General features: G+C 47.3%; 4 protein-coding genes across 7 annotated transcripts; 1 reads left to right on the top strand and 3 right to left on the bottom strand.

The window, feature by feature from the left end:
• The first annotated feature begins 1,772 nt into the window (after window positions 1-1,772).
• Window positions 1,773-19,698, top strand: TRIM54 (tripartite motif containing 54). Of its 2 annotated transcripts, XM_080684473.1 has the most exons (9): window positions 1,773-2,335; window positions 14,666-14,838; window positions 15,361-15,532; window positions 17,048-17,143; window positions 17,831-18,064; window positions 18,324-18,346; window positions 18,450-18,574; window positions 18,701-18,784; window positions 19,168-19,698. In XM_080684473.1, exons 1-9 carry the CDS (start codon window positions 2,168-2,170, stop codon window positions 19,176-19,178), a joined length of 1,086 nt encoding a protein of 361 aa, XP_080540599.1. In that variant the 5' UTR covers window positions 1,773-2,167; the 3' UTR covers window positions 19,179-19,698. The 2 variants fall into 2 exon arrangements, with proteins under 2 accessions (XP_080540599.1, XP_080540600.1); XM_080684474.1 differs by lacking the exon at window positions 17,048-17,143 and having other exon boundaries at window positions 1,826-2,335; window positions 19,168-19,694.
• Window positions 19,659-32,527, bottom strand: MPV17 (mitochondrial inner membrane protein MPV17). 2 transcript variants are annotated; one of them, XM_080684475.1, is made up of 8 exons: window positions 32,444-32,527; window positions 31,880-31,954; window positions 24,695-24,810; window positions 24,407-24,499; window positions 24,222-24,317; window positions 23,951-23,983; window positions 23,583-23,635; window positions 19,659-22,330 (listed from the first exon to the last, which is right to left on the bottom strand). In XM_080684475.1, the coding sequence occupies exons 2-8, from the start codon at window positions 31,947-31,949 to the stop codon at window positions 22,261-22,263; spliced, it is 531 nt and encodes a 176-aa protein (XP_080540601.1). In that variant the 5' UTR covers window positions 31,950-31,954; window positions 32,444-32,527; the 3' UTR covers window positions 19,659-22,260. The 2 variants fall into 2 exon arrangements, with proteins under 2 accessions (XP_080540601.1, XP_080540602.1); XM_080684476.1 differs by having other exon boundaries at window positions 21,355-22,330; window positions 32,378-32,451.
• Window positions 19,816-20,199, bottom strand: UCN (urocortin; the record flags this gene model as incomplete). Its single annotated transcript, XM_080684478.1, has 1 exon — window positions 19,816-20,199. One exon carries the CDS (start codon window positions 20,197-20,199, stop codon window positions 19,816-19,818), a length of 384 nt encoding a protein of 127 aa, XP_080540604.1.
• Window positions 32,528-36,150: 3,623 nt separating the features above from the next.
• Window positions 36,151-55,681, bottom strand: GTF3C2 (general transcription factor IIIC subunit 2). Of its 2 annotated transcripts, XM_080686557.1 has the most exons (19): window positions 55,630-55,681; window positions 48,643-48,913; window positions 48,159-48,480; window positions 47,030-47,315; window positions 44,906-45,000; window positions 44,074-44,151; window positions 43,825-43,923; window positions 42,541-42,768; window positions 42,239-42,350; window positions 41,916-42,024; window positions 40,826-40,851; window positions 40,506-40,635; window positions 38,585-38,729; window positions 38,318-38,479; window positions 38,031-38,118; window positions 37,674-37,802; window positions 37,248-37,400; window positions 36,994-37,101; window positions 36,151-36,713 (listed from the first exon to the last, which is right to left on the bottom strand). In XM_080686557.1, the coding sequence occupies exons 2-19, from the start codon at window positions 48,887-48,889 to the stop codon at window positions 36,495-36,497; spliced, it is 2,736 nt and encodes a 911-aa protein (XP_080542683.1). In that variant the 5' UTR covers window positions 48,890-48,913; window positions 55,630-55,681; the 3' UTR covers window positions 36,151-36,494. The 2 variants fall into 2 exon arrangements, with proteins under 2 accessions (XP_080542683.1, XP_080542684.1); XM_080686558.1 differs by lacking the exon at window positions 36,994-37,101.
• Between the last annotated feature and the right edge of the window lie 249 nt (window positions 55,682-55,930).

The following is a 55,930-nucleotide window of genomic DNA, read 5'->3' as shown; positions in this document are numbered from 1 at the left end:
GCAGGTGGTTTTCAAACCAGAGGCATGAAACCCATGATAGGGAAATGACTGTACGTTTACAGACCCTTTTCCCACCCGGGCCTCTTCACACAACCTGTTTGGTATCCTCTCCCCACCATTGATTTCCCGTCCACCAGGGTCAGAGTTTTGTGATTCCTCATACTTGTCTCTCCTGACTGGGAGAAGGGCTGAAGAATGTCAGAAAATAAAAGAGCTTTTGTCCAATTCCAGTGCATATGTGGAGCCCCAAAAAGACCACCTGTGCCTAGGGCAGAGAAAAAGGCCCGTGAGGACCGGTGCTCACGGCTGAGAGCAGTCGCCTTGGATAGGGGACGCCCAGGACTCTGTGGAGCTGGGGCCGAGGCCTCCCAGAGCCATGTGCTTATGACTTAGTCAGTGCTCTAAAGTTTCCCTGGAGGCCGATTCCCCTGGTGCTCAAAATAGGTCCCTGGCACCCGGGGCCTTTCTGCCCAGCTCAGCTTCTCTCAGTTTCCCAACAAATCTAAAGTCCTTGGAGTGGCTCCAGTGATGTGTTCATGGATCAGAATGCCATACTTTCTCGGGGGCAAGCTCATGAGGTCGTTCTAGCCCTGGCATCACTGCCAGCTCTAGCCTCCAGAGCTTCTTTTTCTAGGGCGATGTAAGAAAGTTCTGGGCAAGAACAAAAGTGGACCAGCCCTGGCCGACTTGCTCAGTGGTTAGAGCATCGGCCCATGGTCTGAAGCAGTGGTTCTCAACCTTTCTAATGCCGCGACCCTTGAATACAGTTCCTCATGTTGTGGTGACCCCCAACCATAAAATTATTTTCATTGCTACTTCATAACTGTAATTTTGCTACTGTTATGAATCATAATGTAAATATCTGTGTTTTCCGATGGTCTTAGGCGACCCTGCTAGCGGTTCGCGACCCACAGGTTGAGAACCGCTGCTGTAGAACCTAAGACCATCAGAAAACACAGATATTTACATTACGATTCATTAATAGTAGCAAAATTACAGTTATGACGTAGCAACGAAAATAATTTTATGGTTGGGGGTCACCACAACATGAGGAACTGTATTAAAGGGTCACGGCATTAGAAAGGTTGAGAACCACTGGTCTGAAGGATCCTGGGTTCGATTCCGGTCAGGCACATGTACCTCAGTTGCAGGCTCGATCCCAGGCCCCGGTCAGGGCATGTGCGGGAGGCAACCAATCAATGGGTCTCTCTCACATCAATGTTTCTCTCTCTGTGTCCCTCTCCTTCCCTTCCACTCTCTCTAAAAATCACTGGGGGGGGGGGGGGGCGGATATCCTTGGGCAAAGATTAAAAAACAACTACAAAGTGGCCCAGAAGTGTTGGCCCAGAGCCTCTCCAGTCTCAGGGGCTGCTGTTCTGAACCGTGGGGTTCAGAGGAAGCAGGCCAGGGTCGCTGGCTAAGCCTTGGAGGCAGACATTCTCACTGACTGTCAGTAGGTCTACCAAGATCTGCCTCCCTCCCTGAGCCATGCGTGGTCCCACTGCAGCAGGCCCACTTAGACTGTGTGGTGCCCGACACTGCCCTGGAAGCAGGGCCCACGCCAGAGCGGGGCTCAGGGGCTCCCAGGAGCTTTTGAGTGAGAGCAAGTGCGCGCTCAGTACCTTTGCCGGCCCACCTTTCACCATAAGCGGCGAAGCTCACTCCTGCTCTGGCCCAAGAGTCACCCATTCCTGAGTGAGTCAGGGTCACTCATTCGGTGACAGCTGTGGCTCGCCTTACAGGAGCTAAATTGGGAATTGGAATGTCACACAGAGGCCCCTTGTTCCCCACCCCCACCTTAAAGTTAATCTGCTCTCTGGGGAGTGAGGGACAAACAGTGCCGCCTGTAGAGTGAACAAGAGTCGTTTGGGGAACAAAAGGAGAAATTTCCAGGGACAATTAGGCAGGGAGCGAGGGCTAGAGAAAGCTGCCTGTGCGTGGCTGCCGGACAGAGCAAAGAGGAGAGACAAGTGTCTGAAAACAGCTAAGGACGCGGCAAACTGTTAGAGGAAGGGACAGAGAGAGCAGAGAGAGCAGAGCTAGTTCTAGAGTGAGAGTCAAAAGGGAGCAGAAGAATCCACAGACTAAGTGAACGAGGAAGGGTGCAGAGGCAGCGAGGAGAGGCCAGGTCCGGGCCAAGGCCGAGGTCGGCACCATCACTGAGGGGATGAACTTCGCAGTGGGTTTCAAGCCGCTGCTAGGGGATGCACACAGCATGGACAACCTGGAGAAGCAGCTCATCTGCCCCATCTGCCTGGAGATGTTCTCCAAACCGGTGGTGATCCTGCCCTGCCAGCACAACCTGTGCCGAAAGTGTGCCAATGACGTCTTCCAGGTGGGCCCGGGCAGGGGCGGGGCCAGGTGAAGCAGTTCAGACTGTGGGAGACTTCTCATCAGAGCTAAGCACCGCCCCCCCCAGCTTCACCCCTGCAGGTGATGGGGAGAGTGCTCTATGGGACGGGTGGTGGCTGTCCTGGCTGAAGGGCCGAAGAAGAGCCGGGGTTCTAGGAGATCCCAGAGTAAGCATGAGTCAGCAGCTGCTCCGCAGGCTTCGAGGTCAGCCTGTGCTGAGACAGCAGCTGGGACGGTGGTATCTACAGGGGACAGAAGACCTCGTAGGGAGTAGGAGGGAGCTGGTCCTGCCCCAGGCTGCGTAAGAGTCTGTACTGGACTCTGCATTCCAGCTTGGAGTTTCAGGTTTAAGAACATTATGGACAACCTGGAGAAAAGGGCACTGAGATCATGAAATAGTACAAGGTCCTGATGACAGGGGAACTACCGCAAGGCTCAGCGCATCCGTGTTTGGGAGGCAGAATTAGACAGTGGGCAGGGGACCGGGGATTCTCCCCGCTTGAAAGAGCCAGGCCCGTGCCCCACTCCTGACTAGTCATCAAGGGGCCTGCCGGTTACAAAGGACTGAGGTGCCTTCGAGAGACGGCAGAGAACAAATTTTACTTCCCAGAAACGCAACCAGTTTGGGTTTACATGTGGTCACGGGGCAAAGCAGACCTAATCAAATCTGCAGATATCATTTTAGCTACCAGTTTCAAAAAGAAGAGCAGCATATACCAGAATGGTTTATAAATGGGCTTTCTTTCTTGCCCTGTCACTGGTATAGGTTCGGTAATCTACAAAATGGGGCAAAGTTCAGAAAGAGTGAGGGGGAAGACACACACACACACACACACACACACACACACACACACCCCTCTTGCTAATGAAGTGAAAACTCTGAATGGACCAGAGCTGGCCTGCTTAGTATTCATGGCAGTGATAAGGGGCCTCATGAACACACATTCTTCATCGGTATCAGAAATTATGAGGAAGTGTGTTGAACAGTGATTTTGAACTTAACCAAGAAAATGCTTCCCTTTTAAGCTCTTTGGGGAAGCATGTTTGGAGGGGAAATAACGGGGTCCCTAAACCAGGCCGTCCTCAGCTGGGGCCTGGGACCCACCCTTTGTCGGTTGTCTGCCATCTTCACTGATGCCCAGCCCCATAGCCTTTCCTGTCATCTTCCCATCGAGCCCCATGTCCATCTCCCAGTCCGCTATGAGTCTATTTGGCTCCGGAGGATCTCAGAGCCAGTAATTTTCCCTCTCGGGGGGCCTAGACTGACCGTTAGGCCTCCCTACCCCGGGCGCCAAGTCACGTACGAGAGGCTCTGCCTTGTCCATCTAGGTCTTTGCCTTGGTCTGAGGACGTCTCTGAACATCTTTCAGACTGAGATGCCTAGGACGGAATGCCCAAAAGATTTTGCCTTCCCTTCTCATGAATTTAGAAGGAAACATCCTTTCATGAGAGCCTGAAATATGGGAAAGCAAACGGGAGTTTGGAGAGTGAAGCTAATGTTGTCTGTAAAAAGTGGTTCGAATATTAAAGCGATACATGTAGTATCCTCGGGCAGGGGGACGCAGGCACAGGAGGCCAGGAGATGTTGGTGTGACCTCCCTGTTCAAGACAGTCCTCTGCGTCCAGGCATACCTGCTTTGATTCCTTGAAGCTCTGGAGTACTGGCCTGGGCCCCGAGAGACCTGGAGATGCTTTGGGCCCAACCCGGCGCAGGGTACTTGCAGGACAATGCGGTGCTTAGGGCTTGGGGGTGGTTCTGTGGATCTTTTCAAGTGCAGAGCCCCCTGGGCCTCCAAGCAGAGGAGATTGGACAGCTTGTTTCTCGCTGCTTTATTTGGGCCGGCCTGGTGGGTGGCTGACCCAGTTCTTTGGCTGCACTTATGTATGTTCTTCTCAGTAGATCTCCCTCTGAAAGATGAGCATATTTAGTTTCTTCACACATTGCCTCCACATTTTGACAACTCTAGGCATAATCAGATTGTCTGTTTTCTAAGTATAGGGACAAGAATAGGACTTTTGATTTCTCTATCTTCAAGCCACTTAGGAAAAATACCCTTAGAACATTGCCTAGAAAGTTAATAGAACTTATAAAAGTGATACCAGTATATTATATTATACACACACACACACACACACACACACACACACTCACACATTTTTTAAACAGTATGGGAATTTACATCATGAAAAGTGAGTCTCCACCTCAGTGCTCAGTTCCCTACTCCAGATGGAGGTAGCCATTACCAGCGTTCTTGATGGTCTTCCAGAAAATTTCCATGGATAGGCACAGCGTGTGTGTGTGAATCTATATATATAAAAGCCTAATATGCTAAGTGTCCCCTGAGCAGTCGATCAATCAGTCGTTATGATGTGCACTGATCACCGGGGGGGCAGATGTTCCGACCGGTAGGTTAGCTTGCTGCTGGGATCTGGCTGATTGGGACTGGGTGAGGCAGGGCCAGACACACCCTGGAGCCCTCCCACGGTCCCTCCCTGGCCACCAGCTCCAATCGGCCCCAATCGGGACTGGGTGAGATGACCCTGATCGGCACCAATCACCGGCTAGGCGGAGGGACCCCACCTGTGCACAGATTTTGTGCACTGGGCCTCTAGTACACATATATTTAAACTAGACTCATTGTCCTACACCTGCCTTTGTTCACTTACTCTTTCTTGGCAGTTATTCCATATCCACACATTCAGAGATTCATGTTTTCTTCCCCCCACCCCTTTTCAAATGGCTGTATGATGCTCCATTGTTATGACTGGACCACAGTCTACAAGGTGTCCCCCAAAAATGTATATTCAGCCCTAGCAGGTTTGGCTCAGCGGATAGAGCATCAGCCTGCGGACTGAAGAGTCCAGGGTTTGATTCTGGTCAGGGGCACATGCCTGAGTTGCGAGCTCAATCCCCAGTAGGGGGCATGCAGGAGTTAGCCAATAAATGATTCCCTCTCATCATTGATGTTTCTATCTCTCCCTCTCCCTTTCTCTCTGAAATCAATAAAAAATATATATATAAAATGTATATTCACTTAACAGCTGATAGTTCAATTGATGCTTCTAATGAAAGAAGCATCAGATTTAACTCATTGAAACTAATAATTATTCAAAGTGTATATACATTTTTGGGGACATCCTGTAGTTAATTAGTCTTCTAAAACATTTAGATGGTGTTCAGTGTTTTGCTGTTCTAAAAACTGCTGTGATGGACAACAAACAAGAATTTTAGAGAATTATCATTTTATAACAGCAGGTAAAACTAAAGCCAGGAAAAATATTTGAAAAGTTAAAAGGTTTAATTGAAAATGTGCGATAGTATTGAGGGTTTGGGAGGGAATCATCCATAATCCTACCTCCCCAACACAATTATTTTTATGTTTCTCTATTACTTTCAAGCCCTTGACCCATATTTTTACATAGTTTCATCATGGTTTAACTAGTTTTCATTAGAGCTGTAATCTCTCTCTCTCTCTCTCTCTCTCTCTCTCTCTCTCTCTCTCTCAATTTAAACATCGCCCCCTTTAATTTGTCCCTCCCTCTCTCCCCACCCTGCTCCCACTCAGCTACCAAGCACTTTGACTAGAAGAAAGCTGTTGGTGTGGGAGTTTGACACAAACATCTTCCCATGTGTTTCTGTATTTGTAAACTCCATTCGCTCCTGAACTACTTTAAAGCAAGCCTTCCGTTTATTTTTATTCTTGCCCTCCTCTTCGCTGTGGGCACTTGTGTATGAGCTGCAACCTGTTGTAACTGAACCACCAGAAGGCCTTGTGAGAAGATGGTTCAGGAACAGCTTTTTCTGGAGGATGTCCATCTAGGGAGAGATTTACCGCGATGGGAATATCAAGACAGGAGCCTCCTTCTCTCATACAGGGCGGTCAGGGAAAGAGATGACCTCTGTGTTTGTCACTCCTCCCCGAATTCCAGTTCTTTATGGGTTAATTGTTAAGACCTGTTGTTATCAGGCACAGGCCTGCAGTGAAACCCTACACAGCCAGCCTCCTCGACCACTTCCACCTGCTACTGAGGGCACCAGCCCAGCCCTGGGCCCCTCTCCTTTGTGAGAAATGGATTTGTTGAAATTTTGTGAGTTGCACTGACCTTGAAGCAGGGTAAAAGATCTTACTGATTTTAGGGAAGAAACTTGATTTAGGGAAACAAAAACCTAGACTGGAACGTAGCACTCCTGGGATCTCCTCAAACCAATTTCTTCCTTAACTTGCCATGTGAGGTAAATCAGGCCATTTCACCCCTTCAAGCCTCTTTTCACACACACGAAGGAGATTAAAAGGATGATTTAAACCGATCTTTAACATCCTTGTAATTCTAACAATCTGATTTTATAAGTTCAAGAATTTTTATGGATTTCGTTTTTAAGGCCTTTCCATTCCATTGCTAGTGTCTTACCTTGAGTCCCTCTTCTGCTTACCCATCTTCCGTTCAGCCAGCTTCCCTTCGCAGAACCCTTGTGCTGGGCTCTTTGCTAGATTCCGTCAGGCAGCGTTAGCCCTCCACTCTGAATCACTCTCCCACCCACAACTTAGCGTTTGTCAACACCTGGGTTCTTCTAAGGCCGTTCGACTTGTCTCCAAATGCCTGGTTTCTTCCGTGTACTCCAAGGCGGGCTCAGAGGACCACCCCACCTTGTGTGGTGGGCCAGTATCCCAAATCAGCATCACGCTGGGTAGCTAGGGAAGAAGGAAAACATTCTGACATAAGTATAGACTTGCTAGAGTAACTGCATTCACAAAGCATCTTTGACGGAACATTTCTATTTGATGCCATGAAATGTTGCCGAGGAAATAGAAGGCACCATAGAGTCTAAGAGAGTGACAACTCATGGCATGTATGCTACATAGGAGCCTTGAACATAGCCTAGAATTACATTCCACTTATTTTTTTTACTCCATGTTATCCTTCACAGTGAAGAAGGAACAGTTATTTCAGGCCCTGTGGTTCTGTGTGGTCATATATTGTTAAGGTCCAGAGCAGTGCTTTATAATCACGTGCGTGATTCTATCTGAGTTAGGTAGAATGGGTGTTATTGCCATTTTATGGGGAGAACACAGGAAATAGGTTACAGTCACACAAACAAAGGAACGGAGTAGGGACATAAATCTAGGTGTTCTGTTTCCTGGGGTGATGGAATTTCCTTTATACATCACCCCATTGGCACATGAAATTTTCCTGTGGTGCTGGCTCTCTTGTTTACACTATCTTACAATGTACGATAAAAGGAAAGAACAAAGACATTTATGTGTACAACAGAACCCATCAATTATTTCTTAATCTTGAAACAGAAAGATAAACAGAAGCAAAAAGTAGGATTTTGCTAACTGGATATTAGCTGACAGCTCTTTAGCCCAACGTGAGACAACCAGCTATGGAAATGTATTCAGGAGGTTGCCATGTAAACCTCACGGTATAAAATTCCTATTTGTGATGAGGCCATCCAGGGACTTACTTTCAGAGCAGGAAGTAATAATCTCTTTTAGTGCCAGGACTCCTTGGTCAGTTTGTGAAGACTAGGGACCCTTTTTTTGTTGTTGTTTTGTTTTTAGTTAGGGACCCTTTTCAAAGACAAGGTGTGTGTGGTTTTGAAAAAATAACAGTGTCTTTTAACTGCATAAAATATAATACATATGATTATAAAGAAAACCAATTGTTAGAACTCAGCATGCAATCTCACACATTCTCAGTGGGGGCGATGTTGCTCCAAGTACATCTGTGGTATTAAATGGTGTTTTTTTTTTATTGTGATCTTATTTTTTAATTTTATTTATTTATTTTTGCTTTCATATAAGACCCCTCCCCCCAGCTTTAGCAAGGTACAAATGGACAAAAAGTATATCTATTTAAGGTGTACCCTGAGATAATTTGATATATGTATACATTGTGAAATGATTACCACAATCAAGCTGGTTAACCTACCTGTCACCTCACATAGGTACCGTGTGTGTGTGTGTGTGTGTGTGTGTGTGTGTGTGTGTTCTCAGCAAATGCCAAGTATACAATATAGTATTATTAACTGTAGTCACCATGCTGTACATCAGATCTCCAGAATGTATTCACCTTATAACTGAAATGATTACCTTTTGACCAATATCTTCCCGTTTCTCCACCCTCACCTCCTGGCAACTACCTTTCTACTCTTTGCTTCTATAAATCTTTGAGTTTTTCAGATTTGTGGTATTAAAATGTAAAGGGGAGGAGTTAGTGACTGATGGGAAAATTGTATACAAAGGCTCCTGGAAGGAACAGTAATGAAAAAAAAAAAAAAAAAAAAGCTTGAAAAACACTGGAATAAATACCAAAATAACTAGAACATGTTTTATAGGGGAATACATGTGCTTTCCGATTAACACATTAAATAATGAGATCGAGCAGTGGGCCTCATAACTACTTAGTTTAGAAGTAGTGATGAGCGTAAACTATTTTTGGAGACTTGATCAGCACCTGTAATGTGATATGACAATACCTATGATTTCTGTCGCTAAAATGCTACTACAACTGCTGTGGTTTGTGGCCTGCCTTCACAATTGAGGAAAGTGCCCAGGTTCTGCCAGAGGTTAGTGGGAACAGATGCAATTTTATGTTTCCATCTGATTCGCTGACCACTTGAATTCTCGCCATGGATCTTTTGGGGGCCGTTGTCCCAGGTTAAGTACCGAAGCATCCAGGCTTGGAATGCCAGAATTGTCTGTGACTCCCTCCTCTCCCCACAGCCCACCCCCATCCAAGGGATTGGCCTGCCCTCTGGTTCCGCGCCGGCATCCGCAGGCTTCCATGACTGCTGCCCCGTCTCAGGGCAGGCAGAGACTCACGTTGACTGCGCACTTGCTTCCCAGCTGAGCTGAGCTTGCTGTAGCCTCCCTCCCGTCCCTATTTGTAACTGACCTCCTAGGTCTCTCTGGTCTCCTGAAACTCTTTCCTAGCTACCTCTCCTGTTACCTGTCTCCCCCGTCTCCCAATGGTGTCTTCTTAGACACCCCCTCCCTGAACTAACAGTTCTTTACAAGTAGCGGTTTCTCTTGTTGGTTCTCATGGCACGTTAGCGCCCCCCTTTTCTCTCACGTCAGCTCTGATCATTGCATTTTAAAAAAGTAAAGTGGTGTTTTTTTCCAAACCGTGAAGTGCTTGTATGAAATTTGGAAATTATAAAGTTTTAAAAAAAAAAATTAAAGAAGGCCAGTGTGTTCAGTGGTTAGAGCATAGAATGCACACGGAAAGGTCTCCGGTTTGATTCCTGGTCCAGGGCATGTACCTGGGTTGGGGTTGTGGGTTCCCTCCCAGTCCCTTCTCCGCCCCCCCCCCCCCGCCCCCGGGGGACATGTGTAAGGCAACCAATCCATGTGTCTCTCTCACATCGATGTTTTTCTCTCTCTGTCTCTCCCCCTCCCTTCCACTCTCTCTAAAAATCCATGGAAAAATATCCTCAGGTGAGGATTAAAAAAATAAGAGAATATTCACATTGTTCACAAACATCACCACTATCCATCTCCAGAACTTTTTCACTTTCCCAAACAGAATCTCTGCTCCCATTCAACAGTAACTCTCCATTCCCTTCCCCCCAGCCCCTGGCAAGCACCATTCTGCTTTTTATCTTTATGCATTAGACTATCCCAGGTGCCTCATATAAGAGGGATCATATCATATTTGTCCTTTTATGTCAGACATTTCATTTAGCATATAATGTCTTCAAGGTCCATCTACATTGTGTCATGTAGCCCTGATGACCCTATCTCTGTTGTTTTAAACAATCTATGTAACTTGGTTCAGCACATAGATTCTAGCTCCTTCCGTGTCAAATATGCATTTTGTTTCTATGTTGCTAAGATATTTTACTCGATTTATTTCCTTAATTCTGCCAACTCACTGTTCTTCTCCAACTCCGATCACTTATATCTCTTCTTTAATCAAAGGGACTGTTTTCTTTATTTCCTTCAAAATGTTATATTGAAATTGTACTATTTCTTGGAGCAATTCCTCTTCCAAAATGTATTCTTCATCTGTCCTTTGCTTGTCATGCTTTTTTTCCCCCTATTCTTTTTGTACTATCTTGGCTTGCATCTCCTGTTAGATCCCTTCGGCTTATCACTCCTCTTGGAATAGGGGTAGTTTAACTGATGCTGCAAGTGAATTCTTTACTTAACCTTCCCTTTGCCTTGGCTTTCTCCCACGGTTCTCTGAACGGTAAACTGGCTAGCTGGGGGTTATCCCTGGGTTGCAGTCTCTGTTGAGACCTTCGGCTTCTCTGGTGAATAGAGGGGTATGAGTAGGATTAGTAGACAGTTGAGTGCCCCAATGTAGTTATGCTGCATCAGAACATTTTTCACACCAAACCTGATGAATTTTTCTCCCTGGGGGCATGCGTACATCCCTGGGAGGAGGTCTCCCTGAGATTTGAGCTATTGTCTCTCCTTTTCACCAACAAGCAGGTCATTCTGGTTGCAAGCTGGGCCCTTACCATGCTCCATAGCACAGAGGTTTTGATGTGATGGGTCATCATTTGTTTATCTCTGCTCAGATAACTTCAAGCTGCAGTTGGATTTTAGGCTGTTGTTCCTGTCATTGGTGAAAGGCTGGTGTTTGGCCTTTCATGACCTTCACTAAGATCTGTTTTACCTGAAACTCATAGAGACGAATGTTGGAACTGAAAGTGTGGTATATTGATTACCAGGATGGACTCTGGAGTCAGAGTGCCCTGAGTTCAAATATTGGCTCTGCCACCAATTAGCCAATAGCCATGTGCAATTTATTTAACTTGTCTGGGCTACAATTTCCTATCTTTGAAATGGGGCTGAGTGGAACCTACATCATGAGGTTGACATGAGGATTAAATGAGTTAATACAAATAGAAGGACTTAGAGCAAAGCCTGGCATAAAGTAAGTGTTCAATAGATGTTAGCCCCTATCATTATAATTCTTGTAGTCCAAGTTAGGGGGTACATGTTCATCTCCACCATCTGTACAAGGAAGTCTTGAGGGTTAAATTCAATAATGTCTGGAAAGCCCACAGCACAGTGCTTGATACTTAATAGACCCTCAAAACATGTGCTGAATGTTGAATAATGAGTACAGAGGAAGGGTACAGTGAGGGAGGGAAGTGGCAGAGAGAGGGTACCTATGAGTTTGCCTTTGCTCTGGGCCAAGGCTTTAGAATATGACTTTTTTTTTTTTTTTAGTAAATACTAAACATCTTTATAGGCTCCCCACCAGCTAATCAAAGTGTTGACATAAGAAACATTGAAATCTGTAGAGAATTTTTTATAAGCGTTTATTTGAGCCAAACTGATGACATATGCCAGGGAGCAAGATGTCAAATACTCCAGAAAATAACATTTTTGCAGCTTCATTTAAAATTAAGGAGGGAGCCCTAGCCGGTTTGGCTCAGTAAATAGAATGTCAGCCTGTGGGCTGGAGGGTCCTGGGTTCAATTCTGATCCAGAGCACATGCCCAGGTTGCGGGCTCGATCCCCAGTAGGGAGCATACAGGAGGCAGCCCATCAATGATTCTTTCTCATCATTGATGTTTCTATCTCTCTCTTCCTCTCTGAAATCAATAAAATGTATTTAAAAATAATAATAAAATTAAGGAGGGAACGTATGGAAGATTGGTGGTGGAAAAGGCAAGGTAGGGTTTGGATTACATGATAGTTAAGATTATGAGCCCTCTCTCTCTCTTTCTCGATTGCAACTTGAAAGGTATGTTAACCTAGATGCTCAAGAACAATGGACAGGGCTTGTTTAAGGCAAAGATAAGCCTTTTACTGTAAAAGTTATATGCCTGGGGCATGACTACCCCCCATGACCTACCCAGTTAGAAATTTATGATCAGGTCACCCTGTGAGGTTACTTGTCATAGAACCCCTTTTTTTCCATCCACAAAAGTGAAGTAAGATCCCTGCAGGAGCTTATAGGCTTAGAGTCCTCCTTACTCGCTTGGGTTCTAAATATTAAAAGCCCAGTGATTTTATACTTTAACCCACAACTAAACTAAACTAAACAATGTTCATATAATCTAGTCACTGAGAAAGACAAACGCAGCCTTGGATAATCTCAAACTAATTTGTTCCAACTTTATGATCATTAGCTTCTTAGAATGCTCAAGAAATCCCCCCCCCGCCAGCCGAAACCGGTTTGGCTCAGTGGATAGAGCATCAGCCTGAGGACTGAAGGGTCCTGGGTTCGATTCCGGTCAGGGGCATGTGCCTGGGTTGCGGGCACATCCCCAGTGGGAGGTGTGCAGGAGACAGCTGATCGATGTTTCTCTCTCATCGATGTTTCTGACTCTCTGTCCCTCTCCCTTCCTCTCTGTAAAATATCAATAAAAATATATTTAAAAAAAAAAAAAAAAGAAATCCGCCCCCCCCCCCAAATGTGATATTTGTAACATGCCAGTCACTCTCCCCAAGAGAGGCTGCCCACTTCGCCACAGGGCCACGTGTCCTGCCTGGCCTACATCTCTTGCTCCCAGAGGATCCACCCGGACTCTGGACTCGGGTGCCCCCTAGGTGTCACAGGCTGCTGCTGCACACACCGAAGGGACCTGAGGATTTGGAGAGTCTGACAGAACCCAACTGCGGGAAATGCACCAAGTCACAGGCGACCAGTCTCTCTATTACTCTCTAGGAGTGTGTGGTTTTCCAACCGATTAGGATTAGATTCTGCTGTAAGTGACAGAAAACCCAAAATAACAATAATTTCAAGAAGGTAAAGATTTGTTTTTTCTCTCAAGTGGAAGTATGGGTAGTGAATTCCTTACTTAACCTTCCATTTGCCTTGTCCTGGACTGCCTCATCAGAGACACTCCTTTTACCTTGGTGCCATTCTCAACCTGTGGCTACCTCGTGGCTCAAGACGCTGCTTCAACTTGAGCCATTCTATCTTCATGTCAATCAGCCGGAAGGAGGAAGGAGGAATAGGACATGCCTCTCCCATCAAAGACACAGTAACTCTTCACTTAACGTTGTGGATGGGTTCTGAAACTTTAAATGAAATGACAGGCACCGAAACCAATTTTATGACAGGCTTATTGACATGGACAAGAGTTAAGGCCCTGTGACATCTCATCAGTGCGCACACTCCCTAGAAATGGCACAAAACATTTCTATCTGCACCCCATTGGCCAGAACACAGTCTCTGGGCCACACCCAGCTGGAAGGGAGGCTTGGACACATGTTCTTTTTTTAGTTGATTTCAGAGAGGAAGGAAGAGGGAAAGATAAAAACATCAATGAAGAGAGAGAATCATTGATTGGCCGCCTGCTGCCTGTTCCCTATTGGGGATTGAGCCCACAACCCGGGCATGTGCCCTGACCAGGAATTGAACCGTGACCTCCTGGTTCATAGGTCGAAGTCACACCAGCTAGGAAGACACATGTTCTTTATTCCATGTGTCTTGCCAAAATCTCAGGGGCTCTATTATTTAAGAAGAGGTGAATCTCGAGGAACAACAAGCAGTCTCTGCCATTGTTTCATCTCTGCTGCTCTCTACAAATTGACTCTGTTCTTCTCTACAGACCATCCTTCTCTGTTCATAGTTTCTGAGCCCACACACTTTCTATTTCTACTTGCACAAGATTTTGGGTGGCCACAACATCAACTCTTAGCCCAACACCACAGTCTTTTCAGTTCCAAGGCCGCACGTGGTCTAGCCACCTCAGGTTCTGTGTCTCAATTCCAAGTACCTAGAGAGAAGGTTTGATATGTCTAGCTTGGGTCAGGCGATCACCTCCTCAATTCTGAGCCAATTGTCTGTGGCCTGGGGCATACTTGTCCAAATGTACATCGTAGAACAGTGTCAAGGGCAGCAAAAGAACCCAGAACTCCTGGCTCCCAGTCCCTGGAGTGATTTCCCAGAATTCCCCGGCACTTGTCTCTGCTTGAGCTCCTGCCCAGAGCTGCAGGGCATCTCCCCCAGAAGTGGCCCAGGAGAGCCCAGGCTGGAGGACATTGACAGCATCACTTAAAGTCCATTTCCTGCCTGAGCCTCCCTGCCAAGGTCAATGTCACCTCATGGCTCCAAGCTGGGGCCCTTAGGGGAGATCCCATTCTGACTAGGGCCTTGTCACTAGGCCTTGGCCGAAGCGAGGCTCTGGGTGCAGAGACACCTACGAGGTGGGCTGGGTAATAAAATAAAGGTGGGAAGCAAAATCGAAATGGCCACCCACCCTGAGCTGCTCTCAGAGGAGGGCCCAGCCATGGGAAAGAGCTGATGCCATCCTCTCCAACCCCCGCTACCTCCCCCCTGCTTCCCAGTTCCCTCAGGCCTCATGGTGCCTGTTCTCTCACACTCCCTGCCTCCACAGGCCTCGAACCCTCTGTGGCAATCCCGCGGCTCCACCACCGTGTCTTCGGGAGGCCGTTTCCGTTGCCCATCTTGCAGGCATGAGGTTGTCCTGGACCGACATGGTGTCTACGGCCTGCAGCGAAACCTGCTAGTGGAGAACATTATCGACATTTACAAGCAGGAGTCTTCCCGGTGAGCTGTCAGGGCCTCTTGTCCCTCCCTTAAGAGGGCAGGGCCTGGGGCACAGCCTGGGAACCCATCGGGGTTGAAGGGAGAGGCACCAATCCACCTGCCCCTTCAGTTTAGAGTTGAGAGGGGAGCAGAGAAGGAGGACTTGTCCCAGGTCACTCTGCTCGGGTGGTCTCTGATTCCTGGTCACTGCTTCGCCTTCACTCTCCAGCTGGGAAGGGCTGGCAGTCCACTAGCAAGGTCCTTGCCAACCCTCCATTACTTCCTGCCCTGTGGGACCTCTCTGTCTTCTGGAATGGAGACTCTTCTTGGATCTAAGCCTCCTCTACCCTTTAGCATCTTCTATTCCTCAAATGAAGAGCACTGTGGAAGTCACCTGCCCAGCCGCAGCACCAGCTGCAGGGGCAGAAAAGGTGGTGATGGTTGGTAGAGACTGAAGGAAAGGTGTTCATGGGGCCTCACACTCTCAGCCCCCTCCCCCGGCCTGGCCCCTGACCCTCCTGCCACCCTGCCCACTCCCCTCAGGCCACTGCACTCCAAGGCTGAGCAGCACCTCATGTGTGAGGAGCATGAAGAGGAGAAGATCAATATCTACTGCCTGAGCTGTGAGGTGCCCACCTGCTCTCTCTGCAAGGTCTTTGGTGCCCACAAGGACTGTGAGGTGGCCCCACTGCCCACCATTTACAAACGCCAGAAGGTATCAAGCAGCAGAGGGAGCAGGCATGCGGGGTGAGGGCATAATCAGGGTCTCTAACTTCAGCCTCTTACTCCAATTGGTTTTAAAGTCCCAGCTCTATGGACGACCTTGGGTGAGTCACTTGACCACTCAGGCACTCACTTTCCTCGCTTGTAAACGGGGATAAAAATGCCTACTTCTGAGAGTTATTTCTGGATAAAATAGGATAATGGCTGTAAGCAGATACTTCAGTATGGTGGACTAGATACTCCCAAGGCCCTCTCACCATCACACAACTAGATTCTACATAAAATGTAATTTAAAATTATATTGGTAGGCACATAGGAAGTAAAGGAAATCTCCAAGTGGGGGTGGCGGGGGGAGGAAGGTGGTGTGAATTAACAGAACTCTGAATGGTGAGCACAGAAAAGGCAGGATTTCCCAGAGGGCAAATGCTAGCAGTATTATTGAGCTAAAAGATGAGACCATGCCTCCAAACACCTAGAAGATGGGGACCTGCAATGAAGACCCCCAAAGAGCCCCAGGTTAAATTGGAATCCCAGGAATTGAAGTGGTCAGTTTCACCACCTGGCTTTGGCAAAAGCAAATACAAACTCTGTCTGGAGAAAAAAAGAACTCAGTTTAAGCCCTTGGGCTATTCTTAGATTAAGAACAATGACACATATGTAATACCTTAATCAATGAAGAAATTTAAAAAAAAGGACAACAATGATTAGCTCTCAATTGATACACAAAGAAATGTACTCCATTATTGACGTCAGCAGAAACAAATATTAATAGACTTATACATCCAAGAAATTCAGATATTGGAATTGTTAAAGAATAGAAAGGCACTGGGTATAAAATGCTCTAAAAAAGATGGGATTAAAAAGCAAGCAATACCAAAAAAACAAAAAACAAGCAATACTAGACTATCAAAAATGCAGATATCACAAAGACCCAAATAGAGCTTTTAGAAATAAAAATACAATTGTTGAAATAAAACATTCAAAGAATGAATTAAATGAGAGATTTCTCTGAAGACAGAATTCGTAAAAAGCAAGGGTGGCCTGTGGGGGGGGGGGGGAGCCTAGAATGCAACACTGGGAGATGAGCAGGTTGAGAGTAAGAAGGTCTAACACATGTCTAATCAGTCACACAGTGATAAAATAATGAGAATGGAGAAGAAGCAATGTTATCCTAACAGACAATTATGAAGAATTTTTCAGAATTGATGGAAGGCATGAATCTACAGATAAAGCATCTAGCCCAGTGCCTGGCATTTGATGGGTATTTGGTGAATGTCTCACTTGGTGGTAGAGGACTTCCTCTCTCAACCTTCCAGAGGCCATAGGGTGTGCTCCCACACTTCTTGGATGGTTCCACACCCTCTCGGTCTCTGGAATAGCTGCCCTGAAGATGACCTAATGGTGGGGCGAGGGGGCAGTTCTCTCCTAGGCAGCCCTGGCTACAGTGGGAGGGGCACAGTGCTAGACCAGGTCCTCCAGCCCTAAGTGCTGGCTGTGTGTGTGGCAGAGTGAGCTCAGTGATGGCATCGCGATGCTGGTGGCGGGCAATGACCGTGTGCAAGCCGTGATCACACAGATGGAGGAGGTGTGCCAAACCATTGAGGTAAGCCTGGGAGGGGAGGCAGTGGGACCTTCTGGGCTCCTAGAGGTGGGTCACAGTAATGGGATGAGCTTAGCCAGGCTGCTCCATTTGAATCTCAGCTCTGCCCCTCACTAGCTCTGTGACTTTGGTCCAGTTACTTAACTTCTCTGTGCTTTGGTTTTGTTTGTTTTTGCCTACATAAAATAGTAATAATGAGAATGTTACGGCGCCTACCTCGTTGGATCTTTATGAGAACTAAATGTGATAATTTCGTTCTAAATAAACAAGTGAAAACCAGAGACATAGACACCACCCATGAGACTAAAGTATTGTTATTTGCTGAGAGTAGATTTGAAAGTTCTCATTAAAAAAAAAGTGTAACTATGTATGATGACAGATATTAACTAGACATATCGTGGTGATCATTTCACCACATATACAAATATTAAATCATTACATTATACACCTGAAACTTATATGATACTGTATGTCAATTATACCTCAGAAAATATTGTGCTATTATTTCTGAAAAGATCCGGGCATCAGCAGCCCTTGGCTGGAGTTCCGGCTCTGCCACTAATTTGGAGTGTAACTGACAAGTCATTTTTCTTTTGGGGCCTCTGCGCTTTGCACTAAGTGGGGAGTGGGACAGTAGCCGGCGCTCTCCCCGCTATGAGAAGTCAGCAGATCACCACTCCCATCTTTCAGGACAACAGCCGGAGGCAGAAGCAGCTGCTGAACCAGAGGTTTGAGACCCTGTGCGCGGTGCTGGAGGAGCGCAAGGGCGAGCTGCTGCAGGCGCTGGCCCGCGAGCAGGAGCAGAAGCTGCAGCGTGTCCGGGGCCTCATCCGCCAGTATGGGGACCACCTGGAGGCCTCCTCCAAGCTCGTGGAGTCCGCCATCCAGTCCATGGAGGAGCCACAGATGGCGCTCTACCTGCAGGTGGGCCCCGGGGTGGCTGGCAGACTGCGCAGTGGCTAGAGCGGGGGTACAAGAAGACCTGGGTTCAAGGCCCATCTCTGGCGCCTATATGCCCCACGGCCTTGGGCAAGTCACCCCCTCTGAGTACGTTTTGTGCTTAAGAATTGGGATGTGTCTCTCCCCTGCCTACCGACCCTTCAGGACTGTGGTGGGCATTAGAAGTGGGCCATTGCCAGCGGTTGGCACAAGGCTTACTCTCGCCCTCCTTTCTTCCTTACAGCAGGCCAAGGAGCTGATCAATAAGTGAGTAGGCGGAGCCGGGAGGGAGAGGAGGGGGCTGTGGGGGCTTCGCTGCCACGGGAAGGGGGCGGGGAGGGTGCTGAGCGCTGCCGCGCCCCTGCTGCAGGGTCGGGGCGATGTCAAAGGTGGAGCTGGCGGGGCGGCCCGAGCCCGGCTATGAAAGCATGGAGCAGTTCACCGTGAACGTGGAGCACGTGGCCGAGATGCTGAGGACCATCGACTTCCAGCCGGGTGAGGGCGAGGGAGCCGGGGAGGGGCCGGGCCGCGGAGCGGTGTGTCCCGACCCTGCGGAGGGGGCGGCTGGGGCGGCTGGCAAAGCAGCAGGGACACCGCCTCACGGGTCTTCCTCCGGCCCAGGCGCTGCCGGGGAGGAAGAGGATGAGGAGCTGGCGTTGGATGGAGAAGAGGGCAGTGCAGGGCCCGAGGATGAGCGGCCGGAAGGTGAGAGTGGCCGCGGGGCACAGGGGGCCTGTCCCTTCCTCCGGCGATCGCCCTCCCCGCGGGGCCAGGATCCACTTTCAGCCTCCGCGCCTTCTCAGTGCCGCCCGACCCCCCGCAGGAGGGAGCGCCCCTAGCGCAGGGCCAAAGGACACCTTCCTTCCTTTGAAATTAAATTTAATTTCCATCACCATTTACCCCCCTGTGCCCTCTCCCCCGTCCTCCCGACACTTTCTTTTCCACCGACCATTCCTCCGCGCTTTGGGAGAGCAGGTGGGTGGGGAAGTGGCGGAGACACCCACGTGGCTGGGGGAAGGGGTGAGCCGGGTTCGGCGTCGCCTGTTCCTTGGAGGCCCCGCTCACCGCGCTTTCTTTCCCGGGGACAGGCCTGCACTGACCCTCCCCCTGTGGGGACCCCGCGCTCCGGGGGCTGGCGCCCGGGTTTGAGGATCTGCGCAGAGACCACGCGCGCCCGCCGCCGGGGAAGCTCAATAAAAGCTAACGCGTCCCGATCCGCAGCTCCTTTCACTGCTCACTCAGCCTTGGCTTCGGAGGCGACCGTCCCCATCCCTCCCTTCTCCGGATCAGGGACCAGCTGGGGCGGCGGGGGGTGGGGAGGCGAGTGCGGAAGTGAATGAACCCCTATTGGGCACCTCGCTGATTTGAGGCACGGATTCCCCAGCCCAGAGCCACGGGCAAAGAGTAGGGGCGGGGGGTGGAGTGGAGGGATCGGGACGAGCTCCTGGGGGACTTTTAGGGGCGATGGAGATCTGGATCGTTCTCCTGAGTGCTCCTCTGGCAGCACTGTTCCCTCACTTCACTGTGGGCTCCCACCCCGCTGTGGAAGGTTCCCCGCGCCCCACAACAGAGGCCAAAGGCTCTTCAGCACTTTTATTAAAAACTAGTAACGCAGAGAGTGTTCAGGCATCCCCGGCCGCTCCAGCCCGGCGGGACTGGGTCAATTCCGGTTGAGCAGGTGCCAGCCCGGGGGTGGGGGGTGGGGTCGAGGTTTTCGGGGCCCCAGGCCCCGCGGGTCACTTGCCCACCGAGTCGAATATGATGCGGTTCTGCTCTGCGCGCTCCCGCTGGCTCTGCGTCCGCGCCAGTTCCAGCAGGGTCCGCAGGAGGTGGAAGGTGAGGTCGATGGACAGTGGAGGGTCTTCCCGTCGCGGCCGCTCGCCTGAGGTCCCAGCTCCCCATCTGCCGGGCCCCACGCGGTGGGGGAAGCGCTCCGCCAACAGCAGGAGGAGCGCGCGGGCCCCGCCGCCCTGGGTCCGAGCTCCCGGGCTCCAGCGCAGACTCGGGTCCCGGACACTGGCCGCCGCCGCCTCCTCCGGGCTCCATTGGCTGCTCCCCGGGCGCAGCTGTGCCAGAAGCAGCAGCGCCGCCAGTAGCGCCTCCCGTCCGGCCAGCCTCATGGTGCCGCCGGCCCTGGACACACAGGAGCAGCGCAGGGTGAGCTGCACTTGGAGCAGTCGCAGGTGGCACCACTCCCCTTCCCGTTCACGTCCAACGTCCCCGCAGGTCCCCTTCGGCTGCTGCCCGGTGCCCACAACCTTCCCTGCAGCCCCAGCCGCTGCCCAGTCCTGTGCCACCCTTTCCTCTTCTCCCCCGCCCCCCTCCCTCTTAGCGGCCCCTGTAAATGAGCAGAGTGCCGAGTCCTGGTGCAGAGGGAGTCCGGCGGGCGCTCCTAGGGCCACTCACAGGTGCGGGAAGAGCGGCTGCACAGTGCAGGACGGAGCTCCGGTTGGTCCCTGGGGCGAGCTGAGGGCGCCTGGGGAAACACGGGGTCTGTCCCGGGACCGCCGCCAGCTTATATAGCTCTAGGGCAGCTCCAGCTGACGTCAGCGAGGAACACGCACTGATTGTAGAGCAATGACGGTCGCGGCTTCGAGTCCAGCGGGTCCCCCGAGGGGCAGGTCTCTGGGGCTTGCGCTGGAAGCGACAGCGGACTCCAGTGAGCAAGACGCTGGCTGGGCGGAAAGATTGCTCTGGGAGCCATGAGAGTCGTTCACCACTGAGAACAGTCTGCAGTGAGTAGGCCGGTCCCCAGACCAGACTAGACCTAATCGCCAGTCTTCTCTGGCACAAGAAAGGGTGGCTGTATCGCGGGGCTGTCCGTGGTGCTGACCCTGCCCTCTGTCCCCAGAGGGGTCAGCGGCATTGGGAGAATGCTGTGCTGCAGACCCAGTTTTGTAAACTGAGGCAACCAGGATAGCACAGCTGGCACTCAGCCATCACCATGTACCCACCCAAGAGGCAGCTGAGGCAGGCTGAGTTGGCCAGGATTCTTGATCTTACTCCAGCCCCAGGATCTAAATTCTAGGGCTGACTGGGCACCTTAAGAAAAGATTTTTGGCCTCAGAATACTTTCAGAGCATAAAAAGCTGATCCATCTCTTCTGATTTTGCCCCAGCATGGTAGTTTAGTCAAGGTAATTTTTCTCCTGGGAATCACAGCAGCACCATTACTGTCTTTGACTTCCTGGTTAAGATCCCTTGGTAGAAAGTAAGGAAACATGGTGTCTTAGTCCATTGGAGGTGCTGTAACAACAAACAAACAAAAACCTGGGTGGCTTATAAACGAGCATTTATTTCTCACAGTTCTGGAGACTGGGAAGTCCAAGATCATGGTGCCAATGAACTTGGTGTCTGCTGAGGACCTGCTTAATGGTTCACAGAAGGCACTTTCTTGCTGTGTCCTCACAGGCAGCTTTTATAAGGGTACTAATCCCATGAGGGCTCTGCCCTCATGACCTTATCACCTCCCAAAGGTCCCACCTCCTAATACCATCACCTTGGACGTTGGGTTTTCCACCATATGAATTTGGGGTTATACAAAAAATGCAATCTCTAGGACATGGGCTCAAGTTTCTGTTCTGCCACTAACTTGTGGTGTGGACAGGTCCTCACTTCTATGGACCTCATTGTCTTCATCTGTAAAGACTGGGCTTGGTGGTCTCTAGGCTTTTCTTTCAATCTCTAGAAATTCTGAATCCCTAGTATTTTTCTGTTGGGTCTTACTCATTGCCTCTGCAGGTTCCAGATTACATTTTTATAGAGGTACCCGATTCCATAATTATGGAAGTACCACATAAAGAGCTTGAGGGGATCCCCAAAGAACTGGAGCTACACTAGGGCTGGAAATGGTTGGATAAACAACTATATCAATGAAGAGTGGGGATAAATGGCATTTGCCAGGATATGGGCATAAACTAAAGTTGCCAAGATCATATGGCCCAACAAATATTTATGGACTGCCTATTATGTGGTGGGCATAAGACCACAATAAAGATTTTAGTAAATTCAAAAGGAGTCAGTTTACATTTTAGAGTGAAATAGGCCATTTCATGGTGCTGACCCTATCAAGTTCTGATCAGCAACCAAATCCCATGAAAACTGATTTCTATGTCAGGAGTGCCCACTTTGAAGAGGTCATCTGACCATTCCAGGGTCAAGCTGCATCACTGCAAGGCAAGCTTAGAGCCGATGTGCCTTCCAGGACAGGTAGGAGTTCCAGGTAACAGCAACACACTGGACAACAGCCAACCTAAGGAACAGGAATGGCATTGTGAAGAGGATGGATAAGGAGAAAGTAAAGGGGGAGAGAGAGGAGAGTGTGATGGAAGAGGGGGTGTTATCTCTGAGAACATCCATTTTCAGATCTCCTCCTCCAGCCCTCTATGGAGGGATGTGTGGCTGAGACCAGAAGACAACTAGCTCAGGTGCTGTCCCAGGGCTCTGTCTCCTGCACAAGAGCCTCAAAGTGTAACGCCCTCAGCAGCCATCTTGCCTTGAGTGGCTCTGTTGTTCATGCCCCTGGGCAGGCTCCTTCTAAACCACGTATCTATGCACCTGTACCAGCTGAGATCTCGTCTTCAAAATGTACTATCTGCCATTGAAAGTAGTGCCTTCTTCTCTTTATTTTACCTTGTTTTAGTTTCAAAGACTGTTGCAAGGACCCTCATGTTTAAATTTTGGTTCATAAGTCTATATTCCTTTTAGCTATGCTATTCATGCACATTTTGACCATGTCCTCTCTGAAAAGTTTTATATTTTTCCCTGTTCCCAAAGCCCCCTCATTTCCAATAATTTTAGCTAGTCATCTTGAATTTGACTTTTTTTTAAATTGTAGTTTCAGCAACTACCTTTATTATTAGGGTAAAATAATACTTTGCAGTGGGCTAACCTGACCTGTGGACTAACCTCACCTATATGGCTCTTTGGTCTACCTTTCCGTCTAATCTAGGCTGCAGCCCCTAGGTACTGTCCCTGCAGCAAGGGTGGAGAGCTCAGGTGGGATGAGCCAATGGCTGTGGAGCAGGACCCTCCCTGGGAAGATGAAAGAAGGTCAGTGGGCAGATACTCTGGGACAGGTTCTGAATAAAATGTTCAGGAATCTAGGAGCTCTGATCAGGGCAGAGTATTCTGGGGGGCAGCTAAAGTAGCTCAAGCCCCAGCCGGCTTGCCCCTATCGGCCCTTGGACTGAAGGGTCCAGGTTTGATTCTGGTCAAGGGCATGTAGCTTGGTTGCAGGCTCCATCCCCGGCCTCAGTCAGGGTGCATGTGGGACGCAACCAATCGATGTGTCTCTCTCACATCGATGTATCTCTATGTCTCTCCCCCTCCCTTCCACTCTCTCTAAGTACCAATGGAAAAAATATCCTCAGGTGAGGAATAAAAAAAAAATAAAAACAAATTAAAAAAAAATAAAGTAGCTCAAGGTTGAATGAAAATCTCTTTATCTACAACTATGCATAATATGGCTCTCCCTGGAAGGGTGGGGTAGGGAACTGGCATACCTGTAATAAAGGGGAACCAGGTAGAAGTTGGCTAGCTGCACAGCAGGCCAGAGCTACAAGAGAGAGAAGGTAAATGTTGGGGGGCTGCCTCCATTACCCCACCCCATCCAGAGTGAAATGGGCCATTTCATAGTGCTGACCCTATTAAGTTCTGACCAGCAATCAAACCCCATGAAAACTGGCCCATGTTAAGTTGTAAACACAAACAAGCTGAACAACTGGGTGATTGCTTCCGAGTGTACCGCCCACACTGGGAATGAGAGAGTAATCCCAACCGAGGGGTTTCTATGTCAGGAGCACCCCCAACCCCTGGGTACTTCTGGACTCAAGGAAGCAGGAGAACAGGCTGCGAAGGTGTCAGCTCTTACATAGTAGTTGGCGATGAGGGCATCAGGATAATCCTAAGGAGACAAAGAAGGAAGAAATTACTTGAAATCCATGCAGCTCCTGCCTCCCGGTCCTATCACACACAGACCTCTGTTCAAAGAACACATATCTGCACCACACCTCCCTCACCCCTCTCCTCCAGAGCTGGGACTCTACCTTCATATCCACCTGTCTCATCCCCATGAAGCTTGCCTCATTGCCCTGGCATGCCAGCTGGACAGCCAGACATCTCCCCACACCTGCCCAACTCACCCGCTGGAGTTTGGCCCAGTTTTCCTGGGCTGACAGTCCATTGAACGCCCCTATCAGCGAGAGGAAACTGCCTAGAAAACATGGGGCAAAGCACCCCTAGGGAAGAGAAATGAAAATGCTGTGAGCACCTAAACCCCTATCCCAATGCGGCTCACCCTTCTGAACCTCCCTTTCCTTCTGCTCACCTGATCCAACAACATCTTCTTTAGAGCATCCACCTTGGTGTTGCCAGGGATGAGCCGGTCCAAAACCTTGTACCAGCCTCCTATTACAGGGCCCTGAAAGTAAACCCCAGGGAGGGGCAGGGATGCAGTGAGGGAAGCAGTTGGCTTTTACATCACACAGCTCCTCCCCCAAGCATTAGAAACCAACCCCAGGACAAGCATACACTCAGGTTAGCGCAGATGTGTGAGGAGCCAAGGGAAACAGACCACTGTCCAATCCACCAGCAGCCCTGCTATGGGCGAACTTACCACAAAGCCACAGCCCAGAGAGGCCATGGTCAGGGTCCGGCTAATCTGGTGTTTCCGCATACCTCGCCTCTCCACCAGCTGCTGTGAGATAATGTCACCCAGGCCCATCAGGGACCCTGTGCAGGGTACACAGGTGTTGTCAGGACACCTCCCGGAGGGGCTGCCACTCCAAGGAGGTGGATAAGGCTGCTGACTGAATGAGGCTCTGGCACTCTGGGCCCAAGGGCTTCATTCTGGGACAAATGGCCAGTCCCTGGCTGCTGCTGCTGCTGCTGCCAAGTTCTCCTCTCCCAAGGATGGTGACACCTCCTGTGTGTACTGTTAGAAACGGTGATGAGCAGCCCTGAGCCGGTCAGGCCTGAGAACTCTGCACTGAGCAATCAAGTGAAGTCAGAGTCAGAAACTGAAGCTAGAGGAAGGAGAATCTAAGGCGCCAGGGGCTGAGAACCACAGACCGTCAGAATCAGAATCAGAAAGGCCTGCCACGTAACTTAGAGGTATGGGAGTAAAGGTCTGCAACCTCACATAACCAGTAAGTGGCAGAGCCAAGGCAAAGCCAGGTGGTTTGATTTACTAGACAGTATTCTTTCCAGGACACCACACTATGAGTAGATCATGTGTAGAATGGTAAGAAACCCTGGTTTTTTCCCCAAAGCCCAAGGCAAGACCCTGGTTAATGTCCTTCACCTTGGTCTTGGGGTCTCTAGATGTGGATAACAGCAAGAATAACTCTTTTTTAAAACGTGAGTGTTCAAATGGCCCTAGTTAGGAAGATGATTGGCTGAGGTGGTAAGAGTCCCCATAGGGAGGAGTCCCGGCCACCTCTTAGCACAATCAGGTAAACCCATTTCCCCATTCACAATCTCAGATTGAGCTGCAATAGGTATTATAGCCATTTCTCCCCGAAGCTTCTATACCTGCTTCCCCCTCCCCCACCCCGCTTCGCCTGCACGGATACCCAGCTCTAAGCAGCCTTTGTCAGATGCCCATACCAGGAACCAAGACTATTTACAGAGCCCCCCTTCAGCTACGGTGGCGTGATGGCTTCTAGCAAATACACTTATATATATAGGGCTGCTTGGGAGTGACCGTATGATCTCCAGCTCGCCTGTCCATCTCACGGAGTAATGAGTCCCCCCTCCAGCCCTGTAGCCACCACTGTCCTTGTGCCCTCAATTAGCACTGGGCAAACACATCCTTCAACCCTTTCCTTGGCTGCGAGCTGGCTCTGACGTCCGTGCTGGCTGCACACTCACTGCTCTTCCCCCGCACCCTCTGCACAGCCCTGCCCCTGAGCAGCCTCGTCAGAGGCCGCTGGGCAAGGCTGTGAGCTAGAGCTGGGACACCTGTAGGTGACCTAGGCTGCTGGTCTCAGCACACCCATTAAGACAGCCCTGCCTCTCCTCTCCCTGAAACTCCCATAGTGGGGGAGGTCCTCCCCAGAACGTGACTAGTCACCATCTGCCAATAATACCTATTGACAGGATCCTAGGCATCTTTGTTCTCTCATCCTCAGCCATATGTAACCGAGGCCCTGCAGGTGCTCAGAAAATAAAGGAGAAATGTCAAATGTACTGCCCCAAACAACAGGACTGCTCTGGGAAAGGGCATTTAAAGAACTCTAAGTCTGGCCCAAAGGACCATGTCAGGCTCAAGGTGTGAGGACCAGTGGAACTGAAGACTTGCTCCCCTCGTTAGCACGTAACTCCCTATGCCCCTCCCTGACAACTTGGGGTCACCAGCTGCACTCCCAGGCCGGGGAGGGAGCCATTGTGGCCATGCTTAAAGGGAAGAGTGAACCTGAGAAGTCCCAGGAGGATGGAACAGAGAGGCAGGCACTTGTTAAAAAGACTAACAGCTTGACATTCTACTTTAGCAAGGTGTTTAGAGTTTACAAAGGGCTCTCATACATTTTGTCCTCACAAAAGGTCTGGGAGGTAGGGGTCCCACATGCATTTGTCTTTGAGAGAAGAGAGACTTGATGAGAAGTGGATCTGGGGGCCTGGACCCAGAGCTTCTCTCAAGGAGGAACAGGGAATTCCCAGAGTAGGCTGAGACTTGGCCGTAGGGGCCAGAGGGCGCCAAGAGGCTCCTGTGGCTGCTACTCGCAGGGGTTTCCTGCCCTCTGCCAGAACCAGACCCCAGAGGCCTGCATCTTAAAGACACTTCTCTGTTTTTTACTCCCCAGAATGTGAGACCATCTCTGTTCCTTGTCACCTGTGGGGAGTGAAGCAGCAAAATTCCTGGGGAAGAAACCGTCACAGAGACAGCTGTGTGTTTCCACTCTTCATGCTTGCCAACTGTCAACAGCAAGCTCAAGGCAGAGCAGGAATGAAAACCAAAGTCCCAATTCTAGCCCCGTAGTCCTGCAGCCTTTGAGAAAGATAGATTCCCGGCCCCTAACCATGCACACCAAACCCCAGAGACACCGAGTGACAGGGCAGCAGCAGGAGAGGTGGTGTGTAGCTCAGGAGCCCCGCCAGTTCTGTCCATTTCAGACAGGACAGGACAGAGATTCCCTTCTGCCCACAAATCATCAGGCCCCTGAGCCTCAGCAACTCCAGGGTGGTCTATGGCTTCGGTCCCAGCACAGAGAAAGGCCTACATTTCTGGTCCAAGTGACCGGGCAAGAAAGGCTGACATTCAGATTCCGTATTCCATCTTCCCCAAGCCCAGTTCTGGGAGCCCTTTTAGGCATATTTGGTTGGTCTGGCCCTCTCCGTGCTCTGGCCCTCCTTTCTTTGGGCTTGTTCCCAGGGGATTGGGGCTGGAGGCCTGCAGAGACATACTTCCTGAGCCCTGATGGGGCAGGGTGAGGGGCTGCTGGCCAGTGATGCCTCAAAGCCAGGCTGGGCACAGAGCCCAGCAGGCAGACGTTGGCATTGGCGTGACGTCATACCCCTGGACAGGTGCCCGTTCTCATGCCGTCACTCGAGACCGGATTCAGCAGAGTGGGGGCGGGTTGGGGCGGGGGAGCCTGAGCACAGAGGTAATTGGGACCCCTCCTCTGTCCACTAGTGGAAAAGCCCCAACTTCTATCCCCTCTTCCTAGGTACAGGTGGGAGTAAGTTCTCTATTTTGTTCCTCTCCTGGCTTCTGGGCATGGAGTCTTAGGGGCAAGAAAAAAAGTGTTAATGGAAGAGAACAGGCTGGGGGGCAGAAAGTTGGCACGAAGCGTGTCCTTGCATACAGGAGGCCCGAGCTGTCAGGTAGAACTGCTGGTGTGGGGCCAGTGGTGCTGTTGACTCATTCCTCCCCAGAAGCCTCCAACCATTCAATAGCTGCCTGGCACAGGGGCTTGGTCTGGCAGAGCCCACAGGGAGCTGGAGCCCGGCAGAAAGGGGAGAGTGCATGCTCTGGGATTGGTCTGAATGTCTCCCCCATTCCTGACCTGGACCTATCTATCCTACAGCTAGAAAATGAGACCAGAGGGCTCTGTAGCGTATTGGGTGTCTAAGCCCAGACCGGCTGGGGCTACACTCAGCATCCTGAGTCCCCAGGAGTCTCAAGTGCAGGGCAGTGCATTGGCAAGCGCCATAGGTTCTAATGCCAGCTCTACCACTGATGAGGTGAGACCTCAGTGCGTGTCCCCCTCCTTGCCTCAGTTTCCTTTTCTATAATATCAGGGGCTGGACTGGATGAGCTCTTACATCCTGGTTTAATTCAGACTCCAGGGAAACCAGTGTCTGCAGAAGCTCAGCTGCTCCCACAGCAGGACCAGGTTGGCTAAGATGCATGGAGTTGGGCTTTGGGTCCTCTGAAGAAAGGATGGGAGAAGGCTGACTCAAATTCTGCAAAACACAGCAGACCTTTGCCCAGGCCGCCCTGTTCCTGACTCTGGCTTGGTCCAAACTGAATGTATCAGACACTTCTTTTGAACCATTTCAGATCTTCTGGATTCACTTATCTCTTACTCCAGCCACTACAGCAATTCAACCTGATAGATTCTTGCCTATGCCACATCGGGGGCTGCACTGTTGATGCTCTACTTGGGGATCATGCATGTGCAATTTGGTAGCACGTGGGCGTTAACATCCCACGTGGCGAACCTTTAACCAATGTGAGTTGGCAGCTAGTGGGTAAAGGTTTCTCCTTTTCTCCAGAAAAGACTACTCACCTGTTTAGTCCTAAGAGGCATTTCAAAGAGCTTCTCAGTCAGTTTTAAGGGACTGAGCAGCGAGGTGCCTTAAGCAGTGTCCAGTTTAACAATGTGTCCTTCCCCCATGGGCCCTTATAAAGTACTTGTACAGAAGCTTCAGGTTCTGCTTTTTGGAGAACGAAGGCTAAGATAGTGGTCCATGTTCAGATTTTTTTTTTAATTGATTGATTTTAGAGAGATGAAGGGAATGAGATGGAGAAGCATCAATTCATTGTTCCACTTATTTATGCATTCATTGGTTGCTTCTTGTATGTGCCCTGACCAGAGATTGAATCAACAACCTTGGCATATCAGGACAATGTTCTAACCAACTGAGTAACCCGGCCAAGGCTCATGTTCAGATTTCTGGCAAGTGGAACAAACCCAACCTAAATACCACTATAAAAACAACAGCTTGCCCGGCCGGTGTGGCTCAGTAGTTGAGCGTACACCTATGAACCAGGAGGTCACGGTTTGATTCCCCATCAGGGCACTTGCCTAGATTGTGGGCTCCATCACCAGTAGAGGGCATGCAGAAGGCAGCCGATTGATGATTCTCTCCCATTATTGATGTTTCTATCTCTTTCTCTCTCCCTCTCCCTTCCTCTCTGAAATGAAGAAAAATATGTATTTTTTAAAAAAGACTAGCAATGCCCTAGCCGGTTTGGCTCAGTGGATAGAGCGTCAGCCTGCGGACTGAAGGGTCCCGGGTTCAATTCCAGTCAAGGGCATGTATCTTGGTTGCGGGCACATCCCCAGTAGGGGGCGTGCAGGAGGCAGCTGATCGATGCTTCTCTCATTGATGTTTCCATCTCTCTATCCCTCTCCCTTCCTCTCTGTAAAAAATCAATAAAATATATTTTAAAAATAAATAAATAAATAAAAAAGACTAGCAAGTGCCTGGGTTGCCAACACTCATAGAACACTCCAGGCCAACCCCTCAAGCCTTGAAGTTTATTAACAGTTTTAAGTCTCTAAAGCCTCTTCACAGAGATAATCCCTACACTTACTCTGTGAAGTCATATAAGTAAACTCAAGTTCTAAATGAAGAAACTGAGGCTCAAAGAGGTTTACTGACTTGTTCATGCAGCTACTACTAACTGCTATGGCTCTAAGATTCAAATCACGGTCTTCTAACTCCAAGTCTGAAATCTCTACTGTTTTCTAACGTGATGAGCTACCCCATGGACCTTTAGGAACTACTGTGCTGGGATCTAGAGACAACTCGGTGAGCAATTTACACTGAGCAGCAGGAAGAGAAGTCTGAAAGGTTTGGAAAAGCCTGAGTAAAGTGCTACCCAGAGGTTGCTTCGGGGCTGAGCTGTTGGCACTGCCTCAGGAAGACTGTGGGTATGGAGCCACAGGGCTGTAGCACTGACAGACAAGCCCCCCAAGTCAGCTACATATCTGCTCTTGGGCCCCTTGGAGCTCCAACTCCTGCCCTAGTTAGCTGCAGGTGCCTTGAGTAGGGACTATCCTTCCCTCCTTATTCTTTTTTTTTTCTTTCTTTCTTTTTTCCCCTCCCTATTCTTAAGGGCCAAGAAGGGGAACCTTCCTTCCGGCAGTTAGGGGCCCTGAGGGAATGTGAGGCTGGGCAAAGGGCCCAGAGTGTCAGTTCCCATCACAGCCACACAGTCCAGCATGAGTCACCACACACGCAGCCAGGTGAGTCATACAGGCTGACGGACACTCTGAGGACAGGACATAGGGTGGTTGGGCACAGGGGGCTGGAAAGGGGCTGGAGGGCAAAAGAATCCACCTTTTGGACAGTCCCCCAATGAGGTTTCTAGTGCTGATGTGAAGCTATTCTAGTAACAGGACCACTGTTCCATCCTGGTTTTCAGTATATTTCCCCCTCCCCCTTTCAACAGTCTTCCTCTCAGAAGCCCATGGTCCTCATTAGAATCCTGTTCCCTTCCTCTAAACATAGGTAAAGCCCCATCTTAACCTGATCACTCTTTTTTTTTTTTTTTTTTTGGAGATATTTTATTGATTTTTTATAAAGAGGAAGGGAGAGGGATAGAGAGCTAGAAACATCGATGAGAGAGAAACATCAATCAGCTGTCTCCTGCATACCCCCCTACTGGGGATGTGCCCACAACCCAGGTAAATGCCCTTGACCGGAATCGAACCCAGGACCCTTCAGTCCGTAGGCCGATGCTCTATCCACTGAGCCAAACCGGTTAGGGCTTAACCTGATCACTCTTGTACTGCCCCAATAGTCACACTCCTTATGATTCTTCCCCCTATAATAACTTATCTCCGTGCCATCCCTTACATTAGCTAATATACAAAACGAAAATGATAACAATAACAAATGCAGGTAAGTCACTGGGTTACCTTTGTGAAGTTGCTACTTAATCACTGGATTTGGAGTAAAAATAAATCCTTGGTTAGTATATTGTTTGGGGAAAGCAAAAGAATGGTGTAAACAAAACTCAGGAAAGTGGTTATCTCTGGGGAATCTGAATTAGGGACAGGTGCACACGGGATCTCAAAGTTGGGTACTCATACAGGAGTGTTCCGTTTCGATACCACTGAAAGTGTACATACATGTCTTAATCATTCTTTTGTATGCTAAGATGTATTTCACAATAAAGAAAAATACTAAGAAAAACAAAGTGGGATAAGAATCCTGATCCCAACACTTATTACCTCTGTAACCTAATGGGGACTCAAGTAGTCCTAGCTCACAGAGCTTTGTGGGGACCCTATGAGACACTGTGTGAACGTGACTTGCACACTGTAAAATGTTAGGGGAACGTTTGTTACGATTAGTTTTCTAAGTTAAGGCCTCCTAGGCCAATGCCTTTAACATGAGGGATGAGTCCTCAGATCCTACTTTACAGCTAGACCAACTATGCACATTCCTTCCCTTAAGGTGACCCGCCCTCCAAAACAGACTGGAGACAGCTTGGGACGAGAAACAGCCAACTCTGCAAGGGCGCTGAATAGAAGGGGAAAAGTGAGGGGGGTGTAGTGGGGAAAGCGTCTGCCTTCCAAATTAGCCGACTCTGGTCCCACTCAGGTCCCAGAGGGGCACTCACCGGCTGTCAGGACCTGTACTTTCCACGGGTGAGCATTCAGGGCCCGCTGGTATGCCCGCCAGAGTGCCATGCTTCCTGTCAAGCCAAGAGGAGAGGGGTTCAGCCCCACTGCCCCGCCCCACAAGTAAAGAGACGCTGGGCTTTCCCTTGTGCCTATTCTTTCTCCCCCTCCCGCTTTCAATAGTCCATCCTCAAGGGCCTTAGGAGGGATGCCTCCTCGACAGCTTCAGGTCAGAGGGTCGCCTGGGGCCATCGGGTAAAACAGGATGGCTGTGGGTGACTATGAAATCCTGGTGGCAGCCTCCCGCCACCGTATCCCAGCCCGGGAGCAGGGCCAATTCAGGGCCTCCGCCCCACGAGGCACTGCTGGGGACAGGCTTGCTCCGGCTTTCCCCAGAGCCTGGTCGGTCCCCAGATTCAGTTGGAACCAGCCCGCATTCTTCCTGAGTCCAGCTCCACACGGGAACTAGGGCTGGTCCCTCCTGGGCCTGGAATTACCAGTCCGCCGTGGGCGTTCGTGGAGCGGAGGTTTGAGGCGCTGAGGGCGGACCCCGGACTACTCACCTGAGCTCGAGCTCAGCCCCTCCACGTGACCTGGGCGGGCGGCGGGACTTCCGCCGTGAGCCCCGCCCCCCCTTCCGCCTGGGTGGGAGGAGGCTTTCCCCGGCTGCCGGCGCAGGAAAGGGGGCGGGCTGATTCATCACTACTACTCGTGGAGAGCGGCTCAGCTCGGTCGGAACGACTGGTTTTCCAAGTTGACTAAGCCCTAAGCCGGTCTTGGTGTGGCCCCGCCTATCATACTTCCCACCTTGGTCCGGCCCAGGTCTCCTCCTAACCCTTCCCGCCCCCGCCGCTCCCGCGCCCCGGAACTGGCCAAGGTCCTGACTTCTGCCTCCGTCTCAGTTTGGAAACTATAAGCCAGTTAAGTGTGTGCGTGTGTTACTTGTCTCAAGGTTCTTCTTTAGCCGCAATTGTGAGTTCCTGAGTGGGTGGGATTGGGTCTGGTTCATAACTGTCTTCCTCATAGCAACTAGTTCAATGTTTTGTCCACAATAACCTTTAGAATGCTGCATAAAGATGACTCCTGCATTGGGATTAGAGCCTTACGAAGTTTAGGTACTGGTTTCTTTTTTTAAAAAATGTTTTTATTGATTTTTTTGAGAGTGAGAAACATCCATGAGAAACATCCATCAGCTGCCTCCTGCACGCCCCCTACTGGGATCGAGCAGGCAACCCAGTCATGTGCTCTGACAGGGAATCAACCGGCAACTTTTCAGTGCAGGGGAGGACGCCCAAACCATTGAGCAACACTGGCTGGGCTAGGTACTGGTTTCTTAACTAGTGGGCTGGGCAGCTTTGGTTATCACTAGACTTGAACTTAAAGGCTCCTTATCTGTGAAATAAGGGGGTTGGACTTTAACAAACTGGGCTCCAGTTTTACAGATTTATGTTTGTGAGGATGGGTATCACTACAGATTCTTTATCTCAACTTGTTAAAAATATATATACTTAGAGAAAGAGCCACTTTTAAACAAAAGGGCCCACAACTAAAAGTGTTGGGGATTCGGTAATTTCCTAATGGCCCTTTACTGCTCTAACATTCTAAAATTTTGTGAATATTGCCGAAACCGGTTTGGCTCAGTGGATAGAGCGTCAGCCTGCGGACTGAAAGGTCCCAGGTTTGATTCCGGTCAAGGGCACGTACCTTAGTTGCGGGCACATCCCCAGTAGGAGGTGTGCAGGAGGCAGCTCATGGATGTTTCTTTCTCATCGATGTTTCTAACTCTCTATCCCTCTCCCTTCCTCTCTGTAAAAAAATCAATAAAATATATTAAATAAATAAAATTTTGTGAATATAGTGCAACATCCTCCTTAGGGAGGTAGAAACTCCTACAAGATCCTTGACAATGGATTTGTTAGCCTTTGCTAACTCAGGAGGCAGCCATATCTGATTGTTTTTCAGGCTCTCTACCTGGCTAACTGCAGCCCCAATATACTCAATTCCTATATGATTAAGGCAGGGAGAATCCTGTCACAGATACTGGAGTAAGGAAGCAAGAGTTCAATGTCACAAACATTTAACTTTTTATAAGCAAAACACTGTAATAGAATGAATTTACACTAGTAAATAGACCAAATGTGGCAGGTTGGAAAATTGTATTCTGAAGTCAGACTGTCCAGGTTAAAATCCCAGTACCATCACTTAGTTCTATGACTTTATTCAGACTAGTTAACTGCTCAGAATCTTACCTTTATCAAGTAAAATGGAGTAATACCTGCATCATATGATTAACTGACATATGCAAAGTACCCAAAATAGACCAAGTGCTTAATAAACACTTGTGTATCCTCCTTCCTTTCTTCCCTCTTGGGAACACATGGAATAATTTTTACTGGCGAAATCTGGGAAGCCCTTAGTGAAGGTGGAATCTGAGCTGGGATCTTGATGAAGAGTGCTTAGGTGGAGAGGCTAGAAAAGGACACTCCCAGAGGAGAGACTAGTGTGAGAATAGCCACAAGAAGTGCAGAAACCTATGAATAATACAAAGTGGATATACTGGGAGGGAATGTTAGAAAGAGAGTGGCCTGGAGAGAAAGGGGTTTATGTTAGAGAAAGAGCAAGGGCTGAAAACATCTTCCTGATTTCCTTTTGGAGGTCAAGACTGGGGCCGACACTCAGCAGCAGGGTTGCCAGCACCCACCTATAGCCTCAACAGCATGGGTCCCCAGGTCCCATCCTTTCTACCACTGAAAGGGGAATTTCAATAATGCAGTGTCAAGGGACTACTGTGTAGGATGTGCGAATTTCTCTGCAATGGAAGGCAGTTCCTTATCAATCAGCTCAAAAAGAGAACTGGCACAACCTGAGCTGGATCACAACAGGATGGTGCAATACTTGGCTCTTTTGCACTGACGTGGGCTGTGGTTCCTCTGCTACTAATGGTCTGGGTTGCCTCCAGGTCTGTTTCCTCTTCTGTACAGGAAGGAAATTGAAGTACTTGATTCCTTTCTTAAAGGTTTTCTGACATATGATAAATTCCTTGCACTTAAGAGGCAGAAAGCTATTCCCAGATATCTGGCCAATCAGTCTAGAGTGCCAGAGGGCTTTGTTCCAGGTAGGCACTAAACTAATTTCTACTCCCTTCAAATAGCAGCTGGCTGTGTATTTTTCTCTAGAATAGTTGAAGTCATCTACTTACCCCAAAATTCCGATTGTACTCCTATACATTCCAAAACTATGATTTGCCTCTTTCTCATTGCTGGGGTATGTCCTAGCTTAGGAAGCAATATTGCAGTCATGAGTCTGCAGCACCCCACAAAAGGATTTTAACAAGATGAGCTATGACAATACAGCAGGTCCTCAAATAACATCATTTCATTATATGAGATACCAAATGAACTTAAATCTTGTTTATATCAACTTACCTATAATAAAATTGATTTCCTTATATGTTGTTTAAAGTCACAGAACCTTGCCCTGGTTGGATAGCTCAGTTGGTCAGAGCATTGTCCCAATACACCAAGGCTGCGGGTTTGATCTCCACCCAGGGTACAGAAAAGCAATCAATGAATGAATGAATGAATGAATGAATGAATGGAACAAAAAAAATCCATTCTTTCTCTCTCCCTATCTCTAAAAATCAAGACATTAAAAATTTTAAAAAATGTCCCACAAGCTATTGATAATAAGTGCAGACTTATTATACTTGGGTTCTAAAATCTATATATAGGGTTGAAATAAAGTAGCTAAACATATTTAATGTGACAGTATCATGAAGGATCAAAAATCATAACGTGTAAAAGAATGGTTAAGGTAACTGAAGATATTTAATCTAGAGAAGACTTGGGAAACACATGATAGCTATTTTAAACACTTAAAAGGGCAATCACAGATGAGAATTACTAGAATTCCTAATACCAATGGTAAAATCTAGAGGTATACTCTGACTGGATATAAAGATTTTTAAAACATGACCATCTAGGAGTGTTCAAGTAAGGTCAGATGACCAGTGATCAGGAATATTTCCTAAGCAGGAGCAAGTAAGATCTGAACCACTGTTCTATTGGTATGTTTGTGGTGTTCCTCAGTTAAAGAACTACTATAAGCAGCTTCAGTCCAACAACTTACTACTCCTGCCCCCATGGGCTTGCATGTTGGTTACTCTAAACAGGAAGCTGGGAAGGCAGTAATACTGGATCCTGGAATATAGTCAGACAGAAGCCTTCATGCAGATACTCTTTCCAGTTTTCCAAACACCCACTCACATGTGGTCTCAAAAACACCCAGTACCTTTACTTAGCTTTACCCACTTCACAATATGCTCAATATGAGCAATTTGACTCCCAAGCCTAGATAAGGCCTGAGTGTTTCTTGTGAGCCAGTTTAGGCTGAGGAGCCTTGAGAGTTTGTGGAGGGCAAGCCTCCCTGCCCACAGGGGGCCGTGATGACAGCTGAAGTCGATGGAAGGAGAGGTATCTAAGGAATCCTGGGAGGCAGGTCTAAAGGTCCAGGCCTGGCAGCATCACTGTCCAAGAAGGCCCCAGTTTCTATGGTCTATGCATGGGGCCATTTGTTCTTGGCAGACTTCATTCAAGGGTCTTGTGTGGACCATGACTAGGGACTGGGCAGAAGGCGATGGCTGGTTGAAGAGAAGCCAGGCCCTTTAGTAGAGGAGGACGATTGGAACACAGCATTGAAGTGGGCTCGGCTTTCAAGCTGCATACGGTGGCCCAATGGGGAGGTGAGTCCACGGACAAAATGGATCCGAACCAGCCCTGACTGCCCCCCAGATACGAGCCATCCATAGGAGTCCAGGTTTGGGCTGAAACGTACCTGTGAAGAGAATAGAAAACAAAGAGAGATGCTCATAGTTGGCGCTTTAGGGTGAGTCCCAGTCGTGAGAGCAAAAAACCTGGCCACAATCTGACAGGATAGGACCTGAGAGGGTGAGAAGACAATGAACAAAGTAAGTTCTTGAAGATGAGTTCTCCAGAGCTGTTTTCCCTCCTAAGCCCTCTTGGTTGCTTTTCATCTCCCATTTCATTGATCACAGGTCCAGAGTTGGGAGAAAATGAGAGCGAAGGGTGGAGAAGATAAGAGGCAAGGTTCTTACTTTATGAATAGCCTCCAGCTGCAGCCTGTCCAGACAGAGCTGAGCATGCCCCTCTCCCTCCTGCATACGCAGCACTGGTTCTCTACGGAGCAGATCATGGAAGGAACCCTGGGGAGGGGAAGTGTAATGAGAGACAATGAGCAGTTTCTTAGGTTTGCATCTTCGTGCTGGAACTCCTTAGGATTCCCTATTATATAAGGACTAAAGTTTTCTACTTTTCCTAGTGCCACACCCATTCTCCTAGGCCAATTTACCAAATCTGTGTCTTGAAAGAGCAAGTAGTGATGGTTGACGGTTTCAGCATAAGTTCGAGCCTTGGGTGGGTTGAGGGCTCCAGATGCAGCAGAAGAGTGGTCTTGACCTTCAGGACTATCCTGATACGGCATCAGATCTGCTTTATATATAGGCTAGAAAGGAGACCATAAGATTAGGTCTCATGAGACTGAAGACAAAATGAAAGTAAAAGAGAGAAAATTGATTTGGGGCAGGAGAGACTTAAAGATGGAGAAAGTAGTATGTTCCAACATATGTTCAGATGAACTAGGGTAGGCAATATTATGTGTAACAAGACTCCCGGGGCAACCTAGTACTAATTTGAACTAACCTGTAGTACTAATTTGGGAGGTCATGTGGATTAGGAACTAATAAATGGTGCTACCATTAAATATTCATATACGTACAAATCTTCGCTCTACAGGTCGCTTGACAGTTATTGGGTTCAGTGCCATATCAGGCAATATAGCTGCAATGAGTTCCCCGGATGTATCTCCTGCAGCTATTGTCCCAAGCCAGTCGGATCCTGAAAGACTCTAATAAGAAAAGACAGATTCATTCAGTTCTGTGAACTGGTAATAATTGCAGTCTCAGGGGGAAGAAACACACACACACAAATGAGTTTATCATAACCCATATCCCTGATGATACAGTTAACACACACCTATCTTCTTCTATAAAAAACTACTACCTCTTCCCAACCACCACTAGATGAGTAAATGAATCAATTTCCTGTGTAATGAAGATTTCGGAGAGGGGCTCACCCAGACAGTGCCTTTTCGAGGAGCAGTGAAGTAGGCCTTGAAACCAAGGTAACCAGCATCAATATAATGAATTCCACAGAGTCCATAACTATAAGGGAAAGAGAAAATGAAACCTTCCTTTTTCTAAGATTAGATTCATTTCTTCTCCCCATGTCCTTCCAGAAGTCAAACTACCTCACTGAAACCATCCTCAACCCTCCTCTCCCCACACAATAATCTGGAACACTCTGGCACCCCAACCCCTAGGGTCTGTCCCCTGAGCGTCTCCTATCTCCATCCGGCCATACGAGGCATAGCAGTTGTCCTGAGCCACAGTGACACCATTGTAGGGGAGCAGCCAGGCCAGCTCTGTACTCAAGAAGCGCTTGATAGAGTTAATTGGTTCATAAGGTCGTCGAAGGTCCCAGAATTTGATTTTCCGGTCGCTCCCTGCAGACACTATGAAATGACTGTGGAAAGATGAAAGATGAGGGAGAAGTTAAAATCTGAACGAGTCTGGAAGAGTCAGCTTAACCCAGCTTCACCTCCCACCTCCACAACTCCCCTATTCCAACCTGTTGGCTTTGCACCACTGAAGGGTACGCACAGCCTGGTCATGGGCTAGGAAGCCCTGGAAGGGGTAGAGCTTCAAAGAGCCATCAGAGAGCCGTATCCGCTGCAAGGGCGAGTTGGTGGGAAGGTTCCAGAAAACCACCATGCCTGAGGTAGGGACAGAACATGTAGGTATTAAGGCAGGTTCTCTCTTCCTTGCTCTAATTACTTTCTCTATCTTCTACCCTCAGATCTGATCCTCTAAGAAATGACATAGTGATAATGATCAGCTAGTCCATTCCCTCATATTTTAAAGACTCAACCTGTTATTTTTAGTTTCAATTCCAAGCAACAAAAAAGTATTATCTTAGTCTGGGACCTGTAGTTAAAAAGTTTGGTTGAATGCACTCAGTAGCCTTTACTTCCAACTAAATCTAAGTAAAGGGATTTTGAAAGAACATAAACTGTCTAAGAGAGGGCTGGCAACCTATAACCCATGGGCCAAGTATAGCCTGCCACCTAATTTGGTAAATAAAGTTTGACTGGAACACAGCCCACTCATTCATTTACCTAATGTCTATGGCTGCTCTCGCTTTACAATGGTGGAGCTGAATAGTTCCAACAATGGCCAAATAGCCCATATAGCATAAAATATTCACTATCAGGACCTTTACAGAAATATTTGTCAATTCTGCTCTAAGACAAAGAGAATAGGCAAGGAGCCAACAGCAACAAAATGTAGAGAACAAAAAACATATGGACAAACAAAAGCTAACTTGGCTGACCCAAAACAAGTTGACCCCAACCAGGCTGGCAGAGCAGGGGATAATAAAAAATGTAACTTTGATTAAAATAAAAGATGAACTGCCTTGGCCAATGTGGCTTAGTTGGTTGAGCATTGTCCTGTGCACTGAAAGGTTGCTGGTTCGATTCTCAGTTGGGGCACATGCCCGGGTTATGGGTTCATCCTGGTACAGGAAACAACCAATCGATGTTTCTCTCTCACATTGATGTTTCTCTCTGTCTCTCCCTCTCTCTTCCTCTCCAATATCATTAAAAACATATTTTTTTTAAAAGACAAACTAATGAACAATAGAATTTTAATAAATAAAAATTGGGAAAAATGTATGTAGCTAAAACCTCTTTTATACATAAACTCAGGAAATGTAACACCCATGAACCTTTCTTGAAGAAAATGTATTGACAGTGAATTACAGCTAAGCAACATTAATAATTCAGCAATGGAGGGAAAGACAGATGTGGTAGAGACTTGCAATCATTTCAATATAAAATTACGATTAAATAACTGGGAATTAAGGCAGCAAAGCAGCATCAAGTTTCATGTACCTTGACAATGTAAGAATATCAATAAAAGAAACACAATTAGAAGATGGTGGAAGAGATAAGGAGAAGAAATGTAAGAGTGTAATTTCCTTACCTCCCCAGCAGAAAGGCTACTGATAATGTCTAAAATAAACTTGTCATTTAAAAACGACAACCTAACACCACCCAATACTTAATGTTATTTATCATTTTTATTTTTCCTTTTTAATTTTAAAAGTATCTTTAAGGAACTAATGTCTCTGTGGTAAAGGAACATTTACTGGGAGTTTAGCTCATCTTTCAGCTTCACTTGTCTTTTCTACTATAAAATCAAAGTATAATTACATTTAACACCTTTTCATTTAAAATTGCTATAGTGTATGATCCCATTTCTTTTCATCTTTACATATGCACAGAGAACTACATGAAATTATGTTCGTCTACTCGATTACTTTTCTGAGTAGAAACATTCCAATAACTTTTTTCTTTCTTCTTTGTATTTTTTTTACATTGCCTGAATATTTATAACTATGTAATGCCCAACACTCAACCAAAAAGGAAACAACAACCCAAAGCAAGCTTAAAGAGCAATAGCTCCTTAGGTTCTGTTTTGTTTTTTACCATTATAGTATCCAGCAGCCAGGTGGTGGTGGGGCCGGGTGGGCATCCAGGCCAGGCTAAGGCACTGACCACACTCAGAGGGGTCTGATACTTGCACAGACCCCACCTGCAGGGTTGCCACACATTGAACCTGCAGGGACAGAAGAGATGGGACTAGGGTTAGGAATACCTATTGTTTGGAATGAAGATTCAAATTAGTGTTCAATCCAGCAGGAGAGGAAGATCTCTCAGAGTTAGAAAGTGACTCACTATGGAATCAGTAAGGGAGGCTCTAGATTAGAAGATGGAGCCTCGGGTAAGGCAGCAGGTTCCTCACTCACCTTATAGATGGCGGGTTTCATTGCATCTGTGAGGAAAAAAGAGAAGAACTGATACTCTGGATCCAGAAGACTGAGGTTCTAATAAGCCTTGCTCTTAAATCAGCACCCCACCCTTTCAATGATGTTCCCTTATCTTTCCACCATCAAATGTACGAGCCCACCTTTCTCTGCCCCATCTTCTTCTTTCCTCCTATTATACCTGATAGTATCCTTTCTATCAGAATGGCTAATCCCTCCACTCTGCTCTCTTCTCACCATTTCCCAAAGAACTTTGCTCTCTGGTTACCCATCCTATCACCTGCATTATTCACCTTCTCTCCCCCTCCTGGGTCATCCTCACATTCACACTATTGTCTCCTATCTAAACCAACCAAACAAAACTCTTATCTCCATCCACTACCCTGTTATGTGTTCCCCTTCACAGCCAAATTTTCTGAAAAAAATTGTCTATCCATTCTATCTTCACTTCTTCACCTCCCAATCACTCCTCAAGCCACTCCTCCACCTGCTCACCAAATATGGGCCTTCTCAGGGTTCAAACCGCGATGCCCTCTTCAACTCAGTACAGTTGAAAAACAATAAATTCAACCAATAGGAGCTGCCTTTCCCTGACCCTCCTCTTCTTGCTCATATTCAGCTCTATCTTCTCTCCCTCTGTTTACAACAGAGTGTGTTTCCATGTATGTGTGGTGGTGAGGACAGGATAGGCTGAGGACAAGATTAGGAGAACAAGAGTATGGCAGGGGAGAATGGCCCCATTTGTCAGCCTCAGCCTTTAGCAGTTCTTTACACAGCCAATTAACTGTGGCCGCAGAGGAAGAGGCCTGAGAGCAGGGAGAACAGGGAAGAGAGGGAGATAAAGGTAATGTGATAAAAAAGTGCAGTTATAAGTCTGCAAAAGAGTACTACTTGTGGGCTGCTGAAGAGAGAGGTCAAGTACAGAACGTGTGAAGTCAGAATGGAAGGTGTGGCTGTGCAAGGCTTTGTACTGTAGAGACTGGGCCTACAAGAATTTCAGGGGAGATGGACAGGCCCTACAAAGTTCTGGCCATGGCTACAGCAGCCTCATTCTCCTTGCTGGGCTACTCACCTGGGGGCTGCTGTGCCAGCAGGGCCTCAGGATGGGGCAGACTGAACAGCAGCACCTTCCCATCTGAGCAAGCAAGAGCCAAGAGACCCAGCCGAGGCAGGAGAGGAGCCTAGAGGGTGAGACCAGATCTGTGCTGAGGACTGCTGCCTTAGGAGCCTCTCAGAAAACTTCTGGGGTTCTAGTTTCTGAAAATATGATATGACGTTGCTAGAAAAAAATGCCATCCACCACTCTCCAAACTCTGTTCCTCCTACTCTGGGAACACCCAGAGCCTTGGTTCTGGCTCTGAGTCCAAGGGCCATCACATAATCAATGGGAGGTACCTTCCGAGGGGTGCCTGGAAGTTCCCATGCTCCACTGGGGCAGAACTTGAGGTCCCAAATGCAGCCGTGGTCACAAGCAATCCCATAGACAAAGTGAGCCCTGTTGCCAGGACTGAGGAGAGAAGCCATATGGGGAGAATGGGTAGGAAGAAGGGGGGCCTAGGGCTGCCAGAGCCTGTGTGCTCCCCTTATTTCAAACCAATCCAAGCCCTCCCCGACAACCCAAACCCGGATCCTGCCCAGCCCCATCCATCTCTCCTCCTCAGACACCCTCCCACAGCAGTGTCCCAGCCCCACCTCACCAGCTTTCTTGCTGCAAGGTCCCAAGGCCCCAGAGCTGGAGTAGCCCAGGACCCGAATGAAGTTGGCTCAGTGAATGTGTCTCATTCATGTCAGGGCTGGAGAAAAGGGCCACATACTGCGAAGCTGCTGCCCCCTCTGGCACTGGGCACCAGTCCAGAGCCCAGAGAGGTCCCCCTGTGAAGAAGGACACATCCCAGCGCTCTGGGTGTGCTGTGATCGAGCTAAATCTAGAGACAAGTCAAAGATAGAATGAAAAAAGGAGTTAATAAAAGGTAATGAAAAATTCATAGGTGAATGGATACAGAGTGATACATCCAGACAAAATGAAGTATTTGTCCAAACCCATAGAATGTACACACCAAGAGTGAACCCTAATGTAAACTATGGACTTTGAGTGATTATGCTATACCAATGTAGGTCACCAATTCTGGTGAGGAATGTTGATAGTGGGAGAGGTTATGCATGCGTGGGGGCAGGAGGTATATCAGAAATCTCTATCTCTTCCTCTCAATTTTCCTGTGAAGTTAAATAGCTCTAAAAATTTTAGTTAATAAAAAGGTAATGAGATGCCCTAACCGGTTTGGCTCAGTGGATAGAGCGTCAGCCTGCGGACTGAAAGGTCTCAGGTTCGATTCTGGTCAAGGGCATGTACCTTGGTTGCAGGCACATCCCCAGTGGGAGGTGTGCAGGAGGCAGCTGATCGATGTTTCTCTCTCATCGATATTTCTAACTCTCTATCCCTCTCTCTTCCTCTCTGTAAAATATCAATAAAATATATTTTAATAAATAAATAAATAAATAAATAAATAAATAAATAAAGGTAATGAGGACAGAATGGGAACTCCACCGGGAGTTAGAATGAACTGGCTTCAGCAAGGGCCAGAGTATCAAGGACAGTCTACAGGTGAGAACAGTCCTAGCTCTCGTTTGTGTCTTCCTCCTTTCCCTCGCAGTCGTTCTGTTCTAGTTCACCTTCAAAGACGTCAGGCTGTGCATCCTGGTTACTACAGTGTTCTCTCCAGGGCCCGTCTGTCAGGGACTACCTGAGTATAGATGAGCTTGTAAACAGGTTTGACCCTCAACCTCCATAGTGTCCTTCAGTCTGGCCAGCAGCAACGAGCACTGCAAACTAGAGGGGAATGACCAGATCTACTCAGGACTCCGACCCTTGGGATCAACTGGACCAGCATCAGGGGAAGAACAGGGCCCATCTGTCTTCCCTTCCAACATTTATTTTTCCTACTTCTGTCTCCTAGAATTAGAAAAAGAGATGTAATCTTCACCTGTTTATGCGGTAGAGTGTGCCATCTTCAGGAAGTCCTTCACGTTGCACAGAAAACAGTGGAGACTTCTCCTCCTGGGGCAGATAGGGAGCTGCCTCACTAGGGAAGGCAAAGGGAACAACAGCCTGAATCTGGAAGAGTTTCTCCTTTTCCAGGATTCCCATCATAAATCTAGAGTCCTCTGTCACCCTTCAGTCTCCAGTGATATCACCACCCCTCCAAGGATTCAAAGATGTCTCTTCAACTTACAGTTCAGATAACAAGTGCCACTTCCAGGCTAAAGGGATCCATTCTGCAAACTCCCAGTATGAATGCTTCTGTTCTCGGCTAGAGGGACAGAGAAGCATTAACGAAGGAAGAGATAAATTCTAAGCAGTTCTGCCCAAAAAAACTTTCTGTGATAATGGTCCTGGCCAGCGTGGCTCAGTGGTTGACTGTCAACCTATGAACCAGGAGGTCACAGTTCAATTCCTTGTCAGGGCACATGACCCCCAGTGTGGGGTGTACAAGAGGCAGCCAATCAATGAAACTCTCCCATCACTGATGTTTCTCTCTCTCCCCCTTCCTCTCTGAAATAAATAAAAAGATATTAAAAAAAAAAGTTACCAGTTCCATTCCTGCTCAGGGTACATGCCCCGGTTGCAGGTTTGATCCATGGTAGGGGGCGTGCAGGAGGCAGCCAATTGGTGTTTTGCTCTCATATCAGTTTTTTTTCTCTCTCTTCCTTTCTCTCTAAAAATTAAAAATAAAATTAAAATAATCAATTAAAAGAAAAGCTTTCTGTGATGATGTAAGTGACCTATTATCTGTCCAATACATGCGCTGCTAGCTGGGCACTTGAAATGGGGCTATTGCAAAGGAGAAACTGGACCTTTAATTTTAAATGGCTACTTGCAGCTACTGCCTACCCTGACAGCACAGCTCTACAGCTTTGGCCTTTGGAGCAGTGTCGTCTATTTATGAATGTCTTCAGTGTTCCACCCTGTGAGTGCCTGCCCTCTTTCTCACAGCCCCATTCTAGATCATTCTGTGCACTCCACCACCACCCTTTCATCCCCAGGCCCCATTCCCCAAGTCTCACAGGTCCTTGGTGAGATGGAGGCACTTCCAGACAGGAGCCATGATGTGATTGGATAAGCCATTGGGAGCCATGCCCCGGCAGTGCAGCTTCTGCTTCTGGGATCAAATGAAGAAAGTATCAAGGAGAATTTTATAGCCAGAGAAAGTTCCCAGGACACAGCTTTCTCAGCTTTTACTTTTCTTCACACAACTTCCCCTCTAACCTTTACAATATCAGAATCTCAAAAGATTTATGTTATAACCATTACAATGACTTCTCCACCTTCTGCTCCTACTCCTCCATCAAAACTGCAAAATCTGCCCGGCTGGTGTGGCTCAATGGTTGAGCGTCGACCTATGAACCAGGAGGTCACGGTTCGATTCCTGGTCAGCGCACATGCCTGGGTTGCAGGCTCCATCCCTAGTGTGGGGCGTGCAGTAAGTAGCTGATTGATGATTCTCATCATTGATGTTTCTATCTGTCTCTCCCTTTCTCTCTGAAATAAGTAAAAAAATATATATTTTTTAAAACTGCAAAATCTATTATATGTTTTTTGAACATTTTCCTTGATGTCTCCACACATTGGATTTAGGGGATTTCCATTTACTTCTTACAACTCTTGCCCTATGGAGTAGTCTTTCCTTATTCCTCCCATCTTTCTAATATTCCTTTGCTGGTTCTCCCTCCTCTGATAGATTTGGTCCATGATGGTATTTCCCAGAGACATCCTGACTTCTTTTCCAGCCTCCGTACATGCACTCCTGGTCATCACCCCATGTCCCAACATTATACCTGATTATAAAGTTTGACTACCATCATTACCCATTTATCAAGTTTACATTTTAGTAAACTCAAACTTCACTAGTTTTCAACTTTTCTACAAACTCTAGATCCATACAGTGTTGCCAAGCAATATTAGAGCTTGAGGCAAAAGGAAAATCAGTAATACAGTTCCTGTCTTTATTTAAAATTTGGTATTTTGGTCATTATAGATTTGTTAAATTAATTTTGATTTTTAAAAATGTATCAAAATATTTATCCTGATTTCTAAGGATTTGGTGCTCCCTTAAATGTTGCACTTAAGACAAGTAAGGCACTGGTCCCATATACAATTATGACTGGTGACCAGATGTCCCCAGGATGGTCCACGGTCTACAGGCACTTCCAACTCAGCATGTGAGAAAGTGAGCTCATCACCTGCCCATCTTTGCCTCTCCTGCGTACCCCACTCTTTCTATTTGGGATGATGAAAACATCTTGGAAATGGATAGTGTTAGTAGTTGCACAACATTGTGAATGCACTAAAAGCCAGTAAACTCTACATTTTTAAGTGGTAAGTTTTCAGTTATGTAGATTTTACCACCATTAAGCACACACCTTTAATGGCTCCTACTGTCACTCCTTTTATCTTCTCTAGTTTAATCCCCTTTACCCAAAGCCCTATGCTGTAACCATAGTCAATTTCTGGGAAAACCAATCTCTCTGGCACGCTTTCATTTACCTTTTAAGACCTAGCTGAACTAGCATTCCTTTGTGAATCCTAAGCAGTTGACTACCCATCCCCTATATGGCTAATGCATTTTGATCTCTCCTGGCCTAGCACTTACCACACTGAACTTTGTGAGGCAGGACACTGCCTTATTCACATTTGTGTTTCCTAGCTCACAGTACATGCTCAATATATGTTTTGTGTTTTTTTGTTAATCGTCACCGGAGAGGATTTTTTTCCCACTGATTTTTAGAGAGAGTGGGAGGGGAGAGACATAGAGAAACATCAATGTGACAGAGACACATCAATTGGTTGCCTCTCGCACATGCCCTAACCAGGTGGAGATCAAGCCTGCAACCGAGGTACATGCCCTAGACCAGAATTGAACCTGGGACCCTTCAGTCCGTGAGCCGACGCTCTAACCACCTAGCCAAACCAGCTAAAACAGATGCTCAAAAGATGAATGAATAATCTTGTTTACTTACACCCTTAGCTCCTGCAATCTCAACTATTTGAAGTTGTCTCTTTCTTCTTTTACCTCTTTTGGTCATCATAGTTACTAGGTCAAAGCCTTCCTTCTGGGTACCCTCTTGACCCCCTAATAATCCTATTAGTTCCTTCAATCACTTTCTTGCCCATTCAGTGGATCCTCTTACCCCTGAAGTGGATCCTCGTGGGGTGCTTCGGGGCACAGCAGGCTCAGGGTCAGATGAGCTCTCACTTGGGACCTCACTTTCTTCTCCATCTTCAGCCTCAACCTTGAGAACAAAGTCTTCATCTCGTGTGGTGTCATCCTCTTCTTCTCCACCTTGACAGACTGACTGTTGCCGGATCTTCTTTGGTTTGGTGGGGCTGCTCACCTTGGGGCTCTCAGGACAGGACACTGGAGCAGGCAGGGCTGTTGAGAGCTCTTCAGCCAGTTCCTGAAGATACAGAAGTGCCCTGTGGGGTAGGATACAGTCAGAGACATACTCACAAACACTTAACAAGAGCCCACTTTTTATTTATTTATTTTTTATTAAGAGCCCACTTTTCCAGACACTGGGTTGATTCTTATTGCACCAGATCCTCATAGTGACCCTGTGAAGCAGCTATTTATTTCCTCTTCCCCTCTAATAGATAAACATAAATCCAGGAAAGTTAAGTGACTTGGCCAAGATGATTCAGATAACATACGTGGGATCTAAACCAGGTCTTCTGACTTCAAGTCCCAAACACTTTTCACTCTACCACAGTCAAAAATCACTGATGGCGCCCTAGCTGGTTTGGCTCAGTGGATAGAGCATTGGCCTGCGGACTGAAGGGTCCTGGGTTCGATTCCAGTCAAGGGCCATGTGCCTTGGTTGCGGGCGCATCCCCGGTGGGAGGTGTGCAGGAGGCAGCTGATCGATGTTTCTCTCTCATCGATGTTTCTAACTTTCTATCCCTCTCCCTTCCTCTCTGTAAAAAAGCAATAAAATATATTTTTTTAAAAATCACTGATGGCAACAGAAAATAATAGAAAGGTGTGTATATACTGATATATATTTGAGTGGTAAAATTGTAATGAAGACCTGGGGGGAAATTGTGAAAAATGGATAGGATATAAAGTACAGAAAGAAAATCCTAGACAGACAAAGTTAACAACAGATTAAAGTTGCTGTGGTAAAAGCCAGAAGATTGCTCAAGTCCCCAGAACCCGACACCATGCCCGCTTACCTCATCAGTCTTTTCATCTCTCCAACATCTGACCCACCCTGATTCCTTTACCCCAGCCCCCTCACCAAGATGTGCCCCAATCCTTACACTTGGGCAGCCCTTCGGCGGGGTCGTTGCCCAGGTGGAGTCTCAAAGTCCTCAGGGGGCCTCTTTGGAGCTGGAGACTCTGGCTGATCTAGGCCTTTTGACAACTTCAGCAGTAGCAGCTCTGCCTTGGTCTTTCGACCTCGTTTCTTAGGCATGGGGGTGGACAGAGGGTTGGATTGATCTAAGTGAGCAGGAGCCAGAGGGGCTGATGGAGGATTAGGTTGTTGGGACTTTTTGGGGCCTTTCCGTGTCCTACCACCTCTCTTCCGGCCAGGCTTTGAGGCCCTAGGCTTTGAGACCTTTGACATCTCTGAAGAAAGATCTGTAGAAAAGAATACGTGTCTATGAGATGGGACCAGAGCTCAAACCTTTTTAGAACAGACTACAACATACACAGGTTTGTTAAACCTGTGAACTCAACCTGTTCTCTTTCATCTTAAACTAAGCACAGGGAGAGACAAAGATGAAAAGACAAGGTACATACCTTGCTGTTCCAGTCTGGATAGGCTTTCCTGTTCTGGAAGGAGCTTCTTTTCATCAAGAGAACCCTCAAATCCAGATAAAGAGGTAGGCAAAGACATCTCTATGGAAGCCTCTGTACTGGCTGTTCCTGAGGTGGTCCTGACATCAAGCTGATTTAGCACCTCTTGTCCAGGAGAGTCTACTACAGTCACATTCCCCACGGGGCCGGCCTCCCCCAGGGCGACATAGCCGACCCCGCAGGTATCCATCAGCACCCCCTAAAATGGTTGCCCCTGCACACAGACATACAAATGAAAAGGTAAAAGCTATTTGTACTGACTCCGATTTTTCTATTTTTCTCCCCTCACTGCCCCTCCCGCAACCAGAAACCTAAGCTCCCTGATCATATATTCATTCAATAATAATTACTAAACATCTTCTATGTCAGGTATTATGACAATAAGCAAGACAGACAAGGTCCCTGCCCTCATGGAACTTAAATGCTAGTGAAGCTGATAACAACAAACAAATAATAATACAGCTACCATTTTTTTTAAAACACTTGCTATGTGCAAGCACTGTAGTAAGTGCTTTATTTACATTATGTAATTTAAAGCTCATAACATTTCTTGTAATGATACTGCAGTGAATGCCTAGAGATAAAAGCCATCTTTACAAGTATTAGTCAAGGAACCGATTTATTTAAAAATAAGTAAAACAGCCCTAACTGGTTTGGCTCAGTGGATAGAGCGTCGGCCTCTGGACTGAAGGGTCCCAGGTTCGATTCCGGTCAAGGGCATGTACCTTGGTTGCGGGCACATCCCCAGTAGGGGGTGTGCAGGAAGCAGGTGATCGATGCTCCTAACTCTCTACCCTTCTCCCTTCCTCTCTGTAAAAAATTAATAAAATATATTTTTAAAAAAATAAAAATAAGTAAAACAGTTCTCTAGTGCCCTGTCATCAGTCTTTTACCTGGGTTGGGAGGCGGTAGGCTTTGAGACAATTAAGGAACATCCTACTACATTAAGAGACTTTTCCCTGCCCTGGTCAGTAGCTCAGTTGGTTAGAGTGTCATCCCGATATAACAAGTTTGCGGGTTTGGGTTCATTACCCGCCGGTCAGGACACATACAAGAACCAACCAATTAATGCATAAATAAGTGGAACAACACATCAATGTCTCTCTCAAATCAACATATTAAAATTTTTAAGAAAAAAAGAGAGGCTTTCCCCACATTGAAGAATGGATTTTAAAACGGTCATGAATCTTCATTTTCTTCAAACCCAGGAAATCAGGTGTACAACCATGGACCGAAGTCAACAGGAGAGAAACAAAACATTGATACCAACCAAAACCCTGAGCAACAAAGAACTCTGCCAGGGCACAGTTTTCAGCCAGAAAAACCTGCTTGTCTGGGTCAAAGGGGAAGAAATAGTTCAAATCTGAGGAGGGAATTCCCCATAGGTCTGTATGTGTCTTCAGGATAAAGAAACGATCAGCCTCTGCCCTGACTGGTTTGGCTCAGTGGATAGAGCGTCGGCCTTCGGACTGGGGGGTCCCAGGTTCGATTCTGGTCAAGGGCATGTACCTTGGTTGCAGGCACATCCCCAGTAGGAGGTGTGCAGGAGGCAGCTGATAGATGTTTCTCTCTCATCCATGTTTCTAACTCTCTATCCTTTCCCTTCCTCTCTGCAAAAAAATCAATAAAATATATTTTAAAAAAAGAAAAAAGAAATGATCAGCCTCGGTAGAAAAGTTTGCTGATGAAAACACCATAAGAGATATCATACAAATTAAAAGTTCACAACAGCCTAAGTGGATTATAAACAATAACAGCCAACTCTCTTAACTCAGGTGTTAAGGACACACTATAACATCATGTGCTAAAGATAGAATATAACAATGCCAAAGTAAATGGAGGCCAGTGAGACTCTACCTGCATTGTTCTCTGGTAAATAGCAAGCCCTGACAGAACTACTCCATTCAAAGTTAGTAATAGCCTGGCTGGTGTGGCTCAGTGGTTGAGCATTCACCTGTAGGTCATGGTTTGATTCCCGGTCAGGGCACATGCCCAGGTTGTAGGCTCAATCCCCAGTGGGGGGCATGCAGGAGGCAGCCGATCAATGATTCTCTCCCATCACTGATATTTCTATCTCTCTCTCCTTCTCGCCTCCTCTCTGAAAAATCAATAAAAATACACTTTTAAAAAAAGAAAGAAAAAGAAGCCCCTGCCACAGCTAAGGCTCCATAAACAAGTTGCCTCTACAATCAGAATGTGACCAAGTAAATGGGGAAGACACTTCTCTGGCTCCCAAATCCAGAACCACTCCACTGCCACAATCTGCACCAGCAAAATGCACACATGCTGGCCTGCCTCTCCCCTCTCTAATCTCAGGTCCAAATTTGAGTTCCTTAAGAGCACATTTGATCGGCAAGACCTAAATCACATTCAGAATCTTGGATGGTAAATTTCCAGGAAATGAAATCTCTAGCTTTCCAGCTCTCAAGTGGAGGTTGCTCATTTTCTCACATCCCACTTACCCCAGGTTAGAAAGTGGGATGGATCAGTGTCTTCTCAGTTCCTCTCCAATGCCACTGCTTGACAAGCAGTCCTTCCCCTCTTGCAAAAATCTTGTTCCTTTGAAGCTTGTAACATTCAGCTAAAGCCCTGCTAATTGTTCAGCTGTTACACCTTGGAACCTGTCATCACATAACACCTTTTAACCTCCAAAATCACTAAGACATTCACTATCTGATCACAACCTCCCATCATTACAGCTCGACTGCTCAACTCCTATCACTGTATCTATTCTTCAATCATATCTAGCCACTCATTGATCTCTCCAATTTCTCCCTATGGCAGCAGCCACATATAATCTAGCTTAGATTTCTTTAGTCAGACTCTATTGACATTATGAACTTCCTTTCTGTCTGCCTTTTGTTTCACAGGTCTGGCAAAATTCCAGCCTTAGATGAACCAATCATCCACCTTCTTCATTGTGTGCATCTAAGCTACTTAATCACACTTCCTCTCTTAGTCACTCAACATCCTCTCTCTTCCAATGTCTGATCCCCTGGTTCTCAGCAGATAACTTTGCTTCTGGTTTTGGAAACAAAACTTAAAGCCATTAGATGGGAAATACTTGGATTTCTTGCAAAGTAGCCTAATCCTCCGTGCATCTAGACTCCTCCCTCATCCACTTTCTAAGGCCTCACCTTCCATAGCGTTCAAGCCCCATTTTCTGCCCTCTTAAGGAAACTAGTCATTTATTCTTTTCCTCTCTATGGGCATCTTCCAAAAAGCACTGATCTCTTTTTGTGTGTGAGTTTTTTTGTTTTTTGGTTAATCCTCACCTGAGGATATTTTTTTTTCCATTGATTTTTTAGAGAGAGTAGAAGGGGCAGAGGAAGGGATAACGGGGGCAGAGGAAGAAAGAGAAAAACATCAATGTGAGAGAGACACACTAATTGGTTGCCTCCCCTACATGCCCGGACTGGTGCCAGGGATCAAACCTGGAACCCAGGAATCAAACCCAAGACCCTTCGGTGAGCAGGCCAATGCTCTAACTACTGGGCAACACCAGCCAGAGCCAAAGAGCACGTTTAAATGTTTACAATTCGCATCTTAACACACTCACACAATTATCCTTCAACCCATATTCCTCCTCCAACTAATATGTTCCTCCTCCATCTCACAAACTTTTAAAAGAGTTGTCTGCCCTTACATTTTAATTATCCTGCTTCCTCCTAACTAGGATATTGCTCCCACCTCATCCCTGAAGCTAAAAGTCCTCAGTAACTGCTGCCAATTAATTCAATTGACACTTCTGTCTTATTTAACTTGACCTCTCAGCAGCACTGAAGACTTACCATTACTTTCTTGAAACATTGTCTTTTCTTGAGAAGAAATTCAAGTGCAGTAACCTTCCAAATGTTCCTCAATCTTTTACAATTGTCTCACTCACACCTATTTGGCAGCTTTTTTGCACACTAACCTCTTTTGTGTTTCCAAAGCATTCAACTTAGTTTGCATCCTTTTCTTTTTTACCATTGTTTTTGTAAAACTTTTAGTTGATACAGAATACTTATAAGTATATGTAGAATACAAAGGATAACAATACAATACCTGAGTATTTGCCATTTTTCAACTTAGTTTAAATAAAGATAATTCTTTCATAGTCAAATTTCTTTAATATTTAAATATATAACACAATAATTTTATATACTAAAAGGCCTATACACAAATTGACCGAATGCAAAATGATGGGTATCTATGACACACTGACTACCAGGGGGCAGACGCTCAACGCAGGAGCTGCCCCCGGGGGGTCAGTGCACTCCCACAGGGGGAGCGCCGCTCAGCCAGAAGTTGGGCTCACTAAGCAGTGTTAAGGATGTCCGACTGCTGGCTTAGGCCCGCTCCCTGCAAGGAGTGGGCCTAAGCCGTCAGTCAGACATCCCCCAAGGGCTGCCGAACTGCGAGAGGGTGCAGGCCGGGCTGAGGGACCCTCCCCTCCAGTGCTCGAATTTCGTGCACCAGGCCTCTAGTATAAATATAATGACACATCAACTAACATAAACAGGTTGGGAACCCATACAATGACTCTTGACAAGCATTCGACTCAACTAGTGGAGGTAGAGCTATCAGGCCTATTGAGAAAAGCCTATGTGGCTCCCAACATTCAGTGTGCCATGGGCATCAATCTGTATGCTTTACAAAGGAAATGGAAAATGTCAGTTAACACAGGAAAGTTAAATGGAGATCAGCCAAGAGAACTTCTATACTACATGTCTTAAAGCTTTTCTGAATCAGCCCTAGCTGGTTTGCTTGGTGGATAGAGCATCGGCCTGCGGACTGAAGGGTCCCAGGTTCGATTCCGGTCAGGGGCTTGTACCTTGGTTGCGGGCACATCCCCAGTAGGGGGTGTGCAGGAGGCAGCTGATCGATGTTTCTCTCTCATGGATGTTCCTAACTCTCTCTCTCCCTTCCTCTCTGTAAAAAAATCAATAAAATATATTTTTTAAAAAGATTTTCTGAATCAGTATGCATATATTTATCTCATTCTTCTTGGTTACTATATGGTATTCTATAGAATTATAGTTTATTTAGATATTTCCCATTTAAGGATAATTGGGTTATAATACTATCACAAACAATAACTGCAATATATATTCTAGTACAGATCTCTTCGTTAATGAAAATTATTTTTCTAGACTGAGCATCTGAAATGAAATTCTATATTCCACACTGGCCAGGGCTAACTCATAACTTCAGTTTAGGAAGAACATTATAATCAAAGTTAAAAGAAATATTTGCAACATAATAATCAGGTTGAAGGGTATGCATATTTTAAAGTTTAATAGCCCAGCCAGTGTGGCTTAGTGGTGGTTCGATTCCCAGTCAGGACACATGCCTAGGTTGCCAGCTCGATCCCCAGCAGGCGGCATGCAGGAGGCAGCCGATCAATGATTCTCTCTCATCAGTGATGTTTCTATCTCTCTCCCTCTCTCTTCCTCTCTGAAATCAATAAATACTTTTAAAAAGGCATTTTCTACCCCACTGACATAAACACATCCTATTTTATTTTCTTCTAATACTTTCTCCTAAATTTGAATATCACATATAGCTCTTTAGTTTGTCCTGAATTCTCTTATTGTAAGAAATATGGGTATTTACTTATCTCATATCTATCATCCATGGAAGTTTTACAAGATAGGAATCTTGCCTATCTAGAACCTGCTATATGGTAAATGTAATAATTAACCTTTGTTTGTTGAATGACTAACTTCTCATAGTACAAAAGTCCCTTTTAAAGATTCACTGTTTTAAAAGGCAGCAGCAGGGTACGATGGTTAATTTCCATTTATGATTTCACACAACAAATTTTGGACACAAGTGAAGGATGTTTAGTAAATGTGGACTACAATTTATAAAATTTTACATTTGCACTCCAACTTGTCTGGTTTCCAAGATACTCCAGGCTGCCTGCCTGACCTCCTCAACAAAGGAAACTAACTAGATAACACTGTTCCTCAAATATGGAATTACTTTAAACTCACTGTTGGGTCTAACATACTATTTCCCAAAGTTTGGCACAACTGGTGGTATGCAAAATTATTTTAATGGTATAAAAATGAACAATTTTACTCGACTGTGTTATTTTAACTTGTATAAAAAACTATAACAAGCCCATGAAACTTCATGGGTTCATCTATATTGCTTAGAAACGAAAGCACTTAAACTTTAAAAATAAATCAATTTAAAGAAAACTCCTAAGAACATAATAGTACAGTTGGTAAGAATGGATGGCAAAAGTGCTAATGGCACAGGAATGACTTAAGTTTGTTTAACAATATGCCGCTCGGGGAAGAGGCTTGGCCATACCGTACAGCACTCTAACCAAGTGCTGGGTGGGGATGAAGTCGTCATCTCTGCCTTCCCCAGCCAACTTGCCAGGGGAGAAAGGGCCAGACGAGGAAACGTAACTGGCCCTTGACTGCGCCAATGAGGTTGCAGCGCGCGGGGCACAACCCCCAGGGTTAGAAGAGCCTCCCGGAGGAAGAGGCTGGGACACAGCAGGATGAGGAGACTGACCCGCAGCTACTCTAAGGGTGCCCACCTGCCCTCCCTCGGCCCTGGGCGTGGGAGCAGCTTTCACCACTAGCCCGTGCCTGGGGCCAGCCCTGAGTTTCCTAAAGCTGAGGACTACTGTAGGTTCGCAGAGTCGAGGGAGGTAATGTGAGCAGCGCCCAGGCCAGGGCACTGGATGCTGTGTTACGGACACCGTGTGAGTGAAGAAGGCAAGACCGTGGTTTGCAGAGATGGGGGATGCATTCTTGCCACGGTGGGTAAGAAAGTGGGGAGCATGATGGTTTCTATAGCAGCCCAGGGGCTGGAGGTCGCGATGCTGTGCAGAGTGGGCATAGCGGAGCCAATATTTTAGTGCCACCGAAAAAGGAGGAGGAGTAATCGTGGGGCCCCCCGCAAACCCCACGGCTGTACACTCACCCTCACCAAAGTCCTTCCGGAAGTCCAAGTTCGAAGATGGCGCCGCCCGTCTGGTCGCGGTTTTATGACGTAATCCTGTAGCTACTCTTCATTGATGGCCCATCCCGACCTCCGATAGCAGTGCACAAGGTAAACACGTGAGTTTGGTTGGGAGTTTGTGCCAAAGAGTTTTCAACTGCACTATGTATTCCACAATGCAATGCGGCGAGAGTTCCCGAGCCCTTTCCGAGCGGGAGAAGCTCCTGGATTCAGCAGCGCAGAGGATGCTGCAGGGCCTTATGGGAATTGCAGTGTCTCTAGA

This window comes from Plecotus auritus, assembly GCF_963455305.1.
Source record: "Plecotus auritus genome assembly, chromosome: 8".
In the NCBI taxonomy this organism is placed as follows: Eukaryota; Metazoa; Chordata; class Mammalia; order Chiroptera; family Vespertilionidae; genus Plecotus; species Plecotus auritus.
Note: the sequence above shows the minus strand (reverse complement) of the source record. Positions and strands in the feature narration are given on the sequence as shown.

Coding starts and splice junctions, on each gene's coding strand:
- TRIM54 (XM_080684473.1), top strand. CDS start 2,168: ATGAACTTCGCAGTGGGTTTCAAGCCGCTGCTAGGGGATGCACACAGC. Junction 2,336..14,665: donor GTGCCAATGACGTCTTCCAG/GTGGGCCCGGGC, acceptor CTGCCTCCACAG/GCCTCGAACCCTCTGTGGCA. Junction 18,347..18,449: donor GCCAAGGAGCTGATCAATAA/GTGAGTAGGCGG, acceptor CCCCTGCTGCAG/GGTCGGGGCGATGTCAAAGG.
- MPV17 (XM_080684475.1), bottom strand. CDS start 31,949: ATGGCACTCTGGCGGGCATACCAGCGGGCCCTGAATGCTCACCCGTGG. Junction 24,811..31,879: donor AGTACAGGTCCTGACAGCCG/GTGAGTGCCCCT, acceptor TACCCTGCACAG/GGTCCCTGATGGGCCTGGGT. Junction 23,636..23,950: donor CCCTCATCGCCAACTACTAT/GTAAGAGCTGAC, acceptor TCTCTCTTGTAG/CTCTGGCCTGCTGTGCAGCT.
- GTF3C2 (XM_080686557.1), bottom strand. CDS start 48,889: ATGGATACCTGCGGGGTCGGCTATGTCGCCCTGGGGGAGGCCGGCCCC. Junction 42,769..43,824: donor ACACTCTACCGCATAAACAG/GTGAAGATTACA, acceptor ACTTGTCTCTAG/ATTTAGCTCGATCACAGCAC. Junction 37,803..38,030: donor CTCGAAAAGGCACTGTCTGG/GTGAGCCCCTCT, acceptor TTTTCTTATTAG/AGTCTTTCAGGATCCGACTG.